A 69,479-nucleotide genomic window follows, 5' to 3' on the forward strand; every position below is an offset into this window, starting at 1 on the left:
ACATTGTTTCACCAACTTGGCATGGCATGCACATTCTTTATTCATTTCATAGAACCAACGAAAGCAGTGCGACTTAATTGGCAATTGAAAGATGTGTCTGCTCTTGGTAGACTACAGAAGACAGGAAATAGAATTTCACACAAAAAGAAATATGAAGCCTCGTAATTATCAACTGCTTCGAAATTGTCCAATCTGTTAAGTTACTATTGTTTCAAATGTTTTTTGACCATGCTAGTTAACTGCAGCCTTTTATTTTTACCACGGCACTTAAATAAATTGTTTGTACACAGTTTCAACTTTACACATTTGTCATCTTTTTCCGTCTATTAGCGTGCTGGTATCGTCGATCACATGTCGCGACTGATGCTTTCCTGTTCATTCCGGACACATTAATGACAAGCATTGGATGAGATGAAAAGAAATGACACGGCAACTTCCTCTCGATTATTGATTGGTCTGAATGCAAGAGTTTGTGATACAACAAGCAAATTTCAATTTTCCGAAAGGTAGTAAATACGAGTCTTTGGTTTATTGTTCGGCTTTACTTTGTGATTTCTGTTTTAGAAGGTTTCGCTTTGAGGAAAAGTCAGTCATCCAGTTGTAAAATGACGGCAGCTTGAAAAAAATTTGTAGGCAAATGAATTATAGAATTATGAAGAAAGCAAAATAGTAGGCTACAGCCTATTTCGGAAATTTGGAGGTTGTAGTTTACTTTGTAGTTTAGGAAGCACAAACTAATTTATTTGTGTTGACATTTCAGAGTGCTCTTGCTATAAAACATTTGACAATGACTCATTCAAAAAACGTACACAATACACATTTTTAAATGCTAGTAAACAGTTTACCGTTTAGGGTTTTTATAAGCTTCTTTTAACATCAAACTTTGAAAAACAGTAAAATTTGTGCAAAAATGTAGTAACACTCCGTAAGCTACTCTGTGCATGTTATGAAGAAAAATTAACTCATAACTGTTAAGTGAACCTTGGTAAGCCACTCCTAATAATAATAATAATATAGTGTATTCATTGTCGCTCTACAACTGCTAAGCTCTTTTGACGACAGGGCTCATGTTCAATTTTGTGTCATATTTACGACGTCACCAGATTATTACCCGACTTATCCTCACTGCGTTATGCAAGAAAGTAGGCTGCACAATCGGTAGCTTATTTAAAGTCTTTACTATGACTCAACTTAAAATCGAACCCAGACCTAGCGGTACTAGAGCCAAAGGTCATAACCCACTCGGCCAACGAGCTGGGCATTAAACATTTCCTAAAAGACTAATTTTAAAAATGCTGGAAAAATCAGCCTTTTGTTTATTGCAGAAAGGACAAATTAAAGTAGTCATTGAGCATCATGGCATCGGAAAATTTGAAAGTTTTAACTGCAAATGATTGCGTCATGAGAGATTAAAGCAGACACTTAACACGTCACAAGAAACGTCAGAGCTATGTGTAAACTTCTGTAGAATTCTTCTTTGTTACAAGTTTCGAATTTAGTGCCAGTGCAGGTGTGTCAAAGCTTCTTCAGAAACGTACTGACTGTTTTTTTTCACGAAGGTTTTTTGCAAAGATAATGACTGTTGTTATTGATTATTGTTATCACTGAATGTAGTAACCTTCTTTTTTCTCTACTTTTGCAGTTACTTTTATGATCATGCTTCTCTGCTCCGTGTGTTGTTGATAAGGCTCAGATAAACAAGAAACGGCATAGTTTGTTTTGGGTTTTTGAAAAGTTTGCTGACGTTTTATTAAAAAAGCAAAAAAAAAGAAATCTGTAAGCAGTTTTTGAAAGCTGAATGTCATCTATTACTTATTAGAATGCAGGTTAAAGATTCAGTTATAAAAGAATGTAAGTGAAACTTCCGGTGATGTCCGGTTAGATAATAACAAGAGGACCGTATATAGAGATTTTCCATATATAAGAGACTTGTGAATAGTGATTTATGTTATTGATCATCACCATCATGTGCTGTCTCTGAGCCGAAGATTGGCTATCATTTGCTTTTTATCACGTTCCTCCGCTATTCTGTTTGCTTCTTCGATGCTTGACACTTCGATTATACTCATACAAACTTTTAACAGCAATTTTTCCTCAATCCCTGTCTTGAGAATGCTAATCTTGAAACATCAAGAAATTGAAAGAAAATAATAGAATAAAGGAAGTTAAAATTTCACTTGAAAATGGAGTTAATCCCTTTTCGAGACAATAAGATCACTTTTGTACATTTTTTTCTGTTTACTTTTTGCATAGATTTTGATAAACGAATACGTGTAACAGTTTGTGACCCTATAATGTTTTTGTTTATTTATTTTATGACGTAAAGAAAATCAAACAAAGCAATGACTTTATAAAATAAGAGAGTGCAATAATTTTAGATTATGAATGTTCTAGTAATTTAAAAAAATTACATTATGTGATAACTGGAGAATAACTTTGTATAGGAATGCACATATTTTTCTGAATAAACTAAACGTGGTTTATACATCATTATAATAATACTGTAGCTGTCAACGAACAGTGCTTATCTTCAAAATAACACCTTGTACATTTGAATGCAATAGTTGCTTGTGAAGGGAAATGTGGATACATTGTCTGTGCTTGTTGTAGCATGACCCCTACATTCGTTGACGGAATTTTAGCCATAATTGACGGAATTTAATTCATTCATCTTTCCCTCCGTAGTTTAGCTCTCAAAGGGCAAGAGTGAAACGTAATTTTGCAGAGTAGCATATTATTTCAAAATGTATTTTTCGTCGGTAGCCAACTGCATCTGATACTCACAGAGTTTGAGTTTACTTAGTCAGTAATTTTGTCAATTGAATAAAAAATTTCAAGCGTCGCAGAATCATTGCTTGATGACGACGAATAACGACGAGAATAAAAGTTAAAGCTAAAGTAAAATCTTAAAAAGTTTAGCCTATTTGATTTCAAGTTTAATTTTGCAAACTTTACATTTGTCTGAACGCAAGATTACAATCAAGAAAAATATTGCCTTGACTTGTAGGCTAAAAAACTTTGCAAGCTTGAGTTTAAATTTGCTTAGAATTCAACCAAGTTGCAGGTCTGAATTCAACTTACTTCTCTACTTGATACAGTAGGTTTGTGATTGCTGTAGGCCAATAATTTAATTATTTGTCTGTTTTGTTAAGTACAAACGATTTTCTCTAGTGTTCGTTTTGACGTGCCTGGATGAAAATGAAAGTATACGCCACTGAAGTATACAGCAGCACGATAATGGGTAAATGGAAAAGCTTGTGAACGTGTACGAACAGTTATTTGAGGAATGAGGTATATGTCTGACTATCTGAGGTAGCACGTCCACAAGTAAAATTGTTTCGTGAGAGCATCTCTTAGCAAGTTCTCAGGCGTCCCTGCAACACATTAGAAGTACAGTAGATTGCTTTCAACTAATAGAAGGATCAGATTCTCGTTAGAAGGTCAAGGTGGAATAAGAAATAATATAAATTAATTTTCTGAGGTCTTTGAATGGATGAATACTTTTTTTGTGCTTGGTAGCTCAACGTATGAGACCATGTTTGGTTTATTATAAGCCATACCATTATCAATACATATACGACAAGTTTTATGGCATTTCAAGTATGCAGAAGGAGAAGATATTGCAGCTGTATCTTATGTATTTCACTATTTTTTGACATTCATGCGAAGAATAAATGATTGTCGATAAAAGATGCATTCATTCAGCAAACGCACACCTCGTCGGCTGGGAACAGTAGACCACAGCTGTAGACCATCCCTGCAATGCACATGACATATACTGTGACAAGAAGGTTTACTAAAAAGTCATCGAGCCAGAGTTTATTAACTTGTAACTATTGATATTTCATACTTCATCAGGTTTGTCGAGAAGGTTGCAAAAGATCAAAGCTCGAAATTAGGACTTTAAAATAAAAGTCAAAAATATGAAGAAGTTTTGATCAAGTTCTTGTTGTTACAATTGTTTATCGCTTGCTCGTCCTGCTTTGCAAGAACAGTGGATTCTGGATATTGCTACGTTTTTCTCTTGTTGAAGAATTCTTAAATCAGGTGAACAGTAATATTCTTTCCAGAGTAATCTATGATTAATATTTTAAACATTTTTTTTTGTATTTCAAACGTGATGGTTAATATACTCATAGCCTACTTAGCTTACTTTTTGCACACCTCTGTGTAGATGCCGATGGTTAAAAACACTTTTCAGTGAGAGGCAGATTTGTATTATTTGAGATGAAATATGTATTTTAAGTTTATCATTTATGGAACTTGGAAAGCATAATGAATGCTTGTAAAAAATGGAATATTTCAATAAACTGAAATTTTTGCTTCATCTTTCCTTGGCCCATAGCATGGCCACCTAAAGATACGGCCTGATTTGTCACATTTTGCAGAAATTTCCAGGTTTTTCTAACTTTGGGCAAACGTTTAAATAAATTTTTCTAAAAATTTGATTTTTACGCTTTCTTTTTCTTTTCCCCAGATGGCACAATAGGTTTTAATATCCTCACATGTTGAAAAACAAAGAAAATTTGATTTCGAAGATTTTAGTCAGACTGTTAATTTTCAATAACAGTCTGATTTTGCGTTTTTCAACTTACTTTTTCTCATTTGCTACTGCTTCCCCAAGGCAACAAAAAAGTTTTATGTCATTAGGAAACCGCAAAAAGTAAAAACATCTAAAAAAATGTCAGTGAAGCACTAGCAGTAGCTGTAATCAAAATCTGCAAAATGTGACAAATCAGGCCGCATCTCCAGGTGGCCATGCCCATAGCTATTCCTAATGTTAAGCTATAGCTTGATAGTATTAAATATCCACTATTCTCCCAAGTCGATGGACGTAGCCTACGCAGTAGCGTTGATAGGATGGCCCAAGGGGTAGGCTACTTTGGACCAGGAACCGTGAAGAAGCCGGAACGTTTTCGAGGAAGGGAGAGGAGGGAGAACTAAACTTCAAGAAAACGCTTTGTATTCTTTTGCTGTGATGCGTGTAATGTTTTTTATGAGACCCAAAGATCTCAATGGTACCGGGCCTTAATTTTCCTTTTAATGGCCCTGGTCTTACGTAGTCATATTATAACTACGTACATAGTCAAATAGTCCGATCTAATAAAAAGGGTAAGCGTTAAATGGCACATGCAGAATACAAGTAAAATTACACAAAACAAACAAAGGTATGGAGACGTTTGAAAAAGTACAAAACAGAAGCATTGTTATTTTTAGCAATAAGCTAGCATGTGTTTTATTCTCTATATTGCCTTACTAACCTGAGAACTTAATTGCAAATATCTATTTACTATTAATTAATTAAACTAAACTACTTCTCAGACTGTATTCGTTTATCACACATCACGATGAAAAGCATAATATGCCTATATATGCATCCAGCAGTTGGATCGCAAAGGTTATAATTTCAAGGATGGAGTAGCTATATAACGTAAAACTTCTACATGTCAGTCTGGTCAAATTAGACAAAGTCAAAAGGTTGATTGTGTTTGGCGTCGTCGAGCATTGCAATCAAATCCACATTCACAACATGACGATCAAAAAATATTCGATTGGAAATGATAATTTGATGATTATAATGATAATGAACCGATCACGGAAAATAATTAAAACTTTTAAGCGATTATTTGATACCTTCCACAAACAGTAGCCTACAGTACTTTTTGAAATAATGGGAATAAAGTCCTGTGCAGCGTCTTGAAGCATAATTTACACTATATGGCGCTATATACATTATAGGCTATTAGCCCACTTTATTATCAACATAGTCCCAACAACACTAATAGTTTGGTGCCGTAGCATGATTGATTGAGCTGGAAGACACTTTGTGTGTTATTCAATGTTTGCGATGTCAAAGTCACGTGATTACGCAGGATAATGCATTGTCTAACTGGGAACCATCAAGCGCAAGAGAATGTTTAAATTATTCAATGACTGACATGCTATCACATAAAGTAGTACTCAAGGTGTGTTGCAGGTTAAGGTGTCGATGTTGTATGAATGTCAACACAGAAAGACGATGTTTTATACACAATCTTGAAAAGTTAGTAAGAATCGGGAACAAGAATTCCCTGGAGATTGTGACGCTTTCTTGTTTTGTTGGTTTAGTTTTATTTCACTTACAGAAAAAATTTGTTCCATAATCAAACGTTGAACAAAATCCGTTGAATAGAAATAGTTTCCACGATTGTTGCATCAGCGAATTTACAAAATAGTTTTAGCACTACATTTCAACAATGAACTCACGTTGTTGTTTAGAGTTGCTAGTTGCCTTCAAGAAGTTGAAATTTATTGCATTCCTTACAAATATTTTCAGATTCTCGATAAGGGCTTTAGTTAAGCCGAAAACGTTTAACAGTTGAAACTATTTGTAGATATGTAAAATGTAATCTTTTAATGCTCAACCCTGTTGTGTTGTTGTGCTTTGTCTCTTTGTAGTACAAAAAAGAAAACTCTCTCCCAAAACTAAAAATTTGTAGTTTTTACCAAACCGTTTTTCACTGGTCAATACCATTGAACTCCAGAAATTAACCTTGATTGGTTGTTGAGTGTTGCAGAAGAAGCAACGGTCATTTGATGAGATTTTAGAAACAAAAAGGAAAATTTTAGTATAAAGTTTCAGCAAAACCCATCGCATTGCCTTTCATTGCGTCTAGCAATGACTACTTTAAATCAGGTTTCAAATCTACAGTCTGTTATACTGTATTTATTTGTTTAACTATTTACAGAACATCGTGAAAATTGGGGCTGTGAGATCACAGATTGTACCATGGTCTTCACAACAATGGGATTAGCGATGACAACAGTGATATTATATGACAATTACGAAACATATGCTACCCCATATGATACTGCTTTTAATGGCTATAATGCCGAATCAATTGTAGCGGTATAACAACGAGTTTAGAAGGACACAATTAAACTAATAACCAGACGAACAGGGACGAGACACGTTAGTTACATATTTTGCGAAAACAAAATTCTACAACTTTACTCTGTAGAGTAGAATTATTGTACATGATAAACTGTAGTTTATTGTTTTATATTACAAAAATATTCGAGAACTTTAATGTTTTATATTCAATAATCTCTTGTTTGTTGCTTATTTGATGCAATTTATTGTTTAATTTTCACAGACTGGTTGGAAACAAAGCCGTAGGAAATGTTACTTTTTGGAACAGCTGTTTTCTTATATTTTCTCCAGTACGCTGTTTCTTTATGTAAGTGGATGCATGGAATTCTTTAAATTTATTGAATTGATCAGATGGCAATTTTTTTTAGCTCTATCAGTTTTGGTAAAATAAATTAAAGTGTAGACTTTTGTGAAAAGTTGGTTAATTGAGAATTTACTGACGTGTAGCAGTTACTGGCACATCGTTGCTTGGTATCGGGCACTAAATCTTTTTATTGCTAGCAATCAAAATTATACTGTGAACTGTGAAGGCAGCCGACAGTCAAACGATCAAATTGTGAATCAATTTACTTTGTTTTTAATACCTTTTGTCTGTTGCTTTAAGGTCGCAATGTTTGTATTTTAACAAAGGTTACTGTATGAGTAATAAAAATTTTTTGGCAACAAGAAATGTTTTCAATCTGCTGGAGCTAGTTTCTTCCTTACAGTCCTTTAGTTGTTTTGAAAAATTGTCTCTTCAAAGCTGTCACTATATAGCTGTCGCGTCAAATATGTCACTTATACAATGCAACGTAGCCTACAAGCTTGTTTTATGTAACCAAACAACTATCAATTTTGAACAGATTCTCCGACAGCTCTTTTTTTGGAAGAAGTGTCTACTAACAGCCTATCAGTCCGATGGAGACCATTTTTTGATGAAACAATTGAATTTTTAGCATATATATCTCCAGCAGATGAAGGGGAAGACATCGAACCACAGGTACAATGGTACATGCTTAGAAACGGAGTGCTCTGGTCGCAGTGCTTGTAGGCAGTGTTAAAGCAACAACTCCGTTGAATTTGCATTTAAGAAAATGATTGGAAATGTATTAACCTTTTATATAAAATAATAATTCATTTTAGAAAGAATAGTAGCCTATCGTTGGTTGCATTCATTTCATTCTTTCTGCTAGAAAACAAAACTTACAAAACACCCAAATTGTCATTATGGTTGTAATTACATTAACTTTGTGCTACGTGAAAAGCTAAGTAGCCTACCCTAGAAATGTTTTGCCTTTACTGCACAATCTACTTGCATATTTTCAATTGGTAACTGGCACACCGGTTAATTGGTACTTGGCAGACTGCACAATTTTGAATTGGTAATCACAAATTATTGAAAAAGTTTGACTGTGAAAGGTTTGTCATCTAAAAATTGTTCTATATTAACCAAAAACGAATAGGCTTTTTACTTCACATGTGCATTGTGCATTTTATATACGCTCAAGAATAACGCTTTGTTTTTAATGTTTTTTTTCTGAATGCTTGCTAAGAAAATACCAGGGTTACGGAAGTGCTTGATGGCAGTAAGTTTATTTGTCTGTAATATATTGTAAGTTTTAGATTTTGTTGTTTTTGGCCAGGGTCAAACATTATTCTTTGCTGTTTGAGTTTATTTCTGTTGGGTTCTGTAAACCGGGATTTTCTGAGAAATGCATTTTCGTGAAATTGAAAGAGTGTTTTATTGCCCAAACGATAGAGCATTTACAAAACAAACGACCACTTTGTAAACGTTTTTATGGTGAAAGTGTATCAACTTCATGCTTGGGAATATTATAGGCCTAACTTTGTTTTCTCACAAAAGCTAAAAAAATGTTAACAACTTTTCAAGCCAATACACTTATTTCATTTATCACTCACTTGATTGCAACAGGCAACAACTCTAAAACGTTTAATTTTCTTCTCAGTATATAAATGAAACGTTTGCGACGTGGGTGGATCTAATTCCAGGAAAAAATTATTCAATTGCAGTTGAATCTGTTGACCAAGGTGGTGGTCGAAGCTTGCCAGTTTTTCTTAACGTAGCCACAGGTATATCAATAAAACTTTATGCACGCTTGTAGATAATTGCGTTCAATTCGTAGGCTACAATTCTTTTTTTACTGAGTTCATTTTAGTGTTTGGATGTTTTGTACTCTTGATAACAATCTTATACGAATAGCATGACATGAACAAGTCAGAGATTTATTATTACTGATAGGTTTATTCGTACTAGTTGCACAACGAAATCACGGATAGAGGTAAGGTAGGCCTATTTGTTGTGATTGCATAAATCAATACGCAGCTCATGCATACGCATATTATGCAACTGCTAGAACTAAAAATATAATAAAATTGTTAACAAAGCATTGATTTAAAAACAAACGTTGTACATGTTAAATCCACATCTCAGTTAACATTAGGCCTACTTCTAACTTTGCATCCATTTTGACGTCGATAGATACGCTTTTGATAGCGTTGCACTCAATATCGCTTTGGCAAACTTCAAACGAGTTATTCCTTCTATCCTTGTCGTTGGGTCTCATACCACTGGAACGCTTCAACCCAACTTCTTGTTGGGGATTAAACGTCTACTCTAAGTTCACCATGGTGGAAATACTCTTCTTGCATATCAGAGGATTCTTTGGTTTGTGATCTCTGCGTCACCAAAGATGAAACCCACGCACAATGTTACGGACACTCAGTCAGAATAACCTTCCCAGCATAGTTTTCGCAAATCGAATACACAGCTCACTGTTTACCTACATATTTCACCCATAACGGTTCTTCTTAAAAGTAGAAAATGTAGAGCTTAAAAACTCGCGGACTGATAAAGACAAAAGAAAGGGGTTTAAACAAAAAAGGTGAACATTGACTGTCGTGCGGAGCAATTGTTACCGATCAAACTGGTTTTCGTTTCAACCATATTCGTTTTTTAAGTTTACTTTTAAAAAGAAAAATTAAAAAAAATACAAATTTCTACGACTACTCTAGCATTTCATCTAAATCTGAAAAGTATTTTACCATAAAGAAATTTTTGGCTTATGCAAATTCGCATCAAGCACAAAATCCGGTTTACATTTGAAAAACTTTAAACATGTTGAATGAGGAATTAACGAAAGTGTTCCCATCGTTTCAGAGCCCCTGCCTGTTCATCAGATTCGAATTTCGAAGTTTGTTAATCCAGTTTTGACTCGACACACAATGTCCGGGAACAAGACAATGATGTTTCCTGTTTACGGAGCTGTAGTGATGTGGGAAGGACCGGATGTTGGATACTTTGATGGATTTGACGTACGAGTCGATCCTCCTCATGGTGTTGTTCGTCTTCCTGTAGTGATACATGGTAAGATGAGGAACACCATCTTTTTTTTAATTCATGAGAAAGATTACGTAAACATATTACTTTGATGTAATCTGAAAAAAACTTGGCTTGGCTTTTACATATTTCTTTCCAAAATCATGCTGTTGCTTTTAACTTGAAAGTAATTTTCACGTGCTTTGCATTGGCGGCTGTATAAGTTTCGTTCAATAAATTTAATTTCACAATGGCGTCTGTCCAAAGCTTGATCTTGATTAAAAAAGACTGAATGCGAAACTGCCAGAACTAAGCTCTCAAAGAAGCTTTCTCAGCCTGAGGATAAAAATTCAACCAATCAATCAACAGCTGCAAATCTCAGGAACCTCAATGCAACACCACAGCCAAATATTTTTGAAAGTGCTGCTGTCTTAATTTTAACAACGATAAATTGCATTCATTGCATGGTTAAAGAATTTTGTAATTAAATTTTATGTTTTCCTGTAGCTGGCAAGCCAATCCCTCAAGCTAAGAAGAAGAGGCGAATCGTTTGGAATTTAACCCCTGGAATTGACTACCAGTTTACTGTACGAACAAAAAGCCACAACCGATTAAGCAGACCTATCAGTACTCAAAAGAGAATGCGTGAGTAATTGTGATGAGCTCTTTGTTACTTAATTTCAGCGATATTATTGTTATTATTTACGTATTTGCATCAGACAAACCTGTTAATATCCAAAACAACGAAATAACAGGATAAAATTAGCAACACTATTGTTTGAAGTTTGAGAAATTTCGGCTAAAAAGATGACGTTCATATTTTTTTAAACAGTTTTTTTTACTTCAGAACATCGATAAAAAACTTAAGTTGCGAAATTTCAGACCAATTGTCAGTTTTTACTAGAATTTACAAATTTCCAATATCTGCTTGATCTTGATAGCAAAGTATACATCCTAAACAACAATTTTTCAGCCAGTTGTTGTTACGCAAATATTTTCTGCGTTATTTTTTGGCTACAAAATTGCAGTTAAAAATAAAACCTGTATCACGATTTTCAAAAAAATTCTCTGAAACTATTTTTTCTAAATTTTCATACTTTGTTTTTCTAAATTTTCATCTAAATTTAAAAAAATTGCAATTTTTGAAGTCAAAAGTTTGATTATGAATTTTTATTGGTTTCTGTCATGACTGAGTTTTTCTTACTATAATTAGTCTATAATATTTAGTTTTCTATACTACATTTTCCTTGCTTGTGTTGGATCGTCATCAAAAATTGTATTTCAATATCAGCACCTGAGATTCCTGCGGCTATAAAAGTAACGAACCTCACACCAACATCAGTTAGTTTGTCGTGGGACCAGCCACACCGGGGATTGGTAGACACATACATCATTGAAATTTCACCACCAGAAGGAGAAGTTATTGCACCAGCCGTTGCGACTGAAAAACGTAGAAGGATAGAAAATCTCACTCCAGGTAAAAAACTCAACTCAAATAAGCTATAATGCACAGTCAGGCAAAGTTTCTGTAAAAAAAATGGACAAATGTCTGTCAAAAGACTTTTCCAAGTCTGCAGGACAAGTAAGATAATAACGTCTAAGTTAAGTGGGTCTCATATTGCGTTCATTACACAACCAATAAAGTGAACTGAAAAGTTACCAGTAGGCTACACAACAAATCCCAATTAATATCATAAACAGAGTTCATTTAAAAAAAAATGTACATCTTTTCTTCCAACATTTGTATTTTAGGATCAATGTATACGGTGGATGTGTATAGCACTTCATTCAACATCCTCAGCTTTCAATCCCGTTCCATTCACATAAGAACTCCTCCTCTTCCTCCTTTGGGCCCAGTGCTTGTTTCTGATGTAACAACATCTTCTATGGTTGTCAGATGGCGATGGCCGGGAAGCAACGTTCAGTATTATGAGGTTTGTGACTTTTAACAACACAAAATTGTGTTGCATTCCGTTTGAAAAAGAAAATGGGGCAAAGTGTTGTGCCATCAATGAAAATTATTTTTGTCGTTTTTGATAGAAGAAACAGTGCCAGTAAACAGAAAAATGTTTTGAAAGCTTGTTTTCGTGATATGGATTTAGAAGGACGAAACGCCCTACGTAGGAAAATGGCAATTGTTTACATCGTAGCAACATCGTTGAAGCAAATGTTCTATGATAGCCGATGTAAACTTGGACCTTCTGAGCACTTTGAGCTAAAAAACAGCTTTCTAACTTAACCGATTCTCAAGTTATGTAATTTTGCGGATTTTGAAGGTCACATGACCTTTCGAGCCATTCAACCACTTGAGTGCAGGCGGCAGATGACTAAAATCACTTTGGAATTTGTTTTAGACCTAAACGCCATTTTGAACACATCTGGTTTTTGATATAAAAAACAAAATTTTTTTCACTCCACGCCATTTTCCAATCCTCGCCCTTAAAATTTCGTTTTTGTTTTTTTTACCCTTTTGTATCACCTGTTGGCTGTTGCAATGGTTGCTTTGACGAAACCACAGTATGGTCTTTCTTCATCTCCTTCTTGAGTACTTGTAAAGACATACCTAATCACCTCATACCTAAATTTGCATAGGCCAACCATGGGCCATCTTAAATTACTGGATACGTAATTAAAGTTCCACGAACACAAAAAATTTACATGGCTTGACTCAGGTTCTTGCAATGGTTCTCATTTTGGCTTTTTTAATAATCTGAGGCTTTAAATTCCAAGGCTGTTAATTACAAAGAAATTGGAGTAATCACGCAATTTTTCAATGTCATTGCAACATTTTAAACTTTGGCAGGATATATTATACTTTGGCACATTTTATTGCGACACTTTTAAGCATATCATTTACACATGTGCAGTATTGTTTGGTACATTTCCGCTACTACTATTGCATTAGAATAAATCTAGCTCAATAAGTTTAAGATATCATTCTTTCATGGAAAAAACTTTTTAGATGGTAACATAAGCTATTGGTTGGAACTGCTTGGTGCTCAGCATTTGAACTCGCAGGCAATCTCTTGGTAATCAGGGAATAACATTTTTGTCAGTCAAATATGGAAAATGAAAAATCAATGCATTTCTATTTGAATGTTGTTTTTTTTTACTTTCATCGTGTAATAATGATCCATAACACTTACGCTACTATGTCGTTGCTGGTTCCTCTCTTTCGTGTTAGGCTATTAGGAAGTATCTGAATAATGAATGGGGTTGATTTTTACTGTAAGTCGTTTAAAATTGGTCAAATAAACAACTTTTTAATAAACTAACTTGAGAGGAATGTTTCCAATTTTCTAATAAATTTCACTGTCATAAAATTGCAACATAATATTTAAAGGATAAATTGAGTATGTTTAAAGTTGGTTTAAAGGTTGCAAATTTTACTAAAAACAACAGCTAAATCAGCAACTTACAAATTTTCAACCCCAATTTATGTCATAAAATATTCAAGAATGATCTAGAAATTAGCACAAGAGAATACACATTGAAGATCAATAGGCCTGAATGAAAAATAAAAGGATGACGGAAAAGGTAATCGAATCAGTTGGTAGATCAATTTAGATTAAAGAAAAAACTGCGAGTAAACTCTTAGATAAAGCAATACCCATTCGAATGCAAATGCGTAAAGTTTTATCGTTGATGTACGTAAAGTTTCATTTATTTTGTTTCAGCATCTACTAACACAGATATCGATAAAAATTATACTAAATCATCACAAACTCAGAAACTTTAACGGCCTGCAGAGGCTGCAGGCTATCACCTATTTACCCTTATAGAGGATCTTTACAATTTATTTAGAAGTTCAGCTATATGCCTAACTAAGTTGCCCAAAACACAAATAATCATGCAGCAACTATTGTAGATTGATAACAATTTCCGATAAATTACCAATGTTTGCAATTCAAGTTAAAAAGCTTGAATTGTCCTGAAACAAAGTTTTGTTTAATTTTTTGTTTCAATTAAACAGTGAAGAAAGTTTCGCAAATTGTGCTTAGGCTACTTGCTAGTTTAATCTGTGATGGTTACCAATCATTTAGCAACTTTGCTTTGAATGGGGTTGTGATCAATAATTAACTTTTATTTATATTTTATCTGGGAAGTTAGCCATCACTGTTTTCACAGTATTCACGAAGAGGTTCTTAATATGAAGCTAACTGTTGAGCTTGTACACTTGTTTTGAAGGGTTAAAAGTTCATAAAGACGTCATTGCTGTTTCTGCTTTGCTCACGCTGAGCTAGTTTAATGGTCAACGCTTATGGTTCAAGCCTTGCCAAGTCTTGATTAAGATCGAGGTTAAATTTTGGGCAGACAAGTGCTTAATGTCGATTTCTTGCACGGCGCAAACTAATCCATCTTTTATTTCCGTTTAACATTTTGTCATTTCTGATCTTTGTTGTTCTTTGTTCAAATGCATCCAGCCTAACATTCTAATTCCGACATTTTCAGTTCAGCTTTCATTTTAGTTTATTTTAATTGATAAACAAAAAGCTTTGGCATCATTTTTAAGGCAACTTAATTTGATTAACAAAAACTTTGAAAGCCTATATAAAATACAGCAGGCTTCGATTAGCCTGCCTATATAAAATACAGCAGGCTTCGATTAGCCTGCCTATATAAAATACAGCAGGCTTCGATTAGCCTGCCTATATAAAATACAGCAGGCTTCGATTAGCCTCCTATATAAAATACAGCAGGCTAATCGAAGCACATTTTCAGTGGGTATAGTATAAATATTGTACACTTTTCGGTTGTATATGTCTCATTCTTGTTATTTCTATTTGAATTAAATTCATATTCTATTTGAATAAGGACCTTCTGATGATCCCCCTTTTAAGGGGAAACAGGCTGTAGAGGTTTTTAGTGAATAAGTTAGTAACTATATTTGATCTCATTCTTGTTAAGGTTGTTATAAGCCATGCTGCATAAGCTGCAAGACCAACGAGTTTTAATAATTACTATATATACGATTTTTCAGGTAGTTTTTTATCCTACCAGTGAAAATAATGGTAGACTGAGACGTCGAATTAGTGACCCGGAAATCCAGCTCAATCACCTGAAAGCCGACACAGAATATTTTCTTGCTTTTTATTCTATTGCCAACAAAGTCTATAGTAAACCTCTGCAAGCCACCGTCCGAACAAGCAAAACAAGTGGGTTGCGGTTTAGTACTGTTTCTTTTGGCAGATATGTTTCAGTAATATGACTTGTCTCTTTTAGGTAATACTGACGAGGGTTGATAATGTTAAATTCTTAGAGTTGCATGTGAGATTATTGCCTTTGGTAAAAGCTCTTTCATTGTGGAATGCAAATATAACAACCAGAAAACATTTGCAATATAGGCTTAAACGATTATTTTAATTTTTGCCAGGAAAAGTTAAAATTATTTCCTTGCAATTATTTTAGGCACAAATAGGATATCTGCTGCTGTATATTATCTAAAAGGGCAAAGTGTTTTTGCAAATTTATCTTCTTTTTGGGGTGATTTTATTTATCCTCGCCATTGGCAATGCTTAAAAATACATGCTTGCTGAGATGTTTTGATGGTTGATTGTTTCATATTGACCTATATTTGGATTTTTAGCTTCTCATACAACCACGGCAGTTTCTCCAACTGTTACCTCAAGGCCAGGTAATTTGTATTATTCTTGCATAAAAGACAACTATCTGGAAACTGTGAAATATATTCATTTTTTTCGTACTATATGCTATGTATGATATCTACACGAAAAAGCAATATTGTTCGTTTTGTTGATAAATTTTCAATGTTTCACATTCTTCAAAATTTTAGTCATCATATTTTGGAGTATTTTTATTGTGGGCAATTAGTCTACATGTCGAAGCATTTCGAAATCTTGAAAAGGAACATTTTCAAGACTGCAAAACTCTAGGGGCTTTTAAACTCCACGTCTCTCTATGTCTGCCCTTTATCACGTTGTTGGCTGCGATTGCACATTGTTATGCCCAAAACTTTAGGTTGCTTGACCACGCTTTGTTTCTCCACAGTGACAGCTCCTCGTGATGCACCGGAACAACAACCAGCAAGCACTCGGCCAAACGAAAACGTGAGTCTCGTTTGGAAAATGCTTTACTTGAGTAAATTAGGGAATTGTTTTATCCGAGATTTTGATTGCATTCGAAAAAGTACGTTTTATTAACGTAAACGAATCACGTTGCTTAAAAAATCACAGCCTAATCACAAGTACCTCGCTACAGTCATATTTATTAGCTGTCAAAAAGCGATGCGTTTTTTTTAGCAACCATAACGTAGTGCATTGAATAGTAACTACAGTACAAACAAACATATTCCGGATCAACGATTTAAGGTTGAAAAGTTTTATCGTGGTATTTCATTTCTAAAACAAATTTTTTTTTCAATAAAAAACAAAAAAAAACTTTTTCCTATTGTCATTTTTTGCCAGTGAGCTGATTATAACGACAACTTGGGTGGAGAAGTTGCCTTTGTTTGTTTGTTTATGGTAAATTATAAAGAAACCAAAATTTAAGCTGCGAGATGTTTTTAATTTTTTTATATAGAATCCATTAAAAAAATATGGATTTCTTCGAAAATTTGCTCGACCGATCAAAAATAAATTATTATAGGCGCGGTGTGATATGTGTAACTACAACGACAAGCTAATGTAAACAAACAACCACGATGTTTGGTTTTAAAGTGGCCTAAGGTGGGTTTATGAAAGCAATATCTATTTAAATTTTAGTCGGCTGATAAGAGCATTTACTATATTCTTATTGTAACCTATTATTGCCGCTGATGATGGTTTTCTCATATGCCAGGTTAGATGTCGTTCGGTGCTAGCACAGCCACACCTCTTATAGATTCCCTGCACTTGTGCATAACATCGCCACGGCCACTCCGGTCTGTTGTGGCAGTCCACATACCACCAAGGCCAGTAGTGTTGACAGGGAGGTCCAGGAGGTACTTTTGGGCCCTGGCCTGGGAAGATTTTAGGGGCCGTAATTTTCCAATAAACCAAATATTTTTAAGAATCCATCACTTAGTCTTTGTATGCAGTGCGTTTGTCTTAGAATTATCTTGATTTAGGGCCTGAGGATCTCATTGGTACTGGACCAAAATGATCCTTTCAACGGTCCTCACCAAGGTTAATGTAGGTTACTACCTCATACGCACAAAAAAGACGTAGCCTACCTATAGCCATTTTGATAAAAGTATTCTTAAACATTTGACCCTACCTAGTTACTATAAACGAGCAATGCATTTTCGCTGTTTTTGGTTAGATGTTAAAGGCTAACCACAAATTTGTTTTTATTTAGTCAACGCGAGATAACCAAAGCACAACCAAAGCAGGTATCTATGAGCATCTTTACTGTTTTCATTGAAGTTGTTTGCAACCTGCATGACTGGTATCGCAATTTAAATCAATAAAGTTTAACATTGTAGTTGTTGTTTTTTTTGTTTTTTTTGCTAAACAAAAATAAAAATGTTGTCGCATTGAAATAGCGGTGTTCGTTACAAAAGTTGCTAACTTGCCATTTTTCTGGTGCATGGATTTTGTCAACGTGTTTTGTTTTAACTGTAAAGCTAACGCATAATCTTGTTATGTTGCTCGGCTTTATTTGTGATTATGTTTGCACAGATTCTCATATGTACAAAACCAAACATATTGCGACCACATCAAAGCCACAGCTGATGGAACATTTCTCCATGCCATACACCTCTCCTAAAATTGTACGGCCTTTTTCTTCGACTTCTTATTATGCGGGCAGGGTTACTAGCGTTCCGGAAGCACCAATAGAAACTACAGCTTCTAGATTTGATCCAATTGTTCAGGTGGATTCCAAGACCACAACTGAAGCTTCTTTGACCCAAGATAATAGATATACCGTTAGTGTTGCGACCTATCCTCAAACAACCACTACGCAAAAACCTGCTGAAAGATTGGAATCAAGCACACCAACCACTTATCAACCTCATATAATTGTCGAAACTATTCCAACACAGTCATCGTTTTTGAGCACCGCTACAACAAACGTACCGCCTACCACAACTAGCAAGGTATCGACCACCACGTTAACGTCTAACAACGTAAGACTGATCGGAGGAGAAATGCTATCTACAACGACAAAACAACTTTTAAGGGAAACTGTTGCAACTACACCAGGACAACCCATCGCAAGTTCAACCTCTAGAAATCCTCTTACAATAAGCCCAACTTTAAGAGCTACAATGCCAACAAAAGCTTCAGAAACCAATATAATAACGCTACTAACAACTGCACCAACGACAGCGGTGCCAACAACATCTACAACAAGTATGGAAACATTTCTCACAGCATTACCAGGAAAAGTTGAATCTACTAAAATTCCATTGACACGCAGAGAAACAGCAGAAGCAACATCGATCACCAACAACAAAATAGAAGTTGCAACTACAAAAATTAATGTACCTATTGTTGTAACCTCAGACAAATTTGTAACAAGGCTCGCAATGTTTCAACCAGGAACTGGAACGTTTGCTTTAAACAAAACAAAACCTGTTTCCAAAGCTTTAGTTCCGTCTACAACCCGAAACCCTAACTCTGTATCAAAAAATATAACTTTTAAAACAACTACCTCTTTTTCGCCAAGGGATATGTCCTCACAGGAGAAAAATATTTCTTCAACAGAAGCTCTTTTTGAGCAAATCACAGCATCATCCTTTATGCCAACGTTAGCAAGCACAACAAATGATATAAAAAACGGAGAAAGCCACGTTTCAACAGATACTTTTTCCACCTCAACAAAGCAAGAACACGTTGCAACAGAATCGTTTACTTCAAATACAACGGGTACAAAACCCACAACTCTTGATGCGACTTTACACTATTCAAGAACAATAAAGTTCACCACTGCAGAATCAACCAAACACTATCCAACAACCTTGAAAGAAAAGACTGAATTATCAACTTTTGCGTTGATTGGGCCGACACTTAAAACGATGATTGAGCTGTTAATTCCTAGAACAGATATTGCTTCAAAAAATCTAACTGAACTTCAAACTTTAAATGCAACTGAAACGCCTTTACGGTTGACTTCAACAAAACCAACAACATCGGATGGAATCTCACCAGGCACGCAAACCGTGAAATCAACTGCAACAGAATCGAACACTATGCAACCCATGACAACACACCCCACATCAACAGAACAGATTGAATCAACAACAAAAGAACCAACTGGGGTGGACGAAACTGATTCAGAACAGACAGAACTTAGCTTCACAACATTGACACCGATTATAAGAGATTTCTCAACAGTGTATTGGACGTCAGTAAAATCATCAGCACCACCACTGTATGCCACATCTTCCGCAACACAATCATCTACAGTGCAACCAACTGAAACAGTAGTACCAACTTATGCAACAGAATCAACCGTGTCCAAAGAAATTACAACAGAATCATTTACAGGACAACCAAATGTTGCACAAACAACAAAATTGCAACTTCATGGAATGAAATCAACAACTATGGAAACAAATACAACAGAATCAGCCATACTAAAACAAAACGCAACATATCCAGTAACTTCAAAACTTAATGCAACTGAACCTGCAGTGGAATCAACAACAGCATTAACTGCTTCAGACCAGACATCCACAGAATTTGCTTTGAGTGATGAAAGTACAACCGGTGTTGCTCCAATGGTGAGAGATGCCGGAAGCAATCAAACATTGACTTCACCGGCTTCAGTTACAACTATTCCGCTCACAAAGATGGTTTCTCTTCAACCTGAGATATCAAATACCACTTTCACTGGGTTTGGCAGTGGTCCCCGTCAAATAATAGATCATAACAGGGTTTCTTCAGCCTTTATGACCACACAAACTGATAAGTCTCACACCACCATTGCGGTTACCACTGTTTTGTCAGGTTAGTGCAAGAACCTATTTTAGTTAAGTTTAATTTAAACAATGAAAAGATTTGCCATGGTGGTGAAAAAATAAAAAGTGCTCAAAAACAAAAAAAGATGTAAAGACGCCTGCATGTAAAGCGTATCAAATATCTCATATTGAAACCTGGTACCTGAAGTAAAATAATGGGAATTGTAGATGTGTAGTGTATATTCTCGCTGTCGTGGCTTTTTGTGATACTGATGTGTGTCGCTTTTCTGCTTGGACGTTAAATGTTGCATTTGTTATCAAACTAATTCGGTTGTTTAAAATTTGTATGAAATGTTTATCGATTCTAATATATAGTAATTAACATTGACTAGCTCTGCTTTAAACCGCAGTCTTTAATTAAAAATTTATTAATGTATTCCATCAAGTAATTTATCATTTATTTTTTGTTGTGTTGTTGGCACAGATACCGGCATGACGGCAAGCATTGATGGTGCAGTCACATCCCGAGCTAATGGAACAGTTGTACCGATTAAGAATGGCTTTACAACAATGTGCCAGCCAGATAACATTACCGTTCTGGTAGATAAGGTAATGCACCAATTATTGCTAATGAACAAAATAATCATTAGCGAATAGGTGATAGGTAGACATGTCAAACTAACCCGCGATATTTCAAATGTATTTTATTGTGAAACTATGCTGAGAAAGTAACTCATCAAAAGTTAGTATTGTCACCATTTGCAATAGTGTATTTTTTGGTCATGTTTGAAAATGGTTTAATGTTTGATAATATTTCTTGTGGATTTCTTGCTATAGACTAATTCATTCATTGTAGGCATACATTAGCTACGCTATCTTGTCAAGCCGCTTCCTTCCAATTAATTTCCCGTGTAAAAACAAATTAACATTATCAAATTGCAAATTAATTAAAATCTCATCAATTAATAATTATGTTTGGGGATCAATTAATACCATTTATGGCTTTTATTGACAAAACAATAAACATAATGTTTTTATTCAACTCGTAGAATGTGATCGGAGAATACGAAAAGAAGTTTGGCCCTCTTCACTTGAATGCCCAAGATGATCCATTGTGCAGAGGAGAGGAGTATGGTTCTTATTATCGATACACTATTGCGCCTGACATATTGAACTGTGGTACCAGAATTGAGGTTGGCACACAATGTTTAACTCATGACTTTGCCAAACTAATAGTGAATAAATTGAAAAAATTACCAATTTGCAGAAATTACAAGTATACAAATGTACAATTGTACAGCACTTAATTAGTAGTTAGTACTCAATTGCTAAGTGGAAGCATGGATCATTTGCGTCAATTTTTGTACATTGTTATTGAGAGGTTTTACAGTAAAACCATTAATGAATGTACAGATGTTACATTACAAATTAGCACAACGGAAATATGGCTTTTTGAAAGCTAAACTAAGTTTTGTCACAAAAATACTTCACTCACTATATTTTCACCATCGTCTCCGAGCATTGGGTTCAGTGGCGTATGCATGGTTTTCTCAAGGAGAGGGAGGGGGGCATTAGAAATGTTTTTCGTATTTCGAAATATGAATAAGGGTGAGCCTGTAAACAGAGATGTGGTCCCACTAACTGGAGTTATGGAAGCGGTAAATAGAGCCTTGCGTAATTTAAGCTATAATATCGAGCTTTTGTAGCAACATTTACATCTTTTCATTTTTTTCATTTTAAATAGTCAAAAAAGCATTAATCAAATTGAAATAAGTGGGTCCTTAAACAACCGTGCCCCCCTTGGGCATGAAGGGCGGTTAATACGGCCCTGCTACCCAAGATCTCTCTTGAACAATAACATATTTGCACAACACAATTACAACAACTAGGCCATGGCCCAATATCCCTCCCCCTGCGTACACCATTTTTTGGGTTTATCTTTGTTTGGAATTAGGAAAGTGTAATTAATAATTGATTGTCTGTAATTGATAAAGCTTATGGCAAATGTGACTTTGAAGGACTAGTTTATGATGAAGCATTCAAAATCGCATGGTACAAAGGTCAGGTGCTTTTAAGGATGATTGCGGCTTGCAAAGATCCCCACGCACGCGCGCTTGGCGCGATGCATTATAATATCACCGTGGATTGGCAAGGAAGAAGCTTGTGGTTACGATAGTTTGGCTCCGTCAGGCTACCGGATGCTTAATATGTCAAGCTTCGCCTAATAAGGCACTTTCTAAATAAAGACATCTTCGCCGAAATTGTGATCGCTATTGGCAACTTTGCTGTGTCCATTACTCGAGAATTTCTAGGTATAGGCTATGCCTGGATATTTGTCTGGAGCCTCCTCTATACCACGTTGAGACTTCTCAATAAAGATGGGGATTAATAAAAAAACAGCTGAATAGACATTTGATTTAGTAGAGATTGTATTGTTATCTTATTCAAACTTTGCAAAAAAAAATAAAAATTAGAACAAGGACAATTTATTGCTTTCAAAAAATTTAAAGTAATGATTAAAAGATTAATTGATTTCTCTTCAATTCTTTTTGATTTTTTTCAGCTCAATGGAACGCATGTCAATTTTACCAATACAGTGTCGAACGCAAAGTATAGAAGATCTTGGCTGCGATCTTTATCCGACCGTTCCGGTACAGTAATCATGGGCAATCGATTGAAGACAAAGCAAATGCGCTTTGTCCAAATGAAGATTTGGTGCACATTTCCATTGGACCTAAATGTCTCATCTCAATATCCATTTCTCCCAAAACTAAGGTACGTTTTACCACACATGGCCCAAAGCAGATACAACATATATATATACCCCATTGTCATTCTTCCATGCCAAAGACAAAAGTATGAAAACAGGTTTCTAAGCTTTTCCAATGCCAACCCCAAAGTTCCATATGCATGCGCAAAGGGAACCGTTTTTATTTCCTTTTATTTCCACAAAGAGAACGTTTATTATTTCAATTTATTTCTGCAAAGAGAATCTTTCTTAATTTTTTCTCCAACGTTGTAATGACGGTTTCTGTCGATTAATGTTCATGACGTCTGAATCACGTGCAGTGTTCTACGTCATCATCGTTACTGCGAGTTTTAGCTGATCTTCTCTTGTTCCTTTTTTAGGAGCCAGCTCATTAACTTTAATGTGTCTGGACACGGCACATTTTCAGCTGTCATGCAGTTATACAAGACCAGCAAATACGAAGTCGCCTACCTAGCCCCACCCATGATTGATTCCACTGACACAATTTATGTTGAATTGTCGCTGTTAGAAGCAGAAGATGAAGCAACAGTGATGGTATGTTACTATGTCACTAATACACATAAAATGCTGCAAAATCTCTAAATTTTTCGTTTCAAACTTAGTTACTTGATGAAGAAATTTATGTTATTTTGCAAAAAATCGATCTTGTTTCGTTTTTAAATGCGTAAAGCGTAAATGCAACGTACAAGAACCCAAAACCACGGCAAATTTGGACAGGTTGACTTTACGCCTTGCTTTTCGTAGAATTACCTGATGTTCGGGATGAACAAACATTTTCAGATGTTTTTTTTTAACAAAAGGAAAGTTATTTCATTAGACACAAATTTCGTTTGTCGCAGTTTGGTTTTCAAAAACTTTCTGGTAGCGATTTTGACTTCGTTTTATTCCAAGCCGTTCTTCGGACTTTTCAATTTTTTTCATGTTGATCAAAGCATTTCGTTTCTAACAGCCCTGTACGTGAGTGCACTGATAAAGCGAACGTGTGTTTTTTACACACACCTTTTACAGTACAGTTGATTTGGAATGGTGAATACTGTTCGGGTGTTTTAAAATTGTTTAACAGCTTTTTGCCTGTTGGGTTGTTTTTGTTTGACGTTGTTTGTGTTAAAATTTGTGTGTAACAATTTGTCTCCGTGATTTGAAGTTTTGATGTACATGATTCGGTTAAAGTGTTACCAAGAAGCTAGTTACATAAATTTCAAGCAGTTTTCTCCAATTTCTTTGTAAGGTATTCGATAGAAGTCTTGGTTTTGGTTTGGTTTGAATTATTATCCTCGGACTGACAAAGCCTTGATGGGTTGTTATTCCTGGTAGTTTCGCATACTTGTAGAGGCTTTTGACGCAGGGCCGGTTACCGAGATTAACAGAGTAAAGTTTCCGATTGTTGGATGAAGTCTTGTTGCCAAGGAATTGTTCTATTCATTAGGTGCCGCTGAATGGAGAGCAATCCTAAGAATGCGTTGCTCAAGCGCACACCCAAGAGTCGAACCAGCGCCGCTTGATCTTTCTATGTTCACGAAGTCAAGCTTTAATCAACTGAGCTATCCGGGCGGATAATTCCAATTCCAAATTTCCAATTCAGTATGTTACGTAAGAATGCATCAGCAACTAAGATTGTGGGTAGGCACTTTAACGTATTCTTCTGTGCCAAATTAACGCAACCATGTGCGACTTATGCGACATCACAGAATCACGTGACGTTTTAGCGCCAAATTCCTTTATGAACTCAACTGATTGCAGTCATTAAGATCCTTCTTGCACTCAGTTCTGTTACTAGGCAAAAAATAACAATGGCAGGAGATGGGAATAGAATCCTCACCATAAGTGATACATTTTAATTTTATTTTTGCTGATCTCATTTTTATTTAAATGACGGTGGATCACTTTTACAAAAATTTTAATAAAAAGAAAGAAGATTTTAATACTGTAATAAGAAGAAAACTAATTAACCTCGTCTAGAATGAATGCAACGCTATATAAACAGACATTTATAATAATGTAAGAAAAAGAAGGGGTGTGTACCTCAAACATCTGTCAGATTGGGCCATGAAGCAAGAGAAGGATTCACAAGGGTACCGATTGATTTATATATACTGTAGGTTCAAATGATGAAAACAAAAAAATCAGCAACCTCTGAAGCACATGCCGCTCCACACAAAGTGAAAACTACATCACTTTAAAACTCTTTTTTATGATTTAAAAAAATGTCTAATAAGGCGTTACAAAGTACTAACTGAAGACAGATGCCAACTGTTTCGATTTCAGGGATCTCTCCAGTGCAGTGAAAGATAGTTGACAATGATTGCTTTAATTTTTTATTTTTCGGATTGATTTTGGTTTTAGGTTTTTGTTTCTAAAAAAATCACTCGTTTGTGAAAAAAATTACGTTTCGCTAGAGTTTGAATTTCAAAACTAAAACTCGAACTCGTCTCATGTTTGGATTTGATACGAGCTTTGCGTTCCACATTCTCAAAAACTTGATTTCATTTCGATTTCTTCAACTTTTTCTCCATACAGAGGCCAATAACCCATCTAACATTTGGGAAGTGGAGTAATTTCTTTTCTAAGTATTTTTCTACCCAATGTTATTGGCGTGTTATTGATTTTTCTAAGTTATTCAATTCAACAACAAAAACAATTCTTTGTATTTGCTAAGATCGTACAAAGATGTTGGGCCACCCCTGTTCGTAATCCTGATGATATCAAAAGGTATCCGATCATTAAGGAGAGTTGTCCAGTGGCAGGCAACTTGGAAGGTTCCATCAGAATGACAGGAAATGGGAAAAGCAAGAGTGTCAGATGGGAAGGAAGTGTCTTCAAATTTGTCTCTTACAAAGAAGTTTGGTTGCATTGCGAAATCAGAATTTGTTTCGGTGACAACTGTCGACCTGTGAGTTTGTTCATCACATCACAATTTCTTCTGATGGAGTAGGCTACATATCTTTTAAGATAACCTCCTCCAGCACTTTTTCATATTCTAAATATTATAATGCTGAAGATGACCATGGAATAGCCTACCATGTTTGTTTACGTAAGCTTTGGTACCTCCAACACTTTGTTCACTCTTTCTGAGACTATCATCCATTCAAACGTAAACTACTTAGTGGATTACGATGCAGATTTGTGGAGCAGATGCAAAAAGCTATTAGGTTTTGTGAGCAAATGAATTTTCAAAAGATACAGATTTTAAAAGGCTTTTGAAATAAACTTCTAAATGTGAGAAAACGTTTTCTGGTTTGACTTACTCGCTATAGTTACTCTTCCAGGTCCATAAGCTTGTAAATGATTAGTTTTAGATAAACTTTCTTGTTTATTAGGATTGCAACTTTAACACTCGAACGCGTCGAGCAGAAAGAAGCGTTCGGAATTCGAAACTACATATTCTCAGCACGGGTCCAATATCAATGGGCAATAAAATAAATAAACAAGATGATAGTACGTCACAAGAGTCCGTCACTGGTAAGTGCTAAAGCTTCTCAACACCCCGTTGGCTGCAAGAATTATAAAAAATAAAAACTCGTTTAAAAAATATTCTTTAGTTTGAATGCATGACAAAAATAAAGTTTTTGTTAAGGATTTTAAAAGTAATTTCCATGTTTTACAGATTTGCCAGGAGCTGGTGCAACAATCATAGCAGATTCCACGATTTTTATTGTCATCGTTATTCTAAGCGTTGTTATTTTCGCCAGCTGTGTTGTGGTCATATGCACGATTGCTCGGTTAAGGCGCTACAACAGAAAGGAGAGTCCTACCCGACGTGTAAGCCGAACAGGATCGTCATCGTCGATCTCATGCGAGACGCAAACTTACCCGCTTCCAAGATATGATAGCCCCAGAGATTACGTTGAAAGAACTAGGCCTCAATTGACAACTTTCACTTTAAATCGCCGAAAGAATACTTCTGGAAATTCTTCCGGAACAACAACGGACCCAGAATTTACAACGTTAGAATTAGTACATGAACATTCTAAACACTTGGGTTATTTATCTACAGGGGTCTACAATACAGCATATGTAAATTCTGACAGAGTTAGGCCTGATTCTGAGTACACAAGTTCCACTCTTACTTAGCTTTACATTTCTGCGTTTTTAAAGTAAATTACCGTTTCTTTTGCATCAGTGCAAACTACGCATGTATAGGAGCTAACGGTAAACACGTCTTGGAGCAAACGCCTTCCAAGCACTTTATTGCTGTCTGTTATTATTCCAAGAGGTGGTCCAAATATTTATGTATTCCACATCTGCAAACGATGGCCAAATATCGGTGCTGTTTTTTGCGTGTTTTATGTAATTTGCTATTTTGCCTCAGCATGGCATAATGAGGCCGGAAAATCTCGTTAGGATACAAGCTGCAACAGCATTCTAATTACGTCCACTATTCTACTCAGGCTATTTTTTGCTTTTTTTTATCGTAACCACATTCTTGCAACGGCTTCAAAACATATGTAAACAGTGACTTGGAAAAGTGAACACAAAACAATATCAAGGGAGTTGCAGACATGCTATATGACGCTGTTATTATTTATTCGTGTAATCTGCTGCTCAAACATAATTCTATGCTCTGACGTAGTTGAATTGTGATCAGAAAAAGATTTTGAAAACCTTCCGTGCTTTCTGTTGTGTAAGATATCGCAATGACAATTATAAGACAGCGACGATGCAATCACTCGAAACTTTTATTTTATGTATGGTCCTATTGGTTTTTAACAAACAAGTTTTCTTTCAAATCAAGAATCAAAGCTTCGTATATTTCACAACATGTGAATGAAAACCTGAATCAAATCTTGAACAGCAGTTAGTTTTTTCTTGACCAACAGCTTGAATACTTGGCCAGGTTATACCGCAGGCTGTCAACTCAGCAAAACGCTGACCTGGTTTCACTGTTCTTCAATTTCCAAAATTGTTGTCGATATGAGGAAGCTTGTCATGCCAACCCTGCGTCTCATGAAATATTGGTCGATTAATTTCGAACTTTTATTTGAGGTGCTTATTGAGCATAATTGAAGGCGATATATCTGCATCGAATTTCAAGTTTGCTTTTGTAGTGTGAATTAGATAAAATAAAAATGCAGCATTTTCTATTCAATAGCGCAAATAAGGCAGTCGCAAATGCCTTAGTTGATAAGAAGAGTTTCATCAAAACAAATGCAATCAATCATCAAACGACCTCCATTATAAATGAAAACAATCAAAGCACATTAAAATTATTACCATAGGCACGTTTGCATTGGTCAAAGTGGCCTACGGTTGCAGCCAGGTTTCGTTTCGTTTGCAGTCAAGTCCTGCAAAGACTAGACACAAATCTAGGTCATTTCAAGGACCTTTTTTTACAGATATGTGGAACTGAAGATGCACTTGATAGGCTGCTGCAGCAGCTGTGATACAGAGACCAATATTTCGTCAATTGCTTTCAATTTGATACGCTTTTGAATTAATTTTTAAGCAGTTGTAAGCTATTTAACAAACCAATCTCATGAATTAAAAAAAGTTTAAATGAGTGTGAAGCAATATGACATAAAAAAGGAAGTATGGTCCAATGCTCTTTACATACCTATACTGATAACAAAAAATATAGTTTCTGAAAAGAGTATGCTTTTTTGTACCACAAACAGTAAAGCACTACAACACCATAGAGTTGAGCATTGTATGAATGTATTTTACATATTTAAGAATTTGTTAGTTACATAATGATTTAAAAAGTTCTCCATTTTGCCTGCGTTCATGCATAGCCTACGTAAGAGCCACGTCTGGTCAAGAGCGCGTTAAACGAGCCATTGTATCTTTTGCACACGGTTTCCAAAAGATTCCTTGGTAAAAAAAAGAATTTTAACGAAGCTTTGCTTTTATCGAAGTCACAAAACTGTATGACACATTTCAATAAGAGTTCTGAGAGAAATGACTTGCGAGTTTTATTTCCTTCCACACAAAAAAATATAGTTTGCGCCTGGTGGCGCTAAAGATCAATCGTAAACAACTTTTGCCCACTTGCACGGTCATCTATTGTGGTGAGCGATAAAAATTGCTGTGTTTGATTGCACGTGATGGCGCAGTATGGCATCATGTTGTGAGATATAGAGACTAGAGAGCATCATTATTTCGTTTGTTTCGGGTTCATTCTCATAACGTGTTTTACAAGCACAAATCTACACACGCAAAAACTTTTTGACAGTTAAGAAAACAACAGCCTAATTGATTTGGTTAGAATCCTTATTCTCGAACTAAAAAGACCTATTATAATAGATTATTTCTTTGGCAGTATCGCATACTTGTAAGGCTTTGAACCACCGACGCAGGCCCGATCATAGAGATTGACATAAAAAAGTTTCCGATTATTGAAGTGTTGTTGTCTGTGAATTTCCATTCACTAAGTGACGTTGAATTTTAGAGCGGAGCAATCTTTTTTAATGCGCTGTTCAAGCGCACACCCCGAAAGCCGAACTAGCCGGTTAATCTTGCGGTTTCTTCGGACGCAAAGTCAAACGCTTAACCAACTAAGCTTCCGGAGCTGGCAAATGGTTGAAAGAGAACGAAGATGATTATAAGCTATAAAGGAACGTTAAAACAAATCTACAATACCTGGTATGAATATGACTCAACGTGTCATGTTACGTTTACTTTAAAATCTATATCACACGTAGCACATCTACGTAACTTCTTAATTTTCAGATATAAGCCGCAAGTATAAGAGTGGCCCCCTTGTGCTAGCATTCATGCAAACAAGGAAGGAGAAATTCGATTTAACATCTGCTGTTTCATTCTCTAGAAACTGCAAAGTTTTGGTGTTTATCAGGATTGCTATCCTTTCTAGAAGGTTAAATGTATGTGATGAAGTCATATTCAACGTTAGGTTGACAACCTTTCATCTCTCTACTAGTCTACTTGCATCCTCTACCGATCAGTATTTTAATTCTGTGTCATCTGCAAATCAACGACGACTAGTTGAGTGATGTTTGAGTGATGTGTTTTGCAGAACCTCTAACCTTTGCTAACCTTTGTTGGATTGTTATACGAGTTCAAGAAGAACGAAGTGACAAAGCTTGAATTTTCTGGTTTATTTTTGCTATGATAATCAGTTATATACACAACGCAAGTTTATAGCAAATCAACACCCGTCCAAGATGTAGCGTTTGCTGTTTTATTTTGACACTGTGGCACAGTTTACAACCGTATAAAAAAAATTCCTTTGTTCTTCTGACATTAATTTGCGAGAAAACAAAATAAACCAAAAGCAAAACAACAAACTGTGTCATCCTAAACACACACGAGTAAAAGGAATATCTGTAATCTGCCAACAAAAATTAATCGCTTGCTCAGCGTCAATATCTCCTTTGAAATATCTTGGAACACATTTTGGGACTATATAAAAATTGTCCTCAAGTCCTTGTCTGTCAATGCAATTAAGTCAAATAAATAGCGGTTCAGGAAAACATCAATTTAAAATAAAACAGAAAAGCGATTAGCAGCCCTTAGAAAAAAATCAGTGGAAACCCAGCCATAAAAGTTCCCCTTTTTACATATTTAATGTCTGGAGACGATATTTTAATGTAAAAAAGGCGTCTTTTGTTCACTGGATAATCGTTTCGTCAATGGCACTACACGTCACAATATTTTGGCCAAGAACAATTTGATTTCTGAAACAAAAACATCAAGCAGTGAAAATTTTGCCACACAAACGTTGTTCTTTTCACATCGTTTCAACGTTACGGAACACCTTTCTTTGCTGGAACACAAGCCTCAATGTAGCAACAACATCGATACATGTTGAAAGTTACGCAAGTAAACATACGATTTCAAAATCAAGCAAACAAAAAGCAAGGATTGCTGTCAAAGGTTATTCAAAGCTTTGTCTAAACTAGCAAAAATTTCATTGAGCTCATCTAATTTTAGTACAAAAAGCAATCGAGTGAAACAATGATACGACGAGGAGGTGCATAGCTTCTCAGAGCGGCAAATTGTTTAAGGTAAACAAAAAGGTAAAAAGCATTCAGTATCTGAATTTGTTAGTGTTACTGCAAAGAAACGATTTCGCTGTTGTCGCTATTCAAGCGGCCACGGCACGTCATAGATGAAGCGTCACTGTTGTTGCTCTGGCGACGGGATGCGTTGTTGGCAACATTGTCACGGTTGAGCGCGTCTTCTGGAAGCAAATCAGGCTTGGAAAGAGAAGTAGTATTGTTATTGTCATTGGTTTGATGCAGACCACGCAACAAGTGAACGTTGAAGTAATACTTTTCGTTGCACATCTGCCCACAGATCGTGCATTTGAAAGGATCATTTTTGTCGTGGCAGCTCATGTGGAGCGCATGCATCATCTCGTCTCCAAAGATAATGTCACAATGCCTGCAGGTCTTGGAATCTTTGCTCGCTTCTGTTGTTGCTGATGTAGTTTGTGTTGATGCAGTTGTCATGGAAGTGGACGAAGACCTTCTCAGTTCTTCTTCCTTTACTCCGCTCAAGTCAAGAGGAGCAAAGTTACGCTTGGCATAAGATGGAGAATTGGAAAGTGGGGGTGTGGGATACGCTGATGACGTCAAAGGGCTATCGCATTGCTGTGAAATAAAACATTAGTTTAGCTTCGGTACTAAATGTGTTAAAAATCAAACGTCATATTTAGCCTATCTATCGACTTCAGTTAAGAGAAAAGTTTTTCAAACTTAAATTTACAAACTTGATTGTCTACATCATTTAATAGCCTACAAAACAAAACAGCTACGTGAATTAACTACCTCTTCATAGTTTGTCTTGACACAAGCTTTTGATTGTGAAACGTCATCGGAAGATGAGAATTCCTTTCCAGTTCTGTAAACAAACGAAACATTCAAATCAGGGCTTTCTTGAAATCTGTTTCCAAGCGAATCTCAGAAAGTATAAAAAGCAACGTTACCTAGCAAATCTGGCGAGATTAGTGCCACTAAGTTCCTTACACGAACAAGCCGTAATCAGGTCGTCTTTGGGCGATTGTAATCGAGCGTTAGCATATAGCGTGCGAAGCTGATTGTTGAAGCTTAGGCAAACATAAACAAAGAACTTTGAACTAAAGAAAATACCGCATTGAGTCATCATCAGCTGGCCACCATGCGTGACTGCACTCTTGCCTTGCGTGAGAGACTCAAAACCGCATGTTTATAATGGTCTAGCTTTGTTTATTTGACAATCCAATCTTATGCATTCGTCATCCTCTTGATTTAAACAGAGAAAGACAAAGCTTTTACATGGCTTAGCGCTAATAGTTGGCGAGCAATTTGCTCTGTTGCCCTTTTGGTTATCGGAGAAGCGTGAAATTAATTCGCAAATCAACCTAAAAACCGAAAAAGAGTTTTCCTAAATCGATGGCTGAAATATTGTAATTAATACTGAGAAAAAATTATACATTGTCACTTTGACAACGAAGAGCAATGTCTGGAAGTAAATCTTGTTAAGAATTTAAACAAGTTTGCGGTCGGTATCGTTTGCACGCGATCTCGATGGAGGATATTAAATATGTTTAATAATATCAAATATAGCATACTCCAAAATTCATTGAAAAACGCCTGGCGTCTTGTCGTGGACGTGATTTTGAAATAAATTATTAGCATTGTTACTCTAAAATATTGATGACTTTGAATACTCTTAGCGTTGGTGTTAAATGCTTTGTTTCGGTTTTCTATTTGTAAAAAAATACTATGTCAGCGAGTATAAAAAATGGAGAGAGCCTTTTAACTTTGTTTACGAAGAACGCAAAGATGAACGGCACATATTTATGATATCTTGTTGATGAATAACAAACAGGGGAAGATGAGACAGCAAAAAACTTAATTGATTATGTATTTTATAAACGTGTGCCTTTCCTATAAATAATTAATATCAGTAAACACAAATTGATCTTAGAGGGTATCATAATGTACAGGTACAAACACAAAGGAAGCTCTTTCAGGTGAAAATTGTCAAGAATTTCTTACACTAAACAAAATTGATGTTTTGGCCTGGTAGGTTGATTTTATGACATTTAATTAAACTTTGGTGATATCTTGTTCTGTCGATGCCGAGTCATTCTTGAAACCACAATCATTCCATGAGTCAAGTTCGGATAATCACACACTGGCACTAACATTAATGCGCTTTCCCCGCACACCCACCTTCGGTAGCCATTTGCACGCGAGATCTCTTACAATTCCAAAGTAAAATAAAGAACCAAAAAAAGAGAAGGCTCTCGCAAACGTAAACAAAATAACACCCTGTTTAAGTTTCAAGATGGCCGGCGTCGCCTTGTCACGCGAACTTCTCGCACGCAATCGCAAAATATTTTAGGCAACATCAACCACAGACATAATTTATGAATTACTCAGGACCAAAATTTTTTTTTGCAGAACCTGTATGCATCAACCAACTGTCAGCGGAAGGTGATTGAAATCGACACAAATACTTAACCATTTTTCAAAACAAGTTATGACGGGCACGGTACCCGAGGTTACAGCCAGCGAAACAATCCTTTTCTGTAAACTATACTTCATTTGGTCTCAAAGGAAATGCCAAGTACAATGGTTAAATGGCATTTCCAAAATTGGGATATTTACATGATGAAATTTACCCTGACGTTAAATATGTTTTGTTGCCGATTCGGGATAGCTGTTTTACTCTGACACGAAAGCTCATTGTTTAAAAAGTAAATTATATATAATTACGTGTAAATCTTGTTTAAAACAATAAGAAAGTTTTTGTTTAACAAAACCTACCCAGAAAATTAAAAAAGTAATAACGAGTGGCTTCCTGCTCGATAGCCTTCAATGAGCAACGGCTACACAAATACCCCTCGCTGACAATCTTCGTTCAGGCAGACGCGTGGCAAATGAAAACGTTAACAGGCGTCAAAGATTGGATAAAACGTGGTGTAATGTTTGAAAAAACTGTTAATAGTCTAAAGGTAGCGATTTACTTTCAACACGCTATCCAAAGGTAAACTGAGAAAGATAAATTAACACTCAGGTTTGTTTCTAACATGAACATTAACTTCGTTTGTTAAAGGACTACCTACAAGAGATTTCGGTTTCACAGCTGCTAATTTACGTTGCTAAAATTCCCGGGGTGTCATAAAAGAAATGTCACAATTGAATTTACGGTAATCACAGCTTTAACACAGAAATGGTGATGAAGAAAATCAGCTTCAGAGATTGTTGTTATTTATCCAGGAGATAAAATCTTTACCTGGTCTTGGCACGCGAGGCATAATGCGCCGTGATAACGAATGCTAACGTCTTAGTACATAAAACAAACACAAACCTTACTATGTTTAGACCGAGCACTGGTTTGTATGGATAACAGTGAAGTTATTATCTATGTTTACACACAAAACCGCTAGCGTGCGAACAGTTTTACCTGCTGGCAGTTAAACGAAAATAACCGAATTTTTTATCAACAAAACTTCTCACGCAAACAATTAAAATAGCCTGACCGTGAACAACAATTCTTTCGAACTCTAAAAAAACGAAACATTAATCCGCTTTTTTTTACAAATCGGATTTTGATTTGCCATGGCGCATTGGAGCAGCTAATTAGGGAAAGTACAGACGAATGTGGGACATGCATTCATACTTTTGACAAGACTAGGCATAATGTGAAACAACATTATTTTTTAATCTGTTAAATCCTGTTTCAAAATTAAATTACTTTACAAAGCCAAAATGACTTCATAACCGATAACATTGAAACAAAAAATGTCAGTTATGTTATGTTAGAATCTTAAATTAGTAGAGACTTGTGTAGTTTTGCGTTGCTTGTTTTGCCAGAAGTCTGCCAGCCTATATTGACATACAATTTCTCTTATGTTTATTGTGATGTGAAAACAAAGGAAAACGCTGATTAATTTTTAATAAGTAAAGTTTAACGACGATTGGCTCTTCTGATTTCAAACAAATACTTTAATTCACCAATAGTAACACGCAAAAAAGCTTTGATACGAAATAAAGATTTTAAGTCATAGGCTTTCATCATTTTTAAATTTTTGTTTTTGTGTGAGCTCTCAATTTCTTTTTAATTTTATGTGTATGTGAATAATATTTCACTGTTGATCTCAACAGTCCTGATGTTATGGAATTGTAGAAAATTAAATGAACCAGTTTCGGGGGACTCAGGCTGTTTAGCAAAACGCAAGAGAGAATTTTAGTCACAAAAGTAATGAAAAATTTCAAATACCAGGAAGGCTATATTAAATTGCACACAAACACATCCTACGTGTTTAAGCGTCTAGGATTTAAAATATGAATTGAAACCAAGATATTTCGTAAACCTTTTGCCAATTATATTTTAATCAAGTCTTGGCACCGACGAGTCAGGTCTATTCTTTTTTTAATCGTAGCCCAAGGCCAATTTGTCCGACCAGGTTGCGTGCGAGCAAAAACCGACTGTTCGTTTGTTTATTTTCGTGATATAACATTAAGTCGTATTTTCTGGAAGACAAAAGCTACATTCGCACGCGACAGAACCGCATACAAGAGAATACCCAGCCCAGAGAGATTGTTTTCTCACAGACAACCCGATAGCGTAAACAAAGATTTGCGGCGTTTGAGAGCGAACGGAAAAGGAAAAAAAGCTTCAAGTACACGAAACCATGTTGCCTTATTCTTCAGGTAAGAATGTTATTTTATTGGAATAATTCACCCTCAATTTCAGCAAGAAAACAAAGGAAGTTATAAAGTCATTCCTGACACGTCGTTGCAATATACACTTCGGCAATTTTCGTATTGCACAAAACAACAAAATACCCTTCAACAATGTGTAACGTCATCAAGAAGGAAGCTGGAATTACGCAACCTAAACCTGTTTGTTTCGGTTCAAACCGCTTTCAACGTTGTTTACTTCTCCATAGGCCTAATGCGTCACATTCGCGATAAACAAGTGGATTTCTGACTCAAACTCTGAACAATTGCCCACAAGAGGCGCAATCAATTGTTTGCTTGTGGAAACCCGACATGTTTTTTCCGTCTCCATTCAAATACATCCAACTGGAAGTCATGTGACTGAAACAAATCTAATCTCGAACAAGCCACTTAGGCGGAAAGGGGCTGGTTCATCAGTGACAAAACACAGAATGTGAACCTGTTTACGAAGCATGCGATTCCTGGTCGCACTCAAACGCAAGAGTTATTGTCATTCTTTTTTAAGGTTTTTATTTGTTTAAGTTATGTTATAAAACACAAGTTTACTAAATCAAAAATTGTACTTCAAATTGTTCAGCATAAACGTTGTACCCAGAAATAAAACAAAAGCTTGTAAAACATTTCCACTTCCAAATGTTGTTGTTGTTGCTGTAGTGTCGTCATAACAACTCGCAAAGGCGACGACGCTTCAAAACAAATCATGGGGAACAAAGACCACAATCGACTGTTCGCAGCGTTTTTGACTTGCTCACCCTTGAATGATGTTTAAGCTTTTCAAAAGTTTGTTTCGTCATCGCAATGTTTTGTTAGACTTGTTTACATCAGGAACTACCCAGCTAAAAGCAAAATCGCCATTTTCTTGTTATTTTAACGTTTATTGACGCTGAAACCATGAAAACAATTGCCTTTTTCTTGATTATGCTGTTTTAAAAAATGTCTAGCGGCGCCAACACAGTCCACGAAAGAACAATAACGTTTGCTATGCTAAAACGTAATTGATGAAAATTACAAATTAATGGTTTGCTACTAACTCTGAATTTTATTCTGTGGTTCATCAATCGGCGTTGTGTAAGTGTGGTAAGCCATAAACACGATGACTGAAAGGAGAACAATAATAGTAATTAATCTGCTAAGCTAGCTAGGGCTATTTAAGGTCGGCGTGTAGATGATAATGTATGACTTTTGCGAAACAGAAGTATTTAGAAAGATTATTGACAAGTGCTATCTTACTGCTGCTTGTCGAAAAACAAATTTTGATTTTAAAAATCAGAACAACCTGACCTTCGACCTTTCAAACAGCTACCAGTACAATTCGATGGGAATGACCAACATAAATTGTTTGTTTATTGTGTTATGTAAGATAAGTGACTGATTCAGACTCATAAGACCATGCTCGGTTTCCTTGAAATGAACTTAATTTGTTTCGTCAAGTTCAAGAAACTCTGACTCTTATTCCAACAAAATATTTACTTTTGTACTGAGACAAAAACTGACGCAAACATCTGACAAAAAATAACCGTTAGAGAGACGTTGAATCGATGCAAGGTTGCCTGTTGTGGGACTACATATTGCCTTCGAATAACATTGCCCTTTGCAAATTTAGACGCAAAACTGAAACCAACAGTCCCTGATTGTTATTCTTGGGCGTAAATAATAATGACTTCGTTCTGTCATAACTATGACATCATGCGAGTAAAACCGTGCCGAATGAACACTTGAAAGATCTTAACGGGCTGAGGCAAGAAGACCTTTTGTTAAATTCAGCCTATTAGATTTTGGGAAATCTTTTTTTTATTACCGTGAATTTTATTGCCATTATTATTAATCATTTTTTTTATTGTTTTGAAAAACAAATAGCTGCAACATTTTATCTTATAAATGATGAACAAACTGGCAATGAAAGTATTTTCCAAAAGAGATGGTGACAGACTGAGCAAAACTGTCTATGCTGACGCATTGTGGAATATTCATGGAGAGAAACAGAGCTTGTATAGCATCGAGCCTTGATTTTTGCATCGATTTTAGCAACGCTCTTGAGAAGCGCAAAATTTCATGACGAAGCACGCACGTGAGAGTTCAACTATAGCCTTAACACTGGAATAATAACGAAGGATCTTTTACTTAGTTTTTAAAAACTGTGCAAATTTTTCACAAATTTTGTTTCCGAAACGTGGGGTCCTGATGTAAATATTATGAGAAAGTTTTAAAACAGTGTTGGGAGAAAATAATTTGTAACTTTTGACGACAAACAGCAATATAGGAAGCCATGTCATAAAACTTATATTTGGAACAACTGACACAGAAAATTGAAAATTTTTTCAATCAAGTTTTGAACAATTTTCAAAACAATTGTCAGAAAAAAATAATTTCTGATGACAAGACCTTGCGGTGATTAAATATCGAACTGTTCGTTCCTGAAGCCAAATATGGATCCGTTTCTGTGAATTCGGAGATGAGAAACATTTTTTCAAAATTACAACTACGTTGAAGCGATGTTCTGTTTCAAATCAAATTCCTTAAGCGTATAAATAACTTTATTCCCTTAAGGATTCGATTCCTTTCTGTTGAGCTTGATCTGAGCCAAAACGACAAACAGCGAGCGAAAACATGTGTTTGTTTAAAAGGCTCAACGCTTTAACCGCATCGAGATAGATACCATTAACTTATATAAATAAAATTAACAGAGGTCCTTAACTGCGGTCGCCAAAATCATATGCGAATATAGAACGCTAATCCCTGACCTGTTACGGCTTGTTCTACCAGTTGTTGAGGAATTGAATTCCAAAGGGAAATTTAAAACGATCAAACAAAAGCAATCGAAAGAAACTCACATCTCCAAGTTCGGTGAGCTTTGGCTTGCAGCTTCGTCTTTGGCTTGGGAATGCACTTTGCGGTAATGAAGTTCCAATCCATGATCGCCCTTGGCGGTGAAGTCGCAATGGACACATTGTTTCTGCAATCAAAGAACGAAGTTCACTATTTTATATCTTCGCATCAGCCATTGCATTTCTATTTCTCATTTAATTTAATTAAAATCAGTAAATTGAAGATATTTTCGTATGACAAGATGGACTACATCACTTACCCATCGGTGGATGTTCTTTTTAGCATCTGACTCAACATCCACATTGGAAGAGGAGCTTTTGCAAGAAGAAGAGGAGTTTTGTCGGCTGACAGTGACGTCATCTGGAAAGAACCAAACAAAACATCGTCACATGGTGCTTGATAAAAATGTTATTGAATTAAAGAGCATTAGCCTTCAATTATACGTGTATGGTGTCAGTCATTGGTGAACGCCGACTTGCTTTTGCAAAACTGCTTTGTTGTGATAGGCCTAAGTGTTGATAAAGCACATGATCTTTTTTGAATCGCTTATATAAGTTTAAAACACGTATTGAGTTGTTTTTGTCGCAGTCTAAGACGAAACCTTTATTTTGTATTTTCATGTGAAAGTAGAACAATTATTATATTAATTAAAATGGTTAAATAAAAGCGGTACACGGTTAATAGGAATATCTCACCGGATAGTGAGTTCTGCCTGCTGTGATTGGCCACGTCATCTCTGGAACTTTCGTCAGAGAGAGCTTTCATGTGGTTGTATAACTTCTGTTGGTACTGCCACAATTGCTGATTTGAACTGTTTGGCATCTAAAATAAATGAAAGTAACGTCAAATCCATCAGTTGTTTTATTGGAACTCAAAATGTGAATTTATTATTTCAAATAATTACCGATCGAGGAAAAGCAGCCGTCAAAGGATTTGTGGGATTGCCAAGAAATGGATTAGGCAGCGCCAATTGTTGGTAAAAGAGGCGGAGTTGATCCTGGGATGACGCAGAAGAAGGTGACACTGGAAATAAATAGCTATTTCAATATTATGTATCAATCTCAAGTAATAAGGATGCTTTCATGTACTCAAAGTCTAAACACTCCTAAATATATCTCTCTTACCACCAGCCGCCTGTTGAATAGCGTTGTTAATAGCTTGTTGTCGATGGAAAGCATACGTTTCCGCGTTGTGTGAAATTTCTTTCTCGCGATCACTCTTGACGGCGTTTGCTTGGCTGGCAGTCACTTGCTCAGCAATTGAGCGCATCACAGATTCATCCAAAATACCAGAAGAGAGATTTCCGGAGTATGAGTATCCTGTTGCGCCGCTGCTTGCTGTAAAATCGTTTTTTGTTCAAACTACTATTTTAACCGCCCATTTGGTGGAAAATATAAGGCAATGGCAATGTGATTAGATATTCAAATCACTGATGCTAAAAGCTACTTGTATTCATGTTTAACTTACCACTTGCTTGTGCTGCCGCGAGAAGACTTTGAGCGCCTGACTGACGAGCAGCCATCATAGATCTCGATGAGAGGCTAGATACCATGTTTTGCAGAGAAAAAAGCCTTTCCTGCGTGTCTGGAAAAAGATAATGAACGTTAATCAATAGTCCCATTTTCACTTAAAACAATGTTTTAGTAAACTGTCTGTTTTCTAACCTTTTGGATTCTCAGCGGAAATTCGATTGACTTGGGTCTTAGTCAATGCAGCGGCTGCAACAGCCTTGGCTTTTGTATTTGTGACATCGAGCTGGTGAAACATTCTAACGTGCTGCTCCAAATGATCCCCGGTTGTGCTCACGTACGTGTAAGGACAAAAGTGGCATCGGAAATGGCGAGTAGCAACGTCAGCTTCGTCGTAGCGAAGAGTTAGTTCGCTTCCGATCTGAAAGAATTTTTCAACCTAATTTCTTCGACTTTCGAAAGGATAAATTATTTCAAACTTCTGAGAGAGAGTGGTGGAAAACCAGGTTGAGAGAGCTTTTCCACTATATTGTTTTATACTTAATGGGTCGCAAAACCCAAAAAAACAAAAAATTTATTTGTATACTTTACAACAAAACACACGCAACCGCGAATGAAAAAAAAAATTACCCGGATGCCTTCCATCATGATGGCTGCTCCGTTTCCATTAAAATTTTCATCAGATTTCGAATTTGTCTGGCTGGATTTCTCTGGCGATGATGATCTGTGATCCGTTGAAATGAGAGGAGGCAAGAAGATACCGGATGAAGCCATGAGAGTTTTTTGTGCTTCTGAGATCCATGATTGAGAGGTGGCATTAAAAACCTGCGGGGCCGTGCTTGCAAGCACGGACGAGTCCAAAAGAGATTTATTGAACGAGTTAAGTGTTCCGTGCATTTCTTCCATAGATGAAAGAGATTTGGGACGGTTTTGATCTTCAACGCTGATACCTCCTGAAAAGCATTTGTATTTTTCTTAGCAAAGGTGTTTTTTTTTCTTTACAAAAACGTGAAACCATGCAATCCATTTTATGCGGAAACGAGTAGCTCTTGACATCTATGATTCTTTGATACCAGTTAGGCTAAAAAGTTGTTTGCCGTTTTCAAGTCATTGTGTTGCGTACATTTTTGCATGAGTTTGTGTAAACAAGAATGCAGCTTTCCTCTCCGGCGCAAATACATGTTGTGACAATGACTGCTTTTTTGGTCAAGCAACGAAACAAAAAATAGCAAAGTAAATGCATGACTTTTTATATTTTAAATCCGGGCAGTTTGCTGCTCCTCTTCGCAATTGTCGGTCACGTATGCGGTGGAGATGCCTAGATCGTGAATTAAGCAATGAAATACTTTAGACAGAAGACGCACGCTACTTCGTGACGTCACATGCCCGATCAGAGCTTCCGGTGACTTCTCCAAGATATTTTTGCGTCATCAAGTGATCACCAAGTGACGCAAAGCAGCAACCAAGCATCAATAAGACGTGTAATTGCGTGCATTGTTTTTCCGATGCAATGCGTTTTGTACACATTTGCAGTACTCGCCCAAACAAATCATCCATCACAGAGTTTATTGTAGTTTGAATCGACAAAATAGTGAAGCAATTCAGCTTGTCAATGCATAGCTGTGTGGTAACTAAGATTTGCATATTCAAAAGTTGGAGTTAATGAAATGGTGCAATCTTAGATGGATTTTGCTGTTGCCATGAAGTTGAAAGTAGCTGGTCACTTTTTGTCTATCTATGAAAATCTACCTACCTAAGCTTGGTCCTTCCCCTTGCTTTAGTATCAGCATCCTTGGATGTTTGCTCTCTTCTTTACCCATAGGACTTTGAGATCGTTTTCTGCTTTTAACAGAGTCTCCTTCGGCCTGAAGTCCAGGAGCCCAGGATCCTGCAAGCCCCATAAGTTGGGATGGGAATGGGATGGGATACTTTTCAACGGATCCACTTGTTCCAGTAGAAGAAGGATTTGTTGAGTGCATCCTTGCATCTGTCTTGTTTTTGTTGTTTTTAGCTGAAATCAATCATAAAAAAATTAAATTTTAAAACTTCACATTTACTGCAGTTTACAAAATCTCAATCGGGCTTGCAATTCAATAAATTAAATTAATGCATTGATTTTAATTAAAACCTAACTTTGTTCAACAATATCAAGGCAGGCATTGCATGTACAATACCAAAGTCTATTAGTGTTTATGATTTTTTTGCTGTATCAATGCGAGGAAAGCATATGTTGATTGAACGAAGAGAATATCGATGGCTGGCTCCTATATGCTTTCCTTAGTTAAACAGTCTTGCGGCGTAAGAGCATATCAAGTTACCCTCACCGGATGCCAAAAACGAATGAAGAGGCTTAATAAACACGCCAGAACACAATATGTTGGAATTATCACAAGCTGAAAAAGCAAGCAAAAAGTTTTCGGTTGATACAAGTCTGTGGATTGCATTGATCTAAAAAAGGATCTCTTTCCCGGGCTAAGGCAATACCTTCATTTTGGTATTTTTTGGCCTTGTAAGCTGAAATTGGGGCCAAAGCAGCACCTCGTCTTCTTCGTCTTTTGAAACTGTTTTCGTTTCCGAACTCTTCGAAACCCTCTCTCGTCATGGTCCAATAATTCGACTTTGCTGCATTTTCATAACGGGGAACTGCAAGACAAACAAGACTTTCATTAATCATACAATTGGTGGTCCAGCTACAGTAGGCTACTATGAACAATGTCATCCCTAGATTGTCATTAAAGGTGTATTTGATTTATGACGTTATGTAAACAGACTTATAAATCAAAACACAAGCTTGCAGACTATGACGATACAAAATGAAACGGGATATCTTAACGGAAGACCAACTTACGGCTTACCAAAAGCTTAGTTCTGCAAATAAATTTAGCTTTCAACGGGTTCCTTTCTTAGCTAGGCAAAAGAGCGGGAAGCTTCAGGTTTAGTGATGCTAAAAAATAACCATTTCAGCAAAACCATGACATAGTCAGAGCATGGTCCCAACAACATATTTTTGATCGAGGATCAACGTCTTGTGTTCGGGCAAGTTTGATATTCATAAAGAACACGATTAACTTAAAACTTTACAACTTTTGAAATTTGCAAAAACGAACCAGAATCAAACGTGCAAATACGTGGGAATGATCGATGGCCAGCTCTCAATTTTTCCAAGTGACTCCTTGGGAAATGCATTTAAATTTGCAATTGTTATGTGACCGCGATTGCAAAATGTTCTGATCACAAACGTAAACAAAATGATGTGCATTTCTTTAATCAGCTAACAACAACGTTTGACAATTCATTTGGTTAAGTCTGAAGCTAATATTTGTTTTCTTGTTAAATGCGGATTGCGATTGTTTTAATGACTAAGCGAGACTTCCTAAATTGCGATAATCGACAAAGCGCAAACAGAATCAACTGAGTACCATAAGGTAGGCCTGTAGGATTATTGTTGTAGTTATACAGTTATACGCCGGAAAGCATCAATATGCTGCCACCAACACGACTGCCTTAATGCTGAGCAGAACGACGAAATCGTAAAGCACTTCTCGTGTTAATTGTCGTTCCACTTCAAAGTAATTAACAATTTGTCTAACACCGTCCGTTATTTTCACATCCCTATCCTCTATCGTTGCGTGTTTGATCACGTTTGAAATACATAACTCTGTAAATTTATTATTTGTTACGGCCATTTTATTAGCTATCGCTGTTTTTTATACTCAGTCCATGATTTATATAAGGTATAACTCAACCTAAAAAATTTTATTTTTGATTTTAGGCTTAATAATAATCCACCACTTACCTTTGACAAAACATTGGTTCAGACTGAGGTTGTGGCGAATTGAGTTCTGCCAAGCGGATTTGTCATGGCAGTATTTGTAATAAGGAAAATGGTTCATGATGTAATCATAGATGCCGCGCAGTGTAATGAGATGCCCGGGACTGTCCAGGATGGCGGAGGCAATGAGGGCGGGATAGGTATGTGGTGGACGTTTGTACTGCGCCCGATCTTCTGCTGATGGACTTCCAGTCGACCGAGCGTTGCCACGGCATGACCCTATGATGCCTCTAGCAGCGGTGTTAAAACTATTGGGACTTCGAGATGGCGCAACCTCTGTTTTCTTCTTTTCTGGAAAGCTGCTGCTCTGTAGGCGGAATTGCTGTTGAATTTCCATCGGAGGAGATATCGTTGGGGTTATGAGAGCGGTTGTTGGTATCATTGTGGGAAGTCCCATATCAGCCGCCATAGCAACCATATTTTTTGCACAGTTTCCATTCATAGTTTCATATGCTGAAGAGGAAACCACGAATGCCTTATTTGGGGAAGTTTGAGATGGATCTGAGAAAGTCTTACTTGGGGATGTTGCTTGATAAGGGGATTCTGATCTTTTCCTTTGCGCATTATCCAAAGAAAAAGATCTTTGCAAGGAGCTGTTTATCTCATACGAAGCAAGATCTGTAGGGCTGATGTGTTCACTGCTTCGTGATCGTATTTTTACAAATGGCTCGACACTATGAGTAGTGCTGTTGTCTGACATGTTGTCTTCAGTTCTTTCGTTGCTGCATGAGCTTTCAGAAGAATCAACAGACCTTGGAGAAATCGGGTTCGATCTCACAGTTTTAGGACTGTAGTGATGATGAACAGGAAAGTTTTCGTGCATTCCAATCATCTTGTCTTGCAGTGAACTTTTTTAGAACTCTTGCTTTGCTTTCGTTGCTTGCTACAGATAGAGACCGAAAGCCTGGCTTAGCCAAATTTAGAATCGGTTCAACTTCTTGAGGTTTGCGGGATTTCGATGTGCTTTCTCGGGAACAAGAGCAACGCAGCTATCCGATCTTTTTGACTTTTTTCACAGCATGCAATAAGCTTCAAACAATGAAGATTGTTTTCAGCTGAATAAAAACAGATTGCGTTTATTGAAGCGATGTTAATCTAGCAAACGTCTGAAAAAGTGCATGAACGATAAAATGATTAAAACGCTGATGCGACAGCCTGTTGTTTGCGGCTATTACCAACTCTAACACCTGCAATCACCTGGGAGCGCCACTTTATATGAACTTTGGCGAATTTTTTTCTTCACCTTCTCTTTTTTTTATTTCAGTTTTAAAAAAATCTACGATATCTCCGTTTACACGTTTGCTGCACGCAATGTCTCAGCATATTTACAACAATAATAATAGCAAAGTCAAATTTCTGAAATTAATCAATCCTGTACCAAGCAAAGGAAAAAAAATTGCTTTTGAATACAAAAATTAAACTTTTCGCCTATCAAATAAGCACGGATTTTTTATTACCCTAAAAGGAGTGAAAGCATACACATCGAACAAGGCACCATGCATGTGATGAGGTTGTTCTGCCAAAATCATTTGTAATAGTTTGCATTTATGGCCAACAACAGTATTGGCTCTAATGAGAAATCAAAACATGTTCTTGAAACGTGCTAATGATAAGTGGTTGTTAAAGAAAGAAAAATTATGTAACGAAGTGAAGGGGCTAAATGGAAGCATTAATCTAACAATAAACGTATAAAGACAAAAGTCATTAGGCACGTACATACATAGGCTACAATCGGTGAAAATTTAATGACAAAATGTTGCTCATTAAAACTTAAAAGACCTGCAACTACAAAGTAAGAAATTCGTTTCACTAGCGTTTTCAAAAATAATAGACTAAATTAAAGACGCTTGAGATTTTAGTCTAGTTTACGGGACTATAAGAACTGCGGCTCAAAGTAACCACTGCCAACTAGCCTTGAGCACTGCACTGGTGCAGAATTGTATAATCCTTCGGTTAAAAATGCACAGGAATTGCGCTTTTGAATGTCAATTTAACCCTTTACACGCCAACGTTCCCAAAATGGGAACATGGGGTTGAAGTCGCGCACAGCTTTACACTAACCTCATTTAAGATTTTTCTGTTTTGGATATTGTTGTTGAATGATTATTGTTTCAGATGCATTTGTTGAAAAATTAGTATTTGCAAAATTTTTCCTTTTATGAAAGCGATGGATTTAGTCAAAATCATATTTTTCGTCTTTCGAAAAAAAGTGCTTCTCGAAAACACAAATCAAACTTTTTTTCAAAATATTTGTGTTTTTTATGTGAGACTATTACTAATAACTTGTTTCCCCTACCATTTGTTTCGTTATATTTAACAATTTTCTTCTCATAATTAAATTTATACGTTGTTCCCAAAATGGGAACGTTGGCAACATGTGGTACACAAATAACGGAGTTTATCTCAAAAAAGTTCTCACTACTTTTACCAAGAGAACATTTTCACAGCGTGATGCTGTCACAGTATGATATTTTCACAGCTTGATCTTAAACAGAAAACACTTCTATGACTTCTATCGAAGGAACGGAAAGAGCTTGCAGATGTCGAAAAAAAGACAAAGCATCACTGAGCGACCCAAAAGAACTGCAGCCATTCGATAAGGTTCAAGCTCATGGAGGGAAAAGCATGTTTGAGATATTTTCTCTGTTCTTTACTGATGACATGTTCTCTTTACTCGTAGAGCAAACAAGCTTATATACAAGGAGAGACAAGAATAGGATAAACTTCAAAGTTGATGAGGTTGATATGAGAAAACTTATTGGGCTTACTATCAGTTTTGTACGCGTCAATGAAATAAATTGACGGCGTCAGCGTTAACGCAAATTGCCTAAAAACTTCACGGCGTAAAGTAGCCTACTGCGTAAGCTCTCAAAGAAATTGACGGCGTCAGCGATAATTTCAAGCGCTATTTTCTAAGACCATGAGCAGAGACCGTTTCCGCAATATAAAAACGTAATTGCACCAGGCTGACAATCATAATCTAGCTCAGTCTAAAATGGCCAACGTACTGTCGCTGTTAGACCTGCTAAGGTCAAATTGTCAACAATTTGGTACATTTCACCAGTGACTAAGCATTGACGAATCGATGGTTCCTTATCGAGGACTACACAGTGCAAAACAATATAATAAAAGGAAAGCCAGTAAAGTACTGCGGTAAAGATGAAAGAAGAGCTGAACCTTTGGGAGCACACGTAGTTGAGACAATGCATGTCATGTGTTGCCGGCAAAGACCAACATATTATTCTCTTTAACAATTTTTTCACAAGCCATTAACTACTTACTGATCTTGCTGAAGAAAACATCAGAGCATGCTGTACAATTAGAGAAAACAGGACCGGTTCCTGTCCTCTCTCCAGTAAGCAAACCTTCCAAAAACAGCCTGGAGGAGAATTTGATTATCGATCAGACGGCATTGTAAATCGTGCTAGATGGAACGATAATTGTGCTGCCACTATTGCAAGCAATTACTGCGGTGTAGCACCAACTCAAACAGTTCAACGAAGAGTGAAACATAAGGAAAAGTCAGTAACACAACCATTTCTGATTGCTATGTACAATCAGGGAATGGGAAGTGTGGATGTATGTGACAGGTTGCTATCTTCTTACCGGCCACGACTTCGATCAAAAAAATGGTGATGGAATCTTTTTGCCCATATTATCGACCACTCAATTGTAGTTGCCTTCCGTTTTATAATTACGTAAATCAATGTTCTGAAAACCACCTTCAGTTCAGGCGCGAGATTGCTCGGTCATTGGTGAAAGTGGAGAAACCTAGTCGTCGACTTAGGAAACCTACTGCACATCCGTCTGCAGCCGTGCGATGCGACTCATTGAATCATTTTCTTGTATCATCGTAACAAGGAAGATGTGTAGTGAACATGAAAAATACAAGGTTGCTATGCACGAAATGCGAAAAACCGACGCATAAGTTATGCAGTGACGCATACCACCACAAATAAAGTTAGTGACAGGGAATTTGTAGAAAGTAGAAAGTACAGTTACATGGTAGAAAGTACAATGGTAGAAAGTAGCCTACATTTGTTGTTTGTGGATCTCTTAAACGTTTGTACTTTTGTTTATTGTCTTTTTCAGTGCTATTGTATCGAATAAAGTAGGCTACCCAAGTTTACGTCGTATTCAAATACAAAACACGATACGATATTTTTTGGTACCTTTACATGCCAACGTTCCCATTTTGGGAACATAATAAAAAACAAACAAAGAAACAAAAATTTTAAATTTTTTTCATAAAATATTCTTAGTTAGACTAAAAACTACAACATACAAAAAAATCACGAACAAATAACGAGAGATAGTCTTCGCCGCCTGTAAAGGGTTAATGCAACAAAACAAACTTGGCAATTTGCATCTCGTGAATACACATAGCGCAGAAATAGTCTCTTTTTTGCAGAAATCTCAACAAACATCAAAACAAGCATGATACGTTATCACAAACTTGGCTTGTTTTTTAACTTTCAAAATCATGATGCGATAAATTTTGAAAATATTTTTCTTTACTTATCCCATCGACACACGACATTCTAAAATTAACAGCACGTTGAAACAAACAGATTCAAATATCAACCGTTCTTTGATTTTTAGTGGTGCAATGCAGAGAACAAAACTTTTATTTCAGTTTAGAAACACATTTTTTGTCAAAACGAGTTGCATGCTGAAAAAAATAAAACTTAAGTTTGTGATTTTGTTTCAACTGTCGCTTCTAGATTTCTTCTAGCTTGAAAAGGCTAGCAAGAGATAATGCACACATAAGTTACATCAGCCCCAATAGAACAAGCTATATTTTAACTAAGCGGTCTTCCTGAATGCTTGCCGATCGTTGTATAATTATGAAAAAAGCTTCAAAATTACAACACAATCAAACACGATTTGGTAATTGTTGAAGGATAAAAGCAAAAAACACACAAGAATATTGTTTCGCTAGCTTTGGTTTGCAAATAGCAGACACTGACAATAATCCCTCTATTGAGAAATAAATCCAAATTTTCAACCAAGAAGGTTATTATTCAATCGATTTACCATGTTTGATAACCATGCATGTCGTAGACGTTGACAACAGTTAAAATAATATCAACAATTCCAAAAATAAACAGTGAACCCAAACAGTTAACTTTAGAAAAAAATAATTTTTCAACCAAGACTTGCAATGGAAACCTACCTGTCACTGCTGTTCAAAAGCATTAGGTAAAAGAACCGAACACTGAACGGCTAGACAGCAAAAAGCTAATTCTTATCAGTTAAACTTTAATTCGAAATAAGTCTATTGATTGTATTATGGACCCACCTTGCTTTACAAAAGCAAGGTAAACCTAAAAAGTATTTACTGGGTTCTCCAGCTGTTTAGGAATTGCTATCGATACACATGTTTATTGTTATTTAACAAAAACAATCCGCAACCAACCAACAATATGATAATCAATATTAAAGCATACTCCTCATAAAGAAAACTTGTAACTCGATCCGCTGTAGCTGACATCTAGCTGAATACAATACCACTTACGCTGTGAAACGCTACATTCAATAGAAAACTTTTATAGGCGAAAGTTCAGTTCGTGGTACGATTTCTCCACTGAAAAAATATCTGTCCTGAATCCTGATTGAACCATGACAAATGAGCTAAATATGACATGAGTAAAAAAACTACGTAATAAAGTAGGCTTAACTGATTGAAGCACTACATAATACGCCTGCTCACATAGCCTACCTAAGTAATACCTATAGTAAAAATTATGAAGAAATATTACAAAATATAAGAAATAACTACAAAAAGGGTCAATTTTTTGTTTTGATTTGTATTCATTTCGATTTAAATTGTATTGATTTCGTTTCGCTTTAATAAAAAAACAAAAAAAACTTTCAAAAAGCTTAATAACTTACCTTGCTGCACTAACTTCACTTGTCGCAAATCACAACCTATGCGATCTCAAGACCAACATGCTAGTAGAAGTCAATGAAAAAGTAGTGCCTCTATTTGAAAGTTGCTTTCACGACTGAACTGATTGCTGCACAACCCTTACAAAGCAACTGGCTTTAATCACACAATGTAATCCCGAACAAATCTTGTTTATATGGAGATTGTTGGTTAAAAATAACTCACGCTTTAACATTTTTGTGCCAGATATGTCAATCTCATACGCAAGCAGCTCGCTGCACCTTGTTTACACCATATTTCGGGCTTTTTTCTTTCACTTCTCTCCTTTGCACCACAATTCTCTTTTCGACCTTTCGACTCGTCATCACCACGTTCCAGCCAAATCAAGATTCGAATACGTGACGACAGGGCGTATGCGTCACTTTAGCGTCACTATGTTCACTCATCACTGCCCATAGCGCTGGACAGTACGTCTGTGTCCACTACGTCGTTCTTGCAGTGATGCAAATAAATATCTAAGCAAAGTAAACTAAAAAAAAACAAAAAAACGGAAGAAACGGTTTCCGTTTTGCACTCGAATATTCTTTGAAGTTTCTCTAATTCTTTGAATCAGTGATTTGGAAAAACAAGATTTACCTTTTGAATTGCGGGATTTTTTTATTTCAGCTGGCAAGACAATTTATCAAGTATATTAAAAAATCGTTATTAATTGATAAAAAACGAAATAAATTAGAAGAAACTTCTTTCCGATGATCATGATTGAATGTTGTACAGTAGAAATCTTTCTATCGATCAAGCTTTTTTCATGATTAATTGGCTTGATAATGCCATAATATCAAATGCCGACTTTTACTTACAAGATACAAAACTGAAATGCTATTTTTAACATAAGTAGATTGATTGACTGTGGGAATCTTTCCTCTCGGAATGAAAAAGCCTTTTTGAAATAATAATCTTAGCAATTTAGCGTGTTTGTAGAGGCTTTAAACCACTGGATCAGTTCTGTCCACCGCGATTAGCAGAGTGTTATTACATGTACATCATTCTATCCAGTATGTGTCACTAAGGGCGGAATTCAGAAACCAGACTTAAGGCGGCTTAAGTCTGTCTGGACAAAAGTCTGCGTTAAGCGTCGATTTTGCGATTCAGAAAGCAGATTTACGCTTTAGCAAGGCTTATACTCGGCTTAAAAGCCGAAAGATATAAGCCACTTGCGGAGGTGGTTTAAGCCTCTGTTGAAGGAAAAGTGTTTGGCTAATACTGGAGGTATTGAAAGTAGGAGGTTTGTTACAGCATTTTTTTTTAAATAGACCGTCTGGTGCAAAGGCCACGAGACTTTTTTAATAATTTTTAATGTGAAGCAGGTGTGCCTGTTATCTTAGCTTGGTTGCAGGCAGAGTTTCGGTCTGACAGTTGGCTTGATCGGGACTGTTCCCTCGAACTAGACTTCTTTCAGACGCTGACAATAGTAGGTTACTAGTGTTATTGCTGGTGGTGTAAATTTTGAAATGCCTATTTTGTGTTGGTAAATAACCAGACGCTGACACGCAGTTTAGTAATACTGCTTGTAACATCACTTTTGCAAACATATAATTGTGATTGGTCATACTTTTTCCTTTGTCTGCAATGCCAGGAAAAAACAACTTTATTAACTATCTTACATTTGACAGTTTTCAGACCAAAGGGAGTCTATGCGCCCGCCCTTTTAGTCATAAACTGGCAACAGTATTCCTACAATTGTACTATTTTTAACTTTCAAGGCATCAAAAATAACCTGAGTCATCTGATTCTTTCAAATTGATGAATTATTGCAAACGAAAACCATGTGCGTATTGGCATAACGTTGTCTTAACGTTGTTTCAGTGCTTAATGAGTATTACTTGCTTGTGAAGGAAATTTTTGTGCCAGATCTGTTGCGTCATGGATTACTTGGCATCTACGTTAACGGACAACTTACTGATGCAACTACAACGTTTCTATTTCAACGTCACAAAAAACGACTTTTTTCTAGTTGTAGATTTAAATAGCACAACATTGCATTATTTGTTGATTTAGCATGAATATAGCTCAGCTATACGCAAACACTTCTTCGCGTCAGTTAACTATCGCTAAGATATGAACTACTGCTTTAAATTCAGTGAGCAACTTGATGAGGGAGTTTACTGCGCTTTTAGATAAACATAGTTTATACAAATTCCCGTAACCCTTTAATGTAAATTGCATTATCATTTCTTATTTCAATAAAAATACCAAGAGGATTTAATTACAACGATTCTGAACGCCAACTGCTTATTGACCTCATCAAAGACTTTCCAGTGGTGGAAAATAAACAAAAAAAATGATAAAAAAGCCTTTCCAAGATAATCAAGCGAGGAAAGATTTAACTAAAGTTTTTAACGCAAACAGCTCTACTGAAAGGACCACCCAGAGAGCAAAACCCGTTATATTTACATTGATTCAACGTCTGCAGGCGTTGAATCAATGTTAAAATGACGAATCTTGCTGTCTGGGCACAGATCAGCTGAAAAAGTTAGGGTTAGTTAGTCCATCTGAAACTTGGCGTTATTGACACAGGTTTTGGTTTGATACTTAGGTCACAGTATATTATTGCATATAATTGTATTTTCGTTTTCTCACAAATTTGCAAACCATTGCTTTTAGGCAACTCTTCGATGAAGAGTATGCAAATATTCACATTGAAAGGCCTGTTCGCGATCATGCAGATCCTTTTATTCAACTTAGCGACAAGCAGTTTTGTCAACGTTTCCGTCTTAGCAAAACTGCAACTATGGAACTCTTTGAATTGTTTAAAAATGACGAAACGTTGACAGCCCGATCGCATGCAATACCGCCCATACTGCAGCTATTGATAAGACTTCGATTTTTTGCAACTGGCCATTTCCAGAGAAGCGATGGCGACTTGAGCGGGGTTAGTCAAAGTTCTGTTTGCAGAATTGTAGCGCGTATTTCTCGGGGCATACCCATTGTCACCCAATAGGATTCCATCAATTTCTCCATTCTCAAATTTATCTCGAATGATGCTGTTGTCAAAAATCCGCGCATCATGTGTCAATCCTGGCCATGATTGTGCAAGCAAAGTCAAAACTTTCCTATTTAGGCATCAAAAATAACTTGAGTAACCTGATTCTTTCAAATTTATGAATTATTGTAAACGAAAGCCATGTGCATATTGGCATAACGCTGTTTTACGTTGTTTCATTGTTAAATGAGTATTCCTTGCTTGTGAATGAACTTTTTGAGCTAGATCTGTTGCGTCATGGATTACTTGGCATCTACGTTAGTTAACGAACGACTTACTGATGCAACTATAACGTATTTCAACATCATAAAAAAGTGCTTTTTTCTAGTTGTGAGTTTAAAGCACAACATTGCCTTATTTGGTGTTTCAGAAGGAATGTAGCTCAGCTTTACAGCCTTCAGTTTCACGCTTCATTACCTCAACCAAAGAGTTGCTATAGCAATTTCTCTTTCGCGCGAAAACAAAGAGGCTTAATACAGTCTTATATAAGTCGCGCGTAAGTCGAGTTTCTGCATCGCAAATAAGCTTCTCGTATAAGCCTGGCCTATATAAGTCTGACTTACGCATAACACTGACTTATTTTGAGACGCAAATCTGAATTCCGCCCTAAATGAAGAAAATGTGATGGCCAATTTAAGGTATTCACTATTTTCAACTTTATCAAAGCAGATTCTCAACAAACTTGGCTTGCCTGACCAAGGAGATCAACCACCGCCTCAAAATAAGTTACTGCATGGGCCATTTCAAGAAACATCAAGCCCCTGAAGCAAACATATTTCATTGTCACAGCTATGCTACCGAACTGTTAAACTGACTCGCAGGATGAAATTACTGTGCATGATTTAGATTGTGGGCGGAAAGCAAGGAAGGTCATCTTCGTGTCCGCTTTCAGGCACAGACTACATTTAGCTTTAAGTGTCTTTCCTAACATACAAGCCCTTACTCTTTCAGGTGTCGTTCCAGTGTTTTCACTCCTCGAAATGCGAAATTACTTGCTTATCGAAGAGCGCGTTGAGTGAAAGTTTCTGTCAGATGTGCATTAGCATTCCTGCAGCAGCAAGGCATCCAGAAAGGAATTGTGAGCTCTTAAAAAAAAATTAAAAATTGCGCATTGTAAGAGTACATTCAGCCTAAATCCATAGGAAAACTCTGTCAAGTGATGCTGTGACAAAAGGTAAAATGTTTATGTAAAACATTTCATGTGGAAGCAATTGCCCCCTCCCTGACTACACTCCTGCTCTTCACTTATGTCAGAGATCATAATCTTATAACATGCTGTAATCAGTATATGTCCAGAAGCTGGCTCTGCCTGCAATAACGATTTTCTAACACAGTGTAGGCTAGCTACTACCAATATATTGTGCACCTTAAAAACATGACAAACGGCCCACAAAGATTAGCTACTTTTCAATCAACGGACTGAAAATTAAATTTATCTTCTCATGTTAACAATTTTAAGTTATAAAATTAACACCAAACTGCTATCCATTAGCCTGTTAAGCTACTACAGATGTGCTTCTCTTTGTTTTTGTTTTATTTATTGCTGTTTGTTTTTTGGGTTTCTTGGCCGCGCCAACTGCAGACATATAGCCTACCCCTACTATATGAACTACTAGTCAGGCACATTTTAAACCTTTACAGGTTTTGCGATCTTTTCCCAAGTATTCATGCTGTGCTGGTACATCGACTATTGTAGCTAGGAGTATTTTTTTGTCATGGATGCCGAAAAAACAAAATGATATTATGATATGATGACATTGCCTAATTAGTAAGGAAATGCTGCAAGTGGTAACATTAGGCTTCGTTTCTAGCACTAGTTGCTACGTTCATCTGATGAAATTGAAAGTAAAATTAACAACAAACTAGATGGTTTATTGCTTTACTGACGTTTCGCGCACCATGACAATGCGCATCCTCAGAGCGAATAACATACAAAATAAAATTTCACCAGGTTATATACTGCAGTGCGATTGAAGGCAAGAAAAAAATAAAACACGCAATATTTTAAAAAATTGGCCAATGATGTGTGAGCGGTTACTTTCCACGTTAAATTACGTAAAAACTTCCAACAATAAACATAAAAATTCGAAGCAGTAACGACCAATGACGTCACTGCTTTGAATTTTTATGTTTATTGTTGGAAGTTTTTACGTAATTTAACGTGGAAAGTAACCGCTCACACATCATTGGCCAATTTTTTAAAATATTGCGTGTTTTATTTTTTTCTTGCCTTCAATCGCACTGCAGTATATAACCTGGTGAAATTTTATTTTGTATGTTATTCGCTCTGAGGATGCGCATTGTCATGGTGCGCAAAACGTCAGTGAAGCAATAAACCATCTAGTTTGCTGTTAATTTTACTTTCAAATTCATCAGATGAACGTAGCAACTAGTGCTAGAAACGATAATTGTCCTGATGAACACCCAAACTTTTCAGTATTCAACATTAGGCTTGTTAGCCTATAATATCAGAAAATTAAATGTCTAAGAACAGTGTTTTCTACAACAGTATTAGCCCAAAAGCGTCACAGCAACGCATGTAATTATGCATCCCTATTGATTTGTAGGCATGTAGAAGCTGTTCAAAGATGAGATGGTCAATTGTTAGCACTGCTGAACTGCATTCGTGAAACACTGAACAAGTTTGTCATCATTTGAAAATGGTGCAGTTAAAGTACTCAACTTACATTGGCGCGTAACCTACGATATGTTCGAAGATTTCCACAACACTTGGATGCGAAACTATTGCTCAGGGAATGGTGCTGTACTTAAAAGTGTGCTGGGTTGTTTGAATTTCCTGCTCAAATGCTATTTTTAACTACATCAAAAGCAGATTTTTTCGATCCGTGACTATAGTATTTGTGTATTTTGATAATTCAGAAAACTTGTGCTGGAGCTAAAATCGAAAAGAAAACTTCATCAAACAATGCAAACTAATTAATTGTCAAAAGTGGTTTTCATAATTATGGATACACAAAAGACAAAATAGCCTGCTTCAAAAGGCTGGTGCAATGGTTGATAAACTTGCAACTTCATTTGACGTTGTGAGATTTATTTGGTTACTAGCTTAATTTTGCATAAACACATTGGTGAGTTTGTGAGAAGTTTTAATATGTATTGTTAACAGAACTGCAGAAGACTTGCGATTTTGAAGTTATTTTACCAGACAAGCATTGTCCTTTGTGCAATCTAAAAACAGTATTTGGCAGTAGCGTAAGCAAAGAAAACGTGAACTCCAACCCTCAATGCAACGAGCAAGAAAAAAATATATAAGTGACTCAATACTAAAGCTAAAACCTCAATTGCTAAGGTAACAGGGATCAGTTGTCAGTAGATGTTACAAAAAATATATTTCGCACTTATTCAGTGAGTGCATCGTCAGTTCAACTGACTCAATACTAGTAATGAATACTATGATTAATTATTATTAATGATACGGCAGTAATCTTATCATCGCAACGTTACGCATGTCGCCAAGAATAAAGTTTTTTTTCAAAAGTTTCTGGGGCAGGTCTCTTAGCTGTAGCGCACCCAGCATGGGGCTAAGGGGGCTCAAGCCCCCCCCCCAAACTCGCCTCCAAAAATGAAGTTTTTGTATATTCTTCATTTATACCTTTTGCTTACAGGTTAGATATGAATAAGACACAACAATACAACAGGGCTGAGCATTATAACAATATATTTTACATATTTACAAATAGTTTTAACAGTCGAAAGTTTTCGGCTTAACTTAAGCCCTCATCAGAAATTTGAAATTATTTATAAAAATGCAATAAGTTTCAACTTCTAGATTCTAGAAGGTAAAGTTGCATTAGGAAAAGGCAACTACATAAATAGCTACAAAAATATTGTACCACAGGGAACGTGGTATCCAGTACATCAAGTAGGCCTATCATGTTGAGGAGAATAGACGCGCCTCCAGCAAATAATTATTTGTTTAAATTTGGGTTGTAGCGTTTGATTAACAGTGCTTCCTGAATTTTGGTGTCAAATTGAGACTTGCCTTTGCATAAAATTATGATCCAGCAGAGAATTTTCGATCTGTGCAAAAGAACACTCCATGGTATGACATGTAAAACTGCATACGACATTTGAGCTGAAACGTCCACATCAAATCTAATGTTTACAAAATTAGTGTTTTGTTTCAAGCTGTTTTCGTGCTAGTTGTTGTTTTCGCACTTATTTGGCCTATTGTCGTAAATCACTCGGCCGACATTTCTGAATTAGCCCCCCCTAATTTTTTTTCTGGGTGCGCTACTGTCTCTTAGAACCCTTTCTTGGGTACTTCGCCTTTGCCGACGCGTTGTCGGACTCACTGACATGTGCAATAATACTTATCTACCCCCCTCTAAGAAATGTTTTGGTAGCTACACCCCTGGTGAAGGGTATGAAGCTTCAGCTTTTGCTCGCAGATTCCTTTCAACCAGTTACAGACACGCTACAATACTGCAAGCCATAAAAGCCGGTTATCATTGTGAAACGAAGGCGAGCATCAAATGCTTATTTCTTTTATAAAAATTGTGCATTTGTCACTGATCTCTGGTATTTATTACAATTGGTTACTTCATGGCCACCTGGAGATGCGCCTGATTTGTCACATTTTGCAGATTTTGACATTTTCTGAGATGTTTTTATTTTTTGCTTTCTCTTAATAATATAAAAGCTTTTTGTTGGCTTGGGGAATTCTGACTAATATCTTCGAAATTAAGTCTTTGTTTTTCAACATGTGATGATGTTAAAACCTGTTGTGTCGTCTGGGGAAAACAGTAAAGAAGACCAAAAAATATAATTTTTAGAAAAATTCACGTAAACAGTCGCACAAAGTTGGCAAAATCTGAAAATTTCTGCAAATGTGACAAATCATGCCAGGCCGTATCTTTAGGTAGCCATGGTTACGTTATAGATGAAACTTCTTTACTGTGTCGATAACTTGACAATTTTGTCTAATTGTACAATACGCCTTCTGTAGGCTTCCCTTTTGGCTTTAACATAACGATGTGGATTTGGGGGTGCGAATCTTTTCTTTCTACAGTAATCTGTTACGTGCATCACCGTTACTCAACACCACAACTTTCATAACTCCCTCACCACAACTCCCTTAGAGTTTCTCAGTCTTCTTTTACTTTTAGCTCTCTCTTTTCTTCTCTTTTCTACCGTTAATTGCTCAACAGTTCTACATGGATAGTTTTTTTCTTCTTAAAATGAGCTCCTTTCATCACGAAAATGCTTCTCTAACAGTCTCCTGCATGCTTCTCACATTCATCTCCTGTCTCACTAACTCGCTTCTGATGTTAACCTACCATAGTATTGTGCACCAATGTTATATTAACTCTTCGTATTTTTGAAATAAAAAAGGAAAAAAAAACAGAACTAGCTTTCTTAAGGAACACACAGCGTAAGGTGGGATGTTTAGAGGAAGAAAAGAGTTTGTTGTTTCAAGAATTTTCTTTCCGTAGGAATTGGATGCAACCGGGCATCGCCTACATGAAAGTAATAACCTAAACAGTAAACACAACAATGTGCAAGCGAGCCCACGGATTTCTTGATGTATCTGCTGCTATTTGATTGAATGTGGGTTAATTTGGTGAACAACCAAGTCGGATCTTTTATTCACAGGTTTTTTGTGTTTTCGCTATGCTCACATACATTAGAAAACCAGCTTGTGCTAATAACATTAAAAGAAAAAAAAAATGTTTTCATCCAGTTTGCTTGTATTGTATATTTTTATGAACCAAATCGGACTGCAAAAATTCATTTTTGCACTTTATTAGAAGCTAAGTGTTTTTTATTCTATTCCAAATTTTGTGATGTTGATCGGCCTGATAGACCACGAATGGCATTGTAATCTTTACTAAGCGCATCACTCACTGCAATGCTAAAATCTATAGGTCGCTCGTCTCTATTTTAGAATACGAGGATTCAATATGGGGTCTAATAAGTGGTATCAAAGGGTTAGTAAATGCTTTGACTTTTATCTACTTTTTTCTTATATAAATGTCATATATCGTACTTATATATCTGCCAGAGCAGCTTTTATCCCAGTTCGTATCCTTGGCTCGCTTGAAAAAAGATTCTAATAACATGTTCAACACAAAACTTTACGTGTCACATCAAGAATTTCCCAGATGGCTGAAGTCAAGGCACCCCCTCTGTCAGTTGCGCTTGAACTGATGCATTCCTTCTGCAATCATAACGCCAACGCAACACACTAGATGGAAGATACCTGGAGTCAGGCGCGGAATAATGGGGGAGGCCCAGGGGGCCCGGGCCCCCCCCGAAATTTTGTGAAAAATTGTAGAAATTGTATGTTTCCGCATCAAATGGTTTGATAAGCTTCTAAACAGCTGATATTAGTCCCTCGGCATCACAATTGATGAAAATGGTTCTTTTAATGTCTATTTTATAGCATATCGCATATGTCGTAGTATCATTGTTCATATCTGTTTAGCCTTTTCTTTCTTTTTAATTGATTTTCAAATTTTCTGGCCCCCCCCCGAAAAAAACTCTTAGATTCGCGCCTGCCTGGAGTGCAGGGTGGTGGAACATAAACATCTGATTCCACGATTATATACTTCATCCGCTGGTGCGGCTCCCAAGGCTAGACCAGGCCCTACCCACTCCGGTCAAGATTTTAACAGTTAGCCCCAGTTTAATATGGTCAAGTGAGGTTTGATAGCTTACCATGATAGTTTTCCATTGGCATCACTGTATGGTTTAAGGAGCCACCGTCACTGTTATAAGGAGCGAAAAAGCAGTGGGTGCATGAAACAAGGGAAAAAACATGTCTAAAAAAGATTAGGTTAATTTTATAACGTTACTGGGATATCAGTACCAGTACTAGCGTTACTCGAATTCCAACCTTTAATGGAATGATTTTACAACCTGGATAGCGCGTTCTTTGTAGACTATACAAGTGATCTCAAGTTGAATTTATTTACTACTAAAATTTTCTATCCACTTTTTCGTGAAAGTTTGCAGTCTTGGTAATTGTTGTGTAAACGTCCAAACTGCAAAACTGTCAAAAACCAAAGTTTTAAGTAGGTATAGCTGTTTAATTTTTAAACAGTTTGCACTCTCATGCGAACACTTAAAATTATTTTCCACTCCGCCACGGTTTCACAAAGCTAAAAAGTCTTTGCCTTATTAGGAGCGCTAAAGTTACGCAAATCGTTTCCCACCATGTATTGTTGTAAGAGCATATTTCCTTTAAAATTTTATAAATCTACAACGTGATTTATTTTACTTTCTTCAAAACGTTTTCGTGATTTACCGAGTGAAATGATTTAATATTTGAATGAATAAAATTTCAATTGTAATTCTACTTTATGTTGCTACCAATGCAATAATTTGTTGGAGTTGCAAAGCATCTTGTGTGGCTATAGAGGTATTGGAAGCCAATTTTTTTTTGGACTAAATAGAAGCAACCTTTTCATAGGAAACATAGCCTACTTTTGAAGCTGAACCGAGTCAAAAAAATGTTTTCGAATTAAAATAGTTTTAAATTTTGTTTTTTCATATTCAGTGGATATTTCTGAGATTTAAATTTTTTTAAAACTATGTTGATATGGAAGTTCCGCAGAGAGAACAGAAACACGGTAGCCTATTTCGTTTGCAATTAAGCAGCAACTAAGTTTATTCTAGTAGACCACTGCACACGATTGTGGCTAATTTTAGCTACACGTTGATCAAGCATGCCTGTACTAGTTGAAAATACATTACTTCCAGCAGTTAAATGCGTTAAGCCGGTAAGCTACTTACTCTTTTGGGAAAAATACTTGGAAAAAGAACGCTTTTCAGTTGAAAACTGTAAAAGATAAAAGTAATCCCTAACACATCATGATCTAAAAAACACCTTGTTAGTTCAAAACATTTAAAATAATATAGAATTTTTTTTCATGTGCAAAAAATGGTAATAAGTATCGCATTTCATTTTAGATTTAAAAAATCTAGAGACAGTGATACCTGAGGCTGCTCATGTTTTACGTAGAAAACTTGCATCAGTGTCTTTGGTAAAGTATATGGTAGGCTATGTTTTTGAGCGGCTTTGATTTGCTTCAGTGTTACTTATCTTGCGCACTATTCACAGATTGCATGATCTTTCAAAAAATGAAAAAAATATCTACATTGCTGAAGGTGCATGGAACAGGGTAAACTTTCTAAAACTTAATTCTGTGAAATAAAAACCATACCGCCAACAACAAATGTTTCGTTTACGTCGTTTTAACGTAGTTGTGCGTTGTAAAAGGGTAACGTTTGTCAGCCACCAGCGCCAACGTGACGTGCTGCCATTGCACTTGCACCAGAAGAAAGTGTGAGCACGATTATGAAGAGTTACCTCCACAAGTCCCCAAGCTACTAGTGTTTTCTTTAATGAAGGGAATTCCAACCGGAGATTGTCGACATTTAACGTTATCAAAGATTTTTAATTTTGCCATGTGATTGTCAACCATGGAAATGCTAAATTGAATAGTAATTGAAATCTAGTTCACCAGAAAAATAATGTATTGGGTTTCGTATTGCTGCAATACATATTTATGATTCGAAGTTTTCATAAAAAAAAAAAAAAAAACACAAAAAGCTATTAAAGCTGTTTTGTTTTTTGTAACGAAAAGTTTAATTTGCAAGTTCAATCGAATGAACCGCAAACAGGAACGGATTTGAAAATTCTCCACTTGTAGAGGTGTATATTTCATCAAAACAAATTTTACATCAAAAGTGTTGAACTTAAATTTTTATTTATCTTTAAAAGTTTCTTTGAAATAAACTCTATGGGAGCCTGCTACTTTCAAATTCATCAATTTGTAGCAAGTTTGGCCTTTTAATTTGATACGAAACAAGCGGAAAAATAATCCCTTTTAGGCTTTAACAGAGATACCCAGTTACAAGTCATAACCAAAAATGAGAAAACCAATTAAATATTTATCAATAACTTGCATGACATTAGCCATTTCAGCTGATTGAAGTAACATTTGGAATTTATGGATGCTTGGGATATTAAGTAGGCTATTCCAAGAACATAGGATGTCCGACAAAAAAAGTCAAAAAAGAACAACGTAATATGCAATGCTAGCTCATATAAACCTATTAATATTTTCTTTACTTATAAGTGGTCATGTGCATGGATGACAAAACTTTTGTATCCAATAAGTCTTTGAAAACGTCTTCTGCTGCTTTGTCGCTGCAAAATTTCTTTGAACTGACGACAATGAAATTACATCATTACCAGGTGACCTAATAAGACATGTGTTTTGATTTTATATTTTTATACTTGGCATCGTAGCGTTGCGGCAATTCTAAGAAACATCTACCAGCTATCAGGCTACTGCCGATTATTGTGGCTATATTTGAAGGTTTTGCAGAAACGATGGATCCAGAACCTACATATGTATTTAGCTTAGTATCTCTGATGTGACATCATAAAATAGAATATTTATTTCAAGATTAAACTTTACGCTTGCATTTTTTTGTCCTTCCCTAATTCTTTTTTATAACATCACCACTTTACATAAACAATCTACAACAAAATCTAGTTAAAAAAGCCGATGCAAATAGCGCAGCAATTGCATGTCTTGTAAGATTTTATCATTATCTGCAACAGAATGTTGCTGGTTTGATGAATCGCCATACCCGAGCTTGAAGATTATTTTTAAAAAAGATGCTCATATAAAATATGCTTCCACCGGGAATGCCACTAGGATGTGGCGTATGTTAAATAAGAAGTTGCCAAAGCGATACGAAGACACCGGATGTAACAAATTGATAGAGTTACAATAAAAAAAAGCGTATGGTCTATTGTAATTCTAAAAAATTTGACATTTTGCTGTTTTTAAATTCAGCAGGGGAAGCCTTCTTTACTCGGTTTTTCAACTTATTTCTGCCACATAACCCTTTTTTGTACTGAAAAAAAAAAAGTTTAAACCATTAGCAAACACTAAACTTAAAACACTTTAGCTTACTTCCCATAACATTAAGTTGCATGAACAATTTGCTGAGATATTTTAGTAGGACTTACGACAGTGAATTTCTTTGCAAGACCACCGGCTGTCACCCGTTTCCTTGGAATCCCTGTTAAAACATTGCTCCACAGTGGTATGATATTTTCAAATTTTTTAAAGTGTTTCAACTGAAATAATTAAGTTCTGTCTAATTTTGCGTTTCAACCAACGATATGATTTTTGAGCTACTCTTGATCACTCAAGAAACAAATTGCAGCAAACAGGCTACTTTTTTGCTGAGGCATCATTTAAATATGCGTTGTCATAAGTGGTCACTGCTTGGTGTGAGTATCTTTGCGCATTACTGCTGACTTACGACGCACTATCAACACCTGGCGAGCGTCTAAACTAATGCTTTCAATTTAGTCGTTTTTTTACAAATATAACTAATCAGTATGACATAATGTTTCAACGGAAATCATTATTACATACCCAGCTTGCAAATGATGCTATTGTTGCCATTTTTACATAGTTTCAACATTTGGTAAAGTTCTTACACAGCATTTTTTTCATGCAAGTAATATCTAGCAACGTTGAAACAATGAAAAGAGCAACGATTTCTAGCTCACCAGACAGACTATTTTTTTCAACCTTTAAGAAAGACACGAGGGATTCAATTTGTCCCCAACGCTGTCGTCTTCGTTTTGAGCTTTCTGTTTTATCAAATTTCTTGACTTTATCACGACTATGCCAGGTTGACACATTTTTTTATTGCCAGAAACAACTATTCATATAGTTTTGTAATATTTTGCACTAGGTCCATTGTGACCTCGCATGGTCTTTCACATGACAAATTTTTCTGGTTTTATCTTTTTTTTATTTTTGTCTTTTTTTTAATGATTAAAATGAACCATGACTTTGTTATACAGAACGTTAAACATTGCTTTAAGTATAGGGTTCATACAAACATGTTCATACAAACACAACAGTTCGCACAACATGTTCATTGTTCATACAAACAAACACACATAAAGCAAAAACGTAGGTTAAATAATTTCTATTCGGTATTGCGCGACATTGGTAGCATAGTTTGCTGCACAGAGACAGTAATTTCCTAAGCAGTCAAGAAAAGTCAAAGACAGTAAAATCTTGTGGGGATTTTGTACCCGATTCTCGCAAAAGCGCAGTACAGATTGTTGAAGACTGCAGTGCCGTGTCCTTAAAGGAGGATACTGCCATTCGTGCGATAGCAGAAGAAATGCAAAGAGTCAGTTTAAAATCGTATGCATGGTATACCGATGTGCATTGTAATATGCATTATGTATCGATTGCTATCTGTTGATTCATTAAGTCAAATTTGACCACAAGTGGCCTTTTACTTTACACAAGTAAGCCGGCCTTTCAAGGGTTAATATCGTCAGTTGTAATTTTCTACTTCACTTTCCAATTTGAATGAATTCAACAACTACGTATTATGCAAATTCAACGTATGTTTGAGGCTATCTTGAATGCTGCTTCGGCTTTGTGAAACAGTAATCAAAAGAAAGACAAAAGATAGGCCATCATCTTCGCCGTTAGCATATGAGGTTCTAAGAAAATGTGATCATTTCGTTATTTGCATAAAAAACACGATTCTATAGAACGTAAAGTTTTACCGCCATGGATGTGTCTAAACCTAAAAAAGCCAAGTTGCTGCATTACCTAACAACGGGTGGTACTTCTTATGACATCACTGCGTTTTCATGTTTAATTGCACGAACTGCGATTTAATCAATGCGCTAATTGGAAGACGTTTGAAAGTCAATACACGCATTTTTGACATTATTTCCTTTGCACTTTGGTGTTTGTGAACCTAATTTGGGCTGGTGTCACACATAATCGGGTTTTCAATATTTTTAGATGTAAAAATACACAGAACAATTACACCATTAAAGCATATTTAGGAACAGAAAATTGGAATACAGCATTTGTTTTGAAACATAGGTCTTGTTCATAGCAGAAAACTGTCCTAACCACACAATAGAAAACCAATATGACCCGTCGTTTAAAGTCATTGATTAATGGGACTGCACGTAGCTACAGTATTTACTTGATTGTAAATTGTGCTTTTTCCAAAACCACATGTAATACGGCAAATATTGTCCACTGTCTTTGGTGGTAAACAGTTCAAATTGTGAAATTGAATTACAGTATGACAAGGATTTTCTTAAGTTGTGTACTACGAAGTCTCATCCTTGCAATACTTCACTACCATAATCTATAGACAATATTCAAATTATCAGAAATTTAATATGCTGCATGCATATTGCTTACATTCATTACCTCAACTATCATGAGTTAACATATTTCATGATATAGGAAACTCATATGCATCTTATAGGGTCAAATTCAATATCAATGCTTTGCTGCAAATTTTACATAATAAAATGTGCTGCATAAAAATGGTAAACCGCACAACCGTAAACACAAAAAGTATAGGCTAAACACGACTTATAATCAAATAAATGCAGTAGATTTAAAGAAAGGCAGTTGGAGTTGGTTTTTTCAATAACAACTTTTTCAAATTATGTAAAATGGCTCAAAAATAAAGATTTTTAGCATATGATTTATTGAATCTATTTTTAAAAAGTTTGGTATTTTGTTAATTTTGCAATCAAATTTGTATTTTCAGTTATGTACTTCATATAATCTGTTTCTTTTTTCTGGTAATTGTACGGACTTGTATTGCTTGGGACCGTAGGCTACTTGTGACGTTGCGTAGAAGGGAAAATAACAGACAAAAAAATTGTCGTCAATCTGTTATTTTCAATGCAACTGCCAACTGCGGGACATATTTCAATTTGTCTTTGACTTTAAATACACTTTTGTTACTAAAAATACTCTACTTATTGTATTCTTGACACACTACATAACTCTGCTATGGCAGATTGCTTTCACATACGTTTCCACACCATTCTCTCTGCCGCTGTTTTCATCCACGTGATAGATACCTATTGTTTGTTTGACATCATCTTTCTAATTTGACTTCCATCTAGTTCTTTTTGAACCTTTTGAAATTCACCGCACGTTTGTTTTGCCCCATTTGTTGTCCGCCGTCCTTGTTTCCTGTTCTGTTCAAGTTTGCACTTTTGGTAGGGAAGATGTGGGATCTATTCAACAGTGCCGTATTTAGACCACTGCAAAAAACAATCATTTGATTTTGATGTTTCCAAGGTTTAATTTTATAAAGATGATGCATTGTGGGTTTTCTTTACGATCAGGCACGCAGTTAAAGAGAAAAACGAAGTTTTCGATTTTGAACGTAAAAAGTAATTTTCGAAAGTTGCAGTTAATCTTTGATTAATAGTCTTAGACAGCACACAGACCAAGCTTTGATGTTGGTTAATATTGCTTGGCAGTTATAGTGTATAGGCAGTTGTATAGTTTCATATCTGACACTATCACAAGTAGAACGTTTTTAAGCAAAATGTAAAAATGGCTGGTTGTGGGACCTATTCAACACTCGACTCAGGGACCATTTCAACAGTAAACAGACTGTTGAATATTTAAGTTCTCATCTGAAGAGACCGATTGTGTGGTTTAACCCGCAAAAACCGTTGGTGCCATAGACATTCACTTGTCACATGGCTTCCCATTGGCGTCGCCAGCTTATCAGGATCGGAGGGCCAAACATCAATTAAATGGGAGCAGGCCTTTTTCTTTATTGAAAAATTTTCGGCATGGGGGGCGCCCACCACGCTGGCGACGCTCCTGGGGTTATAACATATTCATGTGCGTGTAAAAATACTTTTCTTTTTGCATTTTCTTTATTAAAAATAAAAAATAATAATCAGACGTTTTGGTCGGATTGATGTTTAATTGGTCCCCTGGGGGGTGGGACCTATTCAACAACTCAGAAAAAATTTTAATTAGAGAAAAAATGTGTTAGAAGTTATTAAAAATTTTTAATCTTTTCACGGAGCGTAAACGTAAATGTTATTTGTGCTCGGAACAAGTTTCGGGAAATTCGGATGAAAAATAGAGCTTCCAGGCAAATAAATCAAAATTTGCTGAATAAGTCCCACATCTCCCCTACTAAGTATAAGCCTATTGCCCTATTATACTTAGGGTGGCAATTGACAAGTAGACCGTATGGTCGTTTCGTTGCCTCTCTGTCAGTATGGGAACTAGTGCCACTTTGCAGTGCATAGACAACTTGTATATTTCGAACATGTACTGTTCTGACATAAAACTATTGATTGATTGATTTTCAAACAGCTACTTTGTCTTGCCCGATCTGGTAAGGAACTGGTCAGATCCGTACCCGATTTGATACGGGTCTGGACCGGATGAAGTGGCAGTCTGGGTTGTTGCTTTTCATGAGTTTATTTTTAAGCATCGTTTTTAAAGTAAAGTTAGTCATGAGCTTTTCTCAATCCGCAACAGTGGGTTGTAAAATATAACATGCACGATTGCTCGCGCTCTTTGGCCAACATGCCAAATTAATTTTTAGTTAAAGCACTATTGTCCAAGGAAAAGCTTGACTATACAAGTTTTGAATAAACGTAAAATCGAAAGTAGCCTAAATTAGCTTGCACCTACACTGAGGCAGCTTTATTTTTGTATTGTAACAAAAATCTGCTGGATGGTGTTATGCAACTATGTGTGTGTTTTCAAATAAGACAAAAAAGTTGTGATGGTGTCGCGGGAACCCCAAACAAGCTTTGAAGGATTCTAACGGAGAAAAAGAAGATGAAAGTGAAAAGGAAGTAAACATCAATGTTGTTGCATCCCGTGGCAGAGTATTATAAAGTTAGCTAAGGTGTTCAGAAAAAAGATTGAAAAATGGCTGATCGATACCTCATCAGGTGTCATTTTCTGATTGACGACAAGTTAAGTGCGTTTATTTTCCATGCAAATTGTCATAATTATTTTTTAAACAACTTATGCACGTCACTTACTGCAAAATTGCAATCGTGCAAAAAAGTTTCATGATAAATTAATATTCAGAAACGTTTGTTTATTGCTTCCAAGCTTCCCGGTCGGTTAAATAACAAATTCCAATATTTTTTTTTCACTTCATCGCCACCAGACCTCAGCTCTCGAGGAGAACGTTGAAACGTGAAATTGTTTCGAATGATCTGCACGGAAAAAGAACACGGTCTTGTCTCGACGCGTAAGCTAATGTGAAGTACAAAACATAGGCTGAAAGACCTCTTTGACGACAGTTGGGAATTGTCCAGGTTTTGCACTTTTTTTAAAGTCAGCCAGTGTCAACAAGGTCATCAATCACCTCACAATTAAGTCACATATCAACACGTTTTATTCATTCCTTCAAGCGTCAAATGAAGATAAGTTTTCGATTGTCGGGTTCTTATGCGGGCTTCACTGTCCATTCTGTTTGTCACATTTATTGCTTCTGATTGCCAGTTTGAAGAGGTTGCTAAAAATAACCACTGGCTACAAACGCCAGCCATTACACTGTCGGTTGCTATTTCTGCACTTCACCATTATCTCATACAAACTCAAATTAACTTCCATCATCGTATTTATGGTCATATTCCACACAATTCTTATATAGTGATTTAAACTACCTATCATGCAGCACCAGAGGTGGGCAGTAACTAGTTAAAAAAGTAACTAGTTACATAACTAGTTACTTTTTGAGTAACTGTAACTGTAACTTCGTTACTTTTTTGAAAAAGTAACGATAAGCGGTAACTAGCTACTATTTTATCGTTTTTCAACAGTTACTAGTTACAGTTACTTGATTTCCCAAACAAAAATTGGTCGTTTGTTTTTCAGTTTATGGCAGTTTTTTTGTAGTGGTCAAATTATTTGTTTGGAAGAGATTATAGGCATTTGGCGACAAGAAGCGAGGTTGTGTACAGAAAGGAGCTGTGTAAACTGCGAGATAGGATTTTGCGGTGTACCAGCGACAGAAAGGAGGCCGCGTAAACTGCGAGGTAGGATTTTGCAGTGTTCTATACGGATTGATGTCTGTGACGCCACAATCCGTTGTTTGTTCCCCCACTAAGCTGTCTGTTTTTAGAAATTTCAGCTTCTCCTTTTTTGTAAAGCGATTCTTTTTTTGTAGATTTTGGTTATATAGCTTTGAACACAGGTAGACGCGGTAGTCAGTGGTGGAAAATCAATATGGATTAGTTTTTGTCTAAAGTATCAGAGACTGAAACAAACCCCACTGGTAATGCCACCAATATGCCAATATCTGGACATTCTGCAATCAGAAGAGAAGGCATATATGGGCATGACGAGGAAAAGACTACAAGAACTTCGAAACAGCGACAAGGTGGCTGTCTGCCTGCCATTACAACCCGATTGTTGAAATCTTTGGAAAACAGATTTGGCCATGTTTTTGATGATAGTGACTGCCAGTTAGCTGCTGCTTTTCACCCACAATTCCGACTTTCTTGGCTTTACAAGGGTGAAGAAATTAAGACGCCTCTACATCCCTAAATTGTTAACCTATTACAGAACCACAGCAATTTCAACATCGACGATGCAGCAAGCAACAGCGACACTGATGTTGACAGGCATGCAACAGATGACTTTTTTGCTCTGTTATTTGAAAACACAAAATAAAAGGAAGTTAGTGCCGCAAAAATTTTAAATGAATTTTTTGAACGTAACCCAACAAAGGCAGTTGCGTCTGATGCATTCCCCAATGAAGCCATGAGGCGTTTGTTCTTGCGTCCGCCCCGTTAGCTCAGTGGTTACGCGTCGGGCTCAAGATCACGCGGCGCTGGTTCGACTCTCGGGGTGTGCGCTTGAGCAACGCATTTCAGGACTGCTCTCCATTCAGCGGCACCTAGTGAATGGAATAATTTCTCCGCAACAACACTTCAACAATCGGAAAACTTCACTCTGCCAATCTCGGTAACCGGCCCTGCGTCAAGAGCCTCTACAAGTATGCGAACAAGTACCAGGAATAACCTATCAAGGCTTTGTCAGTCCGAGGATAAAGATTCAAAAACCATTCAAAAACCAAACCATACAATACCCCTATCCCCTC

General features: G+C 36.3%; 1 protein-coding gene across 1 annotated transcript; it reads right to left on the bottom strand.

Annotated features, from left to right (window-relative positions):
• Positions 1-29,875: 29,875 nt before the first annotated feature.
• On the bottom strand, positions 29,876-44,798 carry LOC145780850 (uncharacterized). The gene is made up of 13 exons (XM_082592501.1): positions 43,567-44,798; positions 42,255-42,413; positions 41,524-41,781; positions 40,401-40,723; positions 39,966-40,191; positions 39,769-39,885; positions 39,426-39,638; positions 39,206-39,324; positions 38,997-39,123; positions 38,561-38,661; positions 38,307-38,428; positions 31,570-31,642; positions 29,876-31,392 (listed from the first exon to the last, which is right to left on the bottom strand). Exons 1-13 carry the CDS (start codon positions 44,432-44,434, stop codon positions 30,850-30,852), a joined length of 3,249 nt encoding a protein of 1,082 aa, XP_082448627.1. The 5' UTR covers positions 44,435-44,798; the 3' UTR covers positions 29,876-30,849.
• Between the last annotated feature and the right edge of the window lie 24,681 nt (positions 44,799-69,479).

This window comes from Aplidium turbinatum, chromosome 1 (genome assembly GCF_918807975.1).
Source record: "Aplidium turbinatum chromosome 1, kaAplTurb1.1, whole genome shotgun sequence".
NCBI lineage: Eukaryota > Metazoa > Chordata > Ascidiacea > Aplousobranchia > Polyclinidae > Aplidium > Aplidium turbinatum.

What these genes read in the sequence shown, in the direction of transcription:
- LOC145780850 (XM_082592501.1), bottom strand. Translation starts at nt 44,434, where the DNA reads ATGATTGGAATGCACGAAAACTTTCCTGTTCATCATCACTACAGTCCT. An exon ending in CAAAAAATACCAAAATGAAG is followed by an intron (nt 41,782 to 42,254) that starts GTATTGCCTTAG and finishes GATTGATTTCAG; the next exon opens with CTAAAAACAACAAAAACAAG. An exon ending in AAAAGAACATCCACCGATGG is followed by an intron (nt 38,429 to 38,560) that starts GTAAGTGATGTA and finishes CTTTGATTGCAG; the next exon opens with AAACAATGTGTCCATTGCGA.